This window comes from Pogoniulus pusillus, chromosome 26 (assembly GCF_015220805.1).
Source record: "Pogoniulus pusillus isolate bPogPus1 chromosome 26, bPogPus1.pri, whole genome shotgun sequence".
NCBI lineage: Eukaryota > Metazoa > Chordata > Aves > Piciformes > Lybiidae > Pogoniulus > Pogoniulus pusillus.
Window position 1 is genome coordinate 3,584,119 of NC_087289.1, and position 66,079 is coordinate 3,650,197.

General features: G+C 47.8%; 3 protein-coding genes across 6 annotated transcripts; 2 read left to right on the forward strand and 1 right to left on the reverse strand.

Moving 5' to 3' along the window:
• The first annotated feature begins 1,979 nt into the window (after nt 1-1,979).
• TMEM207 (transmembrane protein 207) lies at nt 1,980-18,809 on the forward strand. 4 transcript variants are annotated; one of them, XM_064165160.1, is made up of 8 exons: nt 1,980-2,144; nt 2,561-2,681; nt 7,866-8,069; nt 10,950-11,120; nt 14,105-14,142; nt 14,536-14,580; nt 15,013-15,155; nt 16,480-18,809. In XM_064165160.1, the coding sequence occupies exons 4-8, from the start codon at nt 11,046-11,048 to the stop codon at nt 16,623-16,625; spliced, it is 447 nt and encodes a 148-aa protein (XP_064021230.1). In that variant the 5' UTR covers nt 1,980-2,144; nt 2,561-2,681; nt 7,866-8,069; nt 10,950-11,045; the 3' UTR covers nt 16,626-18,809. The 4 variants fall into 4 exon arrangements, with proteins under 4 accessions (XP_064021230.1, XP_064021231.1, XP_064021234.1 ...); XM_064165161.1 differs by lacking the exon at nt 7,866-8,069; XM_064165164.1 differs by lacking the exons at nt 1,980-2,144; nt 2,561-2,681; nt 7,866-8,069 and adding an exon at nt 8,719-8,766.
• A 5,908-nt stretch (nt 18,810-24,717) lies between these two features.
• On the reverse strand, nt 24,718-32,836 carry CLDN16 (claudin 16). Its single transcript, XM_064165276.1, has 5 exons — nt 32,723-32,836; nt 27,418-27,520; nt 26,993-27,157; nt 25,320-25,511; nt 24,718-24,974 (listed from the first exon to the last, which is right to left on the reverse strand). Exons 1-5 carry the CDS (start codon nt 32,834-32,836, stop codon nt 24,835-24,837), a joined length of 714 nt encoding a protein of 237 aa, XP_064021346.1. The 3' UTR covers nt 24,718-24,834.
• Nucleotides 32,837-48,896: 16,060 nt separating this feature from the next.
• On the forward strand, nt 48,897-60,593 carry CLDN1 (claudin 1). The gene is made up of 4 exons (XM_064165137.1): nt 48,897-49,208; nt 57,423-57,587; nt 58,049-58,133; nt 58,517-60,593. Exons 1-4 carry the CDS (start codon nt 48,986-48,988, stop codon nt 58,677-58,679), a joined length of 636 nt encoding a protein of 211 aa, XP_064021207.1. The 5' UTR covers nt 48,897-48,985; the 3' UTR covers nt 58,680-60,593.
• Nucleotides 60,594-66,079: the final 5,486 nt, after the last annotated feature.

Sequence of the window (66,079 nt, forward strand, 5' to 3'; positions counted from 1 at the left end):
GTGCCAGGGGAGGTCTAGGCTGGATGTTAGGAGGAAGTTGTTGGCAGAGAGAGTGATTGGCATTGGAATGGGCTGCCCAGGGAGGTGGTGGAGTCACCGTCCCTGGAGGTGTTCAAGCAAAGCCTGGATGAGGCACTTAGTGCCATGGTCTAGTTGACTGGCTAGGGCTGGGTGCTAGGTTGGACTGGATGCTCTTGGAGGTCTCTTCCAACCTGGTTGATTCTATGATTCTATGATCTCAAATCAGCTTTAACATAATAGTGACTTCCTACAGGTTTAGGAAAAAGATCTGATGAGTGGAAGAGAAAGAAGTATTAATGGTCCCCTGACGAGAAGGATAGGTCAAATACAACAGTTTTGGGACAGTATGAGTCTGAGGCTGTCAAAATGAGACCTGAAGTTGGAAAGGCCCATCTCCCTAAGCAGGACCAGCTTCTCAGCTTTACCCAGTGCAGCAGAGATGCCAATCTCCCTGCTACCTCACGGAAAGCCTGGCCACCCTCTCTTTTTTTTCCCACTGTGTTGGCAGGAGATTTGCGAGTACATCACCATGTGCCATTTCAAGCTTCATTTGAATAAGCATCCCATATAATAGACTTTTATAGCTCTCTGTGAATTCTAAATTAACACAACTAATTAAAATGTTCCAAAGTTTTATGTAAATAACTCATTAGCATTTGAGAAGGAGTAGTAAATTCACAGATGGTTGTGCTCTGCCCACGCTGGCTTTAGCCAGTGCAGTGTCGAGCCCCTGGTGTAATGCACTCACTGGCAGCAGTGGACTGCTTGGGTTTCTTCCCAAGGATGATCCAGCACCTATGCCCTGCCTCTGGGCAGTAGGAATTCTGCATTTTACAGGCTTAGGCCCATTCTTTCTATCCCTGACACCATGGCTTGCAAGAGTAAGGAGAGTGTGGGATGTATAGGAGAACCTCAAGGCAGATGAGGTCTGTACACAGGAGATGAGATTGGTGTCTGAGCTGTGGTTTTCAGAGTTCATACTGGTGTTTCTCTGTTGCTCCAAGGGTGTTCCTCTAGAAAGCCCTCCCTGGGAAATATCTTTTAAGTGTGCAAGCTAAGATGCTTTAACACAACACAGCTGAACTTCAGCATTCCTAGGTTCCATCTGCAGTGGTGCCGCTGGGTCCCCAGAAAAGTCTGTTCAGTTGCTCAAACACTGTGCCCAAGTATCCCAAAAGACAATGCAAGTTAAGTATTTTTTTCTTCTCTCATCAATGTCTATAGCAGACTGGAGAGATCTGGGGAGAGGAGTCTGTAGCAGACTGGAGAGATCTGGGGGGTGGCCTCTTCTCCCAGGCAACCAGCAATAGAACAAGGGGACACAGTCTCAAGTTGTGCCGGAGTAGGTATAGGCTGGATGTTAGGAAGAAGTTCTTCACAGAGAGAGTGATTTCCCATTGGAATGGGCTGCCCAGGGAGGTGGTGGAGGCACCATCCCTGGGGGTCTTCAAGAAAAGCCTGGATGAGGCACTTAGTGCCATGGTCTAGTTGATGGGTTAGGGCTGGGTGCTAGGTTGGACTGGATGTTCTTGGAGGTCTCTTCCAACCTGGTTGATTCTATGATTCTATGAATATCTTTTTTAAATGGGGAAGTCTACTAAAAAATAGATCCATATCTAAAGCTGATTCCTGTCTGGAAGGAATTGAGAGGAATGCCACTTGTCTGGCATCCAGGCTCTCATATGTATCAGACACAGCCCCTAGCATCCTGCACGACTGGTTCTCTTACAACACAAAAACCTCAACTGCAAATGCAAGGAAGGAGTTTACAAAGGTAACCAGCTGAAATCTCTTTGCTGTAGAAGAGAGAGATCAGTAGCAGAGCCAAAAGGGGAGAACTTTTTTGCCTCCCTATTGAATAGGTCCTATACAACCACCCTCACCTGTTTTAAGGACAGCCCTGAATGTTTGCACCTTTTTGCTTCCAGATCTGCAAAGGCCTGTGGGAGGTGTGGGGAGATTATAAAAACCTGCTTGAGGGCACTTTGAGGCTTTCTGGTAAATTTAAACCAAGTCTCTAGGGAAGGGAGATGAGCTTGAGTGGATTCATCTCACAGGAAGATACTGCTTGGCCAGAAGGAAATTGAGGAACCAGAAACAGGAATCAGTGGGGAAATTACAAGGTGAGTTTTAAGGGATAGTTAAAAGTAAGAGGTCTTCAGAGCCCTGCTATTGGAATGTATTGGATTTGAAAACAGGAGTGTGCTCTTAAGACAGGTTATTGGGGAAAATATAAAACTGGGTGATTAAGTGAAACACTAAAGCTGGTGGGATGATTTGCATGTTGAGGGGGAGAAAAAAACTATGCTGACCCTGCCTCTCGTGTGGATTTATTTGCAATCCCTGCCTGCCCTGGAAAAAAATCTCCCTGTTTATGCATGCAGCAAACTCCTGGAGAGCAGGGAGGAAGATGTGAGCTCTCCATCTGGTCTTCCAGATAGCATTTCTCACCCTAGCCCCAGTCTGGAGAGAAGCTGACCTAGGTGGCCAGAGAGCAGGGTTCTGGTGACTGATGTTCTCATGCCTGCTCTCATCCCAGCTACGCTGCTGCAGAACACTTGGGTAGTACAAGGCAGTTGGGTACTCAGCATCTTTTCCCAAGCATCAAGTCATCTGTTCCCAGGAAGAGCATTTGAGCTTTAACCTGTCACAAGAGAAAGGTAAGAGACAGCTTGCTATTTCTGTTTTTCTTCAATCCATGAGCACTGATATGAGCCCTCCCTAATTCTGGGTATGCAGGTGTCTGGCTGAAGCCTATTCTGAGCTGGCTCTGCTTGCAACATGAGAGTCTGAACTGCTTTTCCCTGTCTGGAGCCTGGCCGAGCTAGGGGGGCTTGGCTGGGGACAGACAGGACATGAAGGCCCTAACAATTCAAATTAAACCCATAAAGGGCAGCTGTCAAAAATCCAAGATGAAGGTAAGGCTACAAGCATTTGACTGTGGCAACAGTCAATAGGTATTTGGTGAATCTGAGGAAGCCTCAGGTTGAAATGTTAGATGTGCCCCAACAGGATGTTAGGAGTTGGAAGGGACCCAAAGAGGTCATTGAGTCCAACCCCCCTGCCAGAGCAGGACAATGCTATCTGACACAGGTCACAGAGGAACACATCCAGACAGGCCTTGAAAGTCTCCAAAGAAGGAGACTCCATAACCTCCCTGGGGAGCCTGTTCCAGTGCTCTGTGACCCTTACAGTAAAGAAGTTCCCCCTTGTGTTGAGGCAGAACCTCTTTTGCTGCAACTTACACCCATTGCAGAGCCTGTCCCCTGGCAGCCTTCAGATACTTATAAGTATTTATCAAATCCCCTCTAAGTCTTCTTTTCTCCAGGCTAAAAAGCCCCAGGTCCCTCAGCCTCTCCTCACAAGCCATGCCCTCCTGTCCCCTAATCATCCTTGTAGCCCTCCACTGGACCCTCTCCATTAGATCCCTGTCCCTCTTCAACTGGGGAGCCCAAAATAGAACACAGTATTCAAGATGAGGTCTCACTAGGACAGAGGGGGAGGAGAACCTCCCTTGATCTGCTGGACACACTCCTCCTAATACACCCCAGGATCCCATTGGCCTTCTTGGCCACAAGGTCAATGCTGTGCCATGGGTAGCTTGTTATCCACCAGGACCCCCAGGTCCCTCTCCACAGGGCTGCTTTCCAGCAGATCACCTCCCAGCCTGTCCTGGTGCAGTTTATTATTCCTCTTCAGCTGCAGGACTCTGCACTTGTCCTTCTTGAACTTCATCTGGTTTCTCTGTGCTCAGCTCTCAGTCTGCCCAGGTCTCTCTGGATAGCCTCACAGTCAGCAGCTGGATCAGCCAAGCCTCCCAGCTTGGTGTTGTCAGCAAACTTGCTGAGCAGACTCTCTGTGCCCTCCTCAATGTCATTGATGAAGATGTTGAACAGGATTGAACCCAGCACTGATCCCTGGGGGACACCACTGGTCACAGCTCTCCAGCTGGATCTGGCACCATTGATCACCGCTCTCTGAACTCTTACCTTGTAACCCTCACCTAAGGGCACAGCACACCAAGCCTTTGGGATCTGGGTGTTGCATGTAGATGTGCCTGTGTTTATGTGGCCCCTCTTGCAGAGCTAAGCATTGGCTCTTGGCAAAGCAGTGCATGTGCCAGCTGATAATGACTGGCAGCATGGTGTATTTCAGCCTTCATTGCTAACTGCTTCTGCCTGGAAAATTGACTTGAAAATGTGTTTCAGGATGTGCCAGATATTCTCATGCTCAATTCTCAGCCAAAACCTCCCATGTGGTGTCCAGTGTGATCTCAGTAATTCAAAAGCAGAGGAAAATGAAGCCTCTATCTGCTTTCAAGCAATTTATTTTCCTTTTGTCTTTTTACATCCAGCAGCTAAATAAATTACAGGGATTAAAATATAAAAGGCATGTAATTTTTTTTTAACTGTAATTTCTTGGCTCCTGGCAATAGAGGAATTAAAATAAATTAAGAAAAAAATAATTAAACCCCAAATATAATTTCTAATTATTAAAATACCTATAAAATTTTTAACTGACTAAAAATAAGAGGACCTGTTTGAGCACAAGGGAACAGCAGCAGGCTTCAGAACTCGAGTAACCATCATCAGCTTCAATTTCACTTTAAGAAACCTAAGGGGAGAATTTCTGCTAGTCATTACTTTGGCTGTCTTTCTGGTGTACTTCATCTCTTTTTATTCAAGCTGCTTTTAATTTTATCAGCTTTAGCCTTATTTCTGCTTTTCTGTTCCTTGAGGGTGAGTCTTGAGGGTTATCCAGCCCTTTGAACTGCTTTCTGATGGGCTCTGTGGGAGGTACAGTGCCTATCTGGAGAGCTTGAGAGATGAAAGGTCTCTTACACTCTTTTTTTTCCCAGGTGGGCTGTAACATAGAGAAGTTTGTGGCTATGTTGGAAGTCAGAGATAGAGCTGGGATTTGTCCCAAGTCCCAATGTCAAAGCCAGAAAGAGACAGCAAGGTGTTCCTCAGGCAAAGTAGATCTTAAATTGTAAGGCTGAGGTCTGAATTCCCCTATAAAACCAAACAACTGCTGGGCTTAGCCCCAGACCTGTTCTTCTGACACTTTTTTTAAGATTCAACTCAAGTTTTTGAAACAAAGGTCAGTTTATAAGGGACACTCTACCACCCACCACCCAAAAAAAACCCAAACAACTTTCTGCCTTAGCTAGCTTTCCATTTTTGACTGCCCATGAATGTGTGATTTAAGGATTTGTGGACTCCATTAATTCTATCATAAACGTTGTTCTGCAGTTCCCAGTCTGGGATGTGCTTACACATGGGAGAAGTCTCTTTTACAAATAAAACTAACCTAAAATGAGTTTCCTTTAGTTTTCTGCCAGGCAAAAAAAGAAAAAGGCTTTACTGACCCCATTCTCTAATGGATACTTCCCTACTGATACCAAGACAAACAAAAGGGGTCTCTGGACCGTGCAAAGCGTTGGTGGTAGCTGCAGTTTCTGCAGATTCGAGGGTGACCTGCAAAGCCTTGCTTCTGGGGAGGATGCAGCAGAACAATGTCATCCTTGTTTGCACTAATTTAAATCAGTGCCCAGAGTCTTTCCTTCCCCCTGTGCAGCACGTCCTCTGCACGGGCTCACAAAGGCTCGTATTCATCAGCGAGCAGCAGCTAGTTATAATCCTTTTGAAAGACAACAGGCTATGCCAGCTCTACCATGGCTTGTTTTAGAGACTTCATCCTTCCTTGCTAATGCAAGCCCAGGGCTGCCTTGGCTGACTCCTGTACATGCAGATGGGTTTGAGGGTCTAAGAACCATCCGGAGTGGTTTCCACAGGCGGAAGAGGACTCTCTGGGTCAGTAAGTCCTACTGAAGTGGTTACATCCCCTGTGGGAGCTCAATGATTTCTGTCCCAGGAGCCATTTGGTTTTGTGCCCACATGCCTCCCACAGACAAGCTGCTGCACAGCCTGGCTGCTCCGGATGGGGTGAACCTTCTTTGTTTTTTTAGCCTCAGTTTATTCCTGGCCAGTTTGCTCCCATTTGTTCCCAGGCCAGCACTGGCCATTAGCTTATATAGCTCTCCCTGGCACTGGAATTACTCATCTCAGTGTGTTTCTAGGGAGGAAGCAGCTCTTTACAGCTTTCATTTTGTGAGGATGAGTTTGAAGCTGCTTCAGTTCTCCTGTTGCAGAGGCAATGTTGCATCTTCAGTCCTCCCTCTTACCTTTCTTTTCAGCTAAACTCAATATACCTGTCCTAAGTCTTCTCATGCCAGGCTGAGAGGGATGACTGCAGCCTGGCTGAGCACAGATACCAAGGAAAGAATGCAGCTGCAAAAACAAAGCCAAAGCCAGTGGTGAAGTCGAGTAGCTGGGAGGGGAGAGCTGCCAGTGGACTTGGTGGTGTTGTGAGAGCACTGCCCCATTAAAGCCAACACATGCTTAATTAACCCATCAGTTGACCTTAATGTAGAGGTCACAGCTGCCCTGCTTTTATGTCACATCTCCATCTTCTCCATCCTGTCCTGTGTCCTCCTCTGTGTCTGTCTCACCTTTCCTCCTGCCACTCTCTTGCTTTCTGAAAGTCTTTCACAGTTCATTCTGGACTGTATTGATTTCCCAAAAGTCATCCCCAGCAGACACCAAATGCTCTGAAGCCAGCTTAGGAAGACCTTTAAACAGTTGCTAGCTGTGATTTTGAGCTGCTAGGGACACTGTTTGCTGATAACTTCATTCCCACTCTTACCAGAACCCTGAGATCCCAGGGTGTTCCCTGAAATTTTGACTCAAACCAAAAGCAGGACCAAAAACTATTGTGCATCACCTAAGTCAGTAAGGACCATTGCTCCTAGCACAAGTGCAAACAAGAACTAACTCAGTTCCTGAAATTCAGACTTCTCCCTTAGCCAGCCATCAAACTTGAAAAGTTTAATCAACTTCTCCCAAATTCCTCCTATTTACCATTCTTGTATCCCCTCTCATGAAGCCAAACAAGAGCCATCCCTCAACAGAGGTGGTTTCTGTGGCAACCCTGAAAGTCACCCTTTGGATGATCCTAGAACTGCACATCAACTCCCAGGCATCTTAAAGCACAGAGATAATAGACAATCATAAATTGCTGTATGTTGCAACAGTCCCTGTTGCTGCCTGGGAGATGCATTTGTCACCTAGCAACGACATAAGGTGATGAGGAAACAACAGATTTTTAATCTAATGGCTGTGGGTTAAAATCTATCAGAGAGCAGCTTCCCAAGTAGTCCACTGATGAGGGAGATGTAATGGATTGAGGAGGCAAGAGATAGCAAACTTTTCATCAGTGAGTGAGGAGAAGGGAGCAGGGCTTGCCTGTCACAGGGATGTGCATTCCAATGTGTGCATATATCTCACCTGGGGGGAATGACAGAAAGGCTAGAAAATTCCCTGAGGCTGGAAATAATCCTCAGAGACACAGCTACACAGAAGATGAGTATCCTAGTGGAAAAACTCTGAAGACAGCAGTGCTGCAGTAGGCAGGGAGAAGGTTGGAGGAGTTTAAGCCTGCCATAGGTTTGGGTGTCAGGTCCTGGTTGTCTTAGACCAAATCCTGGGGCTCTTTATGACTTTCATGTATTTAGGCTGCTCAGTAGATGGTGGTCAGGAGGAGTTTTCCTGCTGAAGCAGCAGCTCTTTTCAGTGCCTGGATGGCACCTGCAGCAAAAGTTTATGGACCCCTCTTAGCCATTTCTTTCTTCTTGCCATTGTTACCAAGAATGCAGGGCCAAGCTCCATAAATTGCCACCACCAGTTGAAACCTCTGTACGGGACCAAGCAACAGAAAGCTTCAGCTTGCCTCGAGGCCAAGAAGCTGAACCCTGGTGCAATCCTATTCTTCCTTTTTTCTCCCAGACATAGACCCAGAACAAATGCTATGTGTTAGTTTTGAGGACCAGAAGATCATTGTGGCACCTGCCCCCTGAAATGCTGGGGCTGATCCATTTGTTAGCTCTAAATAGGAAGCACCCTGGGTACGCTGACACGAGGAAGGTAATTGTGCGAGGAGGAGCTCTGAAATTACCCCACTGACAGAAGATCTCCTCGAAGCCTGAAATGGTAAGAGTCACAAGGTCCCCAACGAGGCTGTGCACATTTTTATACTGCAGAAGCTTTTTTTATTGTAAGAAAGCAGCTAAGAAATTGGTTTGGCAATTTACTGTTGAACAACATGGAAAACGTTCGATCCGAAGCAGGACGTGGATGCGTTCTGACTGCTTCTATCAGGTAACACATGCACTTAGTCCCACTACAAGAGATGCTTTCTCAGAGGGCCTCGTTTCAGAGGCTTGCTTTGGATTAGAAGCGAGCTAAAAGAGAGAACAGCAGAGTTTGGACTTGGTTTATGCAAAACTCTACCAGTAAATAACAAGCTGGGGTCGAACGTGTGTATCAGAGCTGGTTAGACTTCTTGACCTTATAGTTAAAGCAAAGCCACAGGGGTATAGCTCAAGAGCAGCTTAGCTTTGTCAATCATTACTGAAGTAATAGCATCACAACATAATGTTTAACTTCTGGAGGGACAGCTAAACATATTCACAGCAACACCCTTTGTGTTAAATCTGGAGGGAGGGTAGTTAATGGTGCATTTCAGCCACGGGCTGTAAACCCCAGTGACAATCTATTACTGACTGCTGGGCAAACCAGGATGGTCCTTTTGGTGGCAGTCAGGACTGTGGTGATCAGAACATAGGATCACAGGATGTTCATTCAAATTAACCCCACAAAGGGCAGCTGTCAGGAATCCAAGATGAAGGTAAGGCTATAAGCATTTGACTGTGGCAACAGTCAATAGATACTTGGTAAATCTGAGGAAGCCTTAGGATAAAATGTTAGATGTGCCCCAAGAGGATGTTAGGGGTTGGAAGGGACCCAAAGAGGTCATCGAGTCCACCCCCCCTGCCAGAGCAGGACAATGCTATCTAACACAGATCACAGAGGAACACATCCAGACAGGCCTTGAGAGGCTCCAGAGAAGGAGACTCCACAACCTTTCTGGGGAGCCTGTTCCAGTGCTCTGTGACCCTTACAGTAAAGAACTTCCCCCTTGCATCTTCCACCTCTGTTTCACTGCATCATCAGGACGTATCCATTAGGATCCTTATGTTGTGCAATGAAATTGTGTAGCCTTTTTTTTTTTTTTTTCCATTTTACACTCAATGTTAGAAAGAAATTACTTGCAGAAAGAGTGAGTGGCCTTGGAATGGGCTGTCCAGGGAGGTGGTGGAGTTGCCATCCCTGGAAGTGTTTTCCAAAAAAAAAAAAAAAAAGGATGTGGTGCTTAGTGCCAGAATTTAGTTGATTAGATAATGTTGGTTGGTCTTTTCCAACCTGAGTGATTCTGTGGTTCCATGATTTATTGAGACCCACTGAAGGTGTTTGAGGTTTTGGATGCATTTTTGTAGAATCATAAAATCAAGCAGGTTGGAAGAGACCTCCAACATCATCCAGTCCAACCTATCACCCAGCCCTAACCAATCAACCAGACCATGGCACTAAGTGCCTCATCCAGGCTTTTCTTGAACACCTCCCTGGGCAGCCCATTCCAATGCCAATCACTCTCTCTGCCAACAACTTCCTCCTAACATCCAGCCTAGACCTCCCCTGGCACAACTTGAGACTCTGTCCCCTTGTTCTGTTGCTGGTTGTCTGGCAGAAGAGACCAACCTCACCTGGCTACAGCCTCCCTTCAGGTAGTTGTAGACAGCAATGAGCTCTGCCCTGAGCCTCCTCTGCTGCAGGCTGCACCCCCCCAGCTCCCTCAGCCTCTCCTCACAGGGCTGTGCTCCAGGCCCCTCACCAGTCTTGCTGCACTTTTCTGGACACCTTCCAGCATCTCAGCATCTCTCTTGAATTGGGGAGCCCAGAACTGGACACAGCACTCAAGGTGTGGCCTGAGCAGTGCTGAGTACAGGGGCAGAATAACCTCCCTTGTCCTGCTGCCCACACTGTTCCTGAGCCAGGCCAGGATGCCATTGGCTCTGCTGCCCACCTGAGCACACTGCTGGCTGAACTGTTGTTCAGCTGCTATCTCCCAGCACCCCCAGGTCTCTTTCTTCCTGGCTGCTCTCAGCCACTCTGTCCTCAGCCTGTAGTGCTGCTTGGGGTTGTTGTGGCCAAAGTGCAGAACCTGCTCTTGGCCTTGTTCGGTCTCATCCCATTGGCCTCTACCCACCCCATCCAGCCTGTCAAGGTCCCCCTGCAGGGCTCTCCTACCTTCCAACAGATCGACACCTGCTCCTAGCTTGGTGTCATCTGCAGACTTCCTGATGCTGGACCCAATCCACTGGTCCAGATCATCAATAAAGATACTGAACAGGACTGGGCCCAGCACTGATCCCTGGAGCACACCACTAGTGACAGCTGCCAGCTGGATGTGGCACCATTCACCACCACTCTCTGGAGGGCCCAGCCCTCCAGCCAGTTCTTGACCCACATCAGAGCCACATATCTTGAGCCCTATCAGGTTTCCAAGCAAACCAACCCTTTTCAGCTGTCTAACAGCAGTTGTGTTGCTTGTGCTGGTTTTCTCAGGCTGAGAAGAATTTCTTTCACCCTTGGTGCAAAGTTTTGTAGGGGTAGGCACAGTGCATAGGAGATGGTTGGAAGCAGCTTTGCTTTCTCTGTCATGCCATAACTGCAGGTGAAGGCAACGTGCGATGAAAGCGTTGCCTCACCACACAGCCCTCTTTGCTTCTTCATTTGTAGCAGGTCCTGTTAAATAATGCCATGGGTTAATAAGGAACTAAGCCTCAGCAACAGAATTTGTGAACAGCTATGGAAACACTGAAACAACTGCAAGGTGCTGACCTTAAACTAGTGTTCATTTAACTTCTAGCAGCCGTTTGAGTGTGTCCATGCAAACTCAAACTGTTCTTTGCCTGGCTAGCGGTAATTTGGGAAGCACAGGAAGCCATTGGATAATTTGTTCTCTGGCAGAAGGCACAATGGGCAGAGAAGTTTTAAAAGGTCCAAATTACAGAGGGTAAAACACTGCTGCAAACAAAAGGCCTTCCCACGCTTCTCCTGCTGGTGATGCAGAGACCTGGAGTTTTGTGCTTCGCATCATGGATCACAGGCACTGGAGTTCTGTGTCTAACCTTCTTCCAGGTAATCAAACCCTTCACTAGGACCTGTCTAATTTTAGGGATTTTGTGGGGCAAAGATTTCAACTTTTATAGAATTTAGTTGTCAGATTTTTTGGGTTTTTTTTTTTTTTTTTTGTGTGGGTTTTGTTGGGTTTGGGGTGGGTTTTTTTGGGTGGGGGGCAGGGAGTGGCAGGGGGAGAATTTTTTTTGTAATCTGATGAATTTGGGGAGGATTTAATGTTCACAACCATTGCAAGTAAGGCAGAGAATCATCATAGGATCATAGGATGTTAGGGGTTGGAAGGGACCCAAAGAGATCATTGAGTCCAACCCCCCTGAGGCACTTAGTGCCATGGTCTAGTTGATCAGCTGGGGCTGGGTGCTAGGTTGGACTGGATGAGCTTGGAGGTCTCTTCCAACCTGGTTGATTCTATGATTATCTAACATAGATCACAGAGGAACACATCCAGACAGACCTTGAAAGGCTCCAGAGAAGGAGACCCCACAGCCTCTCTGGGGAGCCTGTTCCAGTGCTCTGTGACGCTTACAGTAAAGAAGTTCCCTCTTGTGTTGAGGCAGAACCTCTTTTGCTGCAACTTACACCCATTGCTCCTTGTCCTATCCCAGGCAGCAGTGAGCAGAGCCTGTCCCCCCACTCCTGGCAGCCTTCAGATACTTATAAACATTTATCAAATCCCCTCTAAGTCCTCTTTTCTCCAGACTAAAAAGCTCCAGATCCCTCAGCCTCTCCTCATAAACCATGGTCTCCTGTCCTCTAATCATCTTCGTAGCCCTCCATAGAAAGGCTCCAGAGAAAGCTATATCTGACTCGATCCTTTATTTCCTCTGTGACATGGAAGAGCATGAGTGGGTGTTTGGCTGCATTGATAGGTTATTGACTCAGAGTAGATGCACTTTGCTGCAGTTTAGCTACGCTAAGGTAGTTTGAGAGCCCAGAGGCTGTCATTCTCCCATGAAGGGTACTCAGGGTACATATAATCACAGCAATCAGCTGTCTGGTTTTAACCTGTTATTCTAATCATCAGTTAAAGCGAGGGTGTGGAGAGGAAATATAGATAGATAGATAAATAGATAAACAGATAGATAGATAGATAAATAGATAGACAGTGAGGATGTGGAGGATAGATAGATAGGCAGTGAGGATGTGGAGAGGAAATATAGATAGATAGACAGACAGTGAGGATGTGGAGAGGATAGATAGACAGACAGTGAGGATGTGGAGAGGATAGATAGACAGACAGTGAGGATGTGGAGAGGAAATATAGATAGACAGTGAGGATGTGGAGAGGAAATATAGATAAATAGATAGATAAATAGATAGACAGTGAGGATGTGGAGAGGAAATGTAGATAAATAGATAGATAAATAGATAGACAGTGAGGATGTGGAGAGGAAATACAGATAAATAGATAGACAGACAGTGAGGATGTGAAGAGGAAATATAGATAGATAGACAGTGAGGATGTGGAGAGGAAATACAGATAGATAGACAGACAGTGAGGATGTGGAGAGGAAAGATAGATAGATAGACAGACAGTGAGGATGTGGAGAGGAAAGATAGAGAGTGAGGATGTGAAGAGGAAATATAGATAGATAGATAGACAGATAGACAGTGAGGATGTGGAGAGGAAATATAGATAGACAGACAGACAGTGAGGATGTGGAGAGGAAATATAGATAGATAGATAGATAGACAGTGAGGATGTGGAGAGGAAATATAGATAGATAGAAGTTACAAATTCTGCAGGAGGATGCATGTGTGATATGCTAAATTAATTTTAGAAGGACACATCTGGAAGAGTTGAAGCTTCTGTCTTTTTTCCTCTGTTTCTCATTTGGATTCTAACAGCTCATGAAATGTCATAAATAATGTTTTGTGTGAAAGACTTAATCATAGTTAGAGAGCAGCAGTGGAACTAGGGAGCAAAAGGCAGTGTGTGCACAGCACCTGATGAAGTATAGAGATCTGTGGGGTCATTTCTGGCTGTTGACAGTGACACAAGATTTGCACAACAAAATCTTTACCACATCCTGTTAATTAGAGATTAATTGCACATATGTGACATGAAGCAGAGCTCCATCCAGAATCTCTACCTGTTTTGGATAGACACAAGGAAAGAAACCCAAAGTAATGATTTACAAAGTACATTCTAATAGTTTTCTCCAAGAGATAAATCTGGAGTCTTCCATCCTGTTTGTTCTCCTTCCCAGAGCCATTTCAGTTCTATACCTGATCTGCTTTTTTTTCAGGCAAGTGTCACAACACACCTAAAGTGAGTCAGCCAAAAGTTGTGTTTGAATTTGATTCGTACTGCTGAACCACGCCAGGCACTTTTTGCCCAGATAATCTGAAACTGAGGCTGAGATTGACAAGGCTTGCAAAAATAAGCTCACTGGAGTGGAGAGGAGAAAATATACCTGAAAAACAAGTTTCAGGTTCACATATTTGCAATACCTGAAACCTGACTCTGGGAATGATGCACCACTATTATCTGAAAGGAGGAGAATGCTGTGCTGAGCACACATCTGGTCAAAACAGGTTCATTTTACAGCTACAGTCACAAGTAGCTACTGGAAAGTGGACTATAGACCAAGAACTTGGTCACAGGTCGTTTTCAGCAGGTATTTCTGAAGAGCAAAGCCCGGTTCTGTAAGCAAGGCTCTGACACCTGCTTTTGTCTCCCTGTTCTTGCCCTTCCATCTTTCACATTAAAAAGGCTTTCCCCTTGGCCTAGCTTTCATCTGCAAACCATTGAATTTATTGAGCTCTCTGCAAGGTTTCGATGTGGGCTGGCTCAGACCAGAGACACGCAGAGGTGAAAGCTTGGCTCTGTGGTCCCCAGGGAGAGGTTCTCATCCCTGCAGAAGCCAGCACCTGTATGGCTCTTCCTCTCCAGCTTGCCACTCTTTGATCAGTAATGATGCTGGTAAATGATAAAGCAAAAGCAGACATCTGCCCTCTCTGATTTACATGTGTGTTTTCAGTTAGCAGACTCTGAGTCGGACTGTGAGCTTGGCGAGAGGTAAGTGTGGCTCTCCATTTTCTCACCCCGGGCGCTCTCAGGGATGCTGTGCTCCTGCCAGGCACACCAGCAGGGCAGAGGAATGAGGGCTTCTAGGAAAGGGTCCTTTTTCTTCTGAAAGAGGAAAGGGAGGCTGGCAACCTTTAGGGTTTTCAGTGCAAACACTGGTGGGGGGGTGCCAGTATTAAAAAAGCAAACCTGTTGCATGCTGCTTTGTGCATCATCTGCATTTGCTTCCATCTACAAAGAAAAACTTTTAATAGGGTTCCCTTGATGGGGGAAAACTTCTCAATCCTCTTCTTATTGATGATGCTTTTCTTTGTGTTGGCAGATGTGCTTTGGAGCCAGTACGGCCCCTCATGATGAAAGTTCCTTTTATTTTTCCCTTGTTAGGTGCTTCGGGCAGAGTGATGAAAACTTTAGCAGCTGGTATGTGTGGTAAGTTTCAGATCTGTTTTAGAGGGAAAGTCTGGCAAATAATATTCTTTGATGGATATATAGAGAAAAAGGCATTAAAAGAGACTGATGGCTGGAGAGCCTTGCTTCTGGGCTGTCCCTGTGTTCTGTCTTTACTGACTAATGGGAATCATTTATCCATATCCTCCTCACTGTATGCTGACAACTGAGCCGGGCAAAACTGATGAATGATTTCGGGGAGAAACGTTTGAATTTCCAGCCAGCACTCAGTGCTGAGCACTCAGCACTGAGCCGTTTGTTTGCTGGGACTTTGATCACATCCAGCACACTGATGGGGAAACCGCAACATTTAACAGCTCTCTCCAAAAGATGTTAATGAATATGTTAATTTGAAGACGTGCAGCCATCTGTTGGTGTTGCTCGCAGATGGTGATGGTGGTGCCTCTGCCTCAGGTTCCTGATGTTGTTTTTCCTGGCCTTGATTCTGTCCTGCGGGATCTGCTGCTGTCTGCAGTGCTGGCTCAGAGAGCGGAGCTCCCTCCCCCACCGACGCACCGTGGCTGTCTTTGCGCTCAGCGGCTCTGATGCCTTTTGTGGTTAGTCCTTACCCTATCTGCTGCAGGGTCCCACTGGCCCTGCTTGGCTTTCGTATCATAGAATCGAGCAGGTTGGAAGAGACCTCCAAGATCAGCCAGTCCAACCTAGCACCCAGCCCTAGCCAATCAACCAGACCATGGCACTAAGTGCCTCAGCCAGGCTTTGCTTGAGCACTTCCAGGGACAGCGACTCCACCACCTCCCTGGGCAGCCCATTCCAATGCCAATCACTCTCTCTGCCAACAACTTCCTCCTAACCTCCAGCCTATAGTTCCCCCAGCACAACTTGAGACTGTGTTCCCTTGTTCTGTTGCTGCTTGCCTGGCAGAAGAGCCCAACCCCACCTGGCTACAACCTCCCTTCAGGTAGTTGTAGACAGCAATGAGGTCTACCCTGAGCCTCCTCTTCTCCAGGCTAAACAACCCCAGCTTCCTCAGCCTCTCCTCATAGGGTTTGTGTTCTAGGCCCCACCTGTAGCCCACTAAGAGGCAATTAGGCTTGAGTGGGAGCCAGATTGCACCTGGGATGCTATGGTTTTGGTTAGCAGTGGGATCCTCAGCTTGGACCTCTTGTGGAAGGTTCAGACCATGAAGTGGAGGCATTAAGCAAGCCAAATCCACTTTTCCCTACTTGTACCTTCAGCTGAACTCAGTGCTGTCCCTATGTGTCCTTGTCCCAAACGTGTCTAGTCAGAGCTTGGCCATGCTAATGTAGGACTTTCTCCTCAGGCACTTTGCAGCTTGATGTACACAACCATAGGCACTGCCTGGGATCAAGCAGCCCTTTCCAACACATGACCTGAATTTCTCAGGCAGATTGACACTGGTCTACTCGTGCCACCTGAGCAAAAATTTGTCTTGGTAGGTGCTGTTCATTGTGGCAGCCACCTTCAGCATTCCCACAGGAGTACCCAGGCTTTTGAGGACTGAGTCGTGATGACTACATGTAGCACCCAGCACTGACCTGGAGTATTGCCAGCAGCATCAGCAGGCTGGGCCAGACAATAGTCACTCTAACAAGACTAAAGCTACTTCTGTCATTAGACTAAGCCCTTCCCAGAGGAGGTATTGCCTGCTTTCTGGGTCATCATGAACAGTGTGTCCACAGGGAGGACCCACCCCAAACCCACCCAAATTCCTCTGTTCTCACTTCTTGTATCTGGATTTTGTGGTAAGAGTCTTTGTGATGCCATGCTTCAAAAATTATATCCATGCCTTTCTTGTCTCCAAGTGGTTTGGCAGCTCCTCCCAGGTTCAACCCTCTCACTCCCTCCCTTGCTTTTCATGCCTGTCTGCTCTGTGCTTACAGCTTTGCTTCTTTCCAGCAAGTGAAGCACCTCAGTGCCCGTTCTCTGGATCTCCAAGACCATGCATGACTGTGGAGATGTCCTCTTCTACCCCATGGTTCAGCGTTGGGTGTACTGAATTGCCTCCATCCTATGAGGATATCATGAAAGAAAACAAGCTCTAGATGCCACGTGTTGGCTTGGTGCAATTCCACTTGGTCCATCAGAGATCTTCCATTATGCTAGAGCAGTGTGATCCCATTGGCCCTTTTGCACAAGCTGACCAGGAGACTGAAAGCAGCACATATTTCACCTGAGCCTAAAAGGGGAGACAACCTGCAACAGAATCAACGCCAAAAGCATGAGGTGAATCTGCCATAGGATCTCAGCTTGACGTTTTGATAAGGCTCTGGATGTCAAGAAGCTCACTCAAAGATCTGTCTGTGCTCAGGGTTTCTGGCTCAGCCTCCAGAGTTACCTCTCTAATACTGCTTAGGCTGGTGCAGCCTCGTGTCTTTTAGAACCAAATGTTGATAAATGACTGGAGAGTTACTTCTCAAACTTGGGCTGCCTCCTTCACTGGGCACTGAGCCAACAAACACCCTCTGGCAAAGTCATGTTGTTCTAATACATTGTAATGCAATCGTGCTACTCTGTGATGAGGGATCGTTTGCCACGTTTAAAACATTTAGCACAGCCCATCAGATGTATCTAGTGCAAAAGGCAGGAAAAAATATGGCTGGGGAGGCAAAGTAAAAGATGGAGGTTAGTGGGGGAGTAGCAGTGGCAGGAGCTGGTTATGGAGAGAAAAAAGGGGGGAAGGAGGGAAGTTTGCTCATTTGAGCTGTTCTTAGTTTTATGGTGACTATCCCCAGCTTCTCTTGCCCTAGCACTGCAGAACCTTAGGCTTTGATTTGCCCAGGACCCATGTGGCAGTTCCCCGTGGATATTAATTATGGGTTTAGGTATTTAGTGCTATAGAAATGTATTAGGATAAAGAATGCCTTTGTTGTTGGGTTGTTTTTTGTTTTTGTAGAGGTGACCACTGCAGACAGGGTGGGAAGAGATTTCAAAGAGACTGTCCTATACCCAAGCAGGACCAAGTCTGCCTGAGGAATTCCTGGGAGGTCCTGGCCTGCCTGGTTCTCAAATGGCAGAGGAAAGATGCTGAATTTCCCCCCCTTAGCTGGATTCCAGATAAAAGCAGATATTTTCTTTGTCATGGGCAAGTCACTGAAGGCTGTGTTCAGCCTGCCTGAGTTCTCTCTCTCTGCTCTCTCAACAGGGCTGGGGGCCACAATCAGCCCTGCTTTGGTGCAGAAGGTAAATGTCATACCTATGACAGCGCATCGCCTGCCTAGGGAGCTGTGAGCTCACAGAGTTAAAATGAGCAGCTGAGTCTATCATAAGTAGCCCAAAAGATTGACAGAAGCCCCCAGCCAGTTTCATGGATCAGGTCTCCACCTTTAGAATGGGATTAGTATTAGTTTCTCTGCTCAGGAAGGAAACTGGGAAGATAAATCTACTGTGTGCTATGGAGTGCTCACATATTCTCATCATGAGGCTATATAAGTACCTTTGCTAGAAAAAGAATTATAGCCTATTTCAAGAGACAAATTTTCTACCAGCCCCACTACAAATTATCTCCATAAAAATCTTATTTTAGAAGCAGCTTTAATGTTTGTGAAAGGAAATAAATGCTACTGTAGTAAAATGAATGTTTGTGCCAGCAGGCTAAAATATTACACGGTTTATTAATAAGGAAAATTAGCAAGTACAGACTCAGCCAGTGGAGAAGCTGAACAATTCCTGAGTTTCCTTTCCCTGGCTGAACTTCATCAGATTTGCAGGTAATCAGCACCTCTCTGGATCAGACCTTTTCTATACATAAGTGCTTCCACTACTCAACCCCTTCAATTTATGCCCTGAAGCATGTGATTTGATTGTGCTTGTCACTTCAGCTTCCATAGCCTGCTAGTGGGCATTAAATCAACCATCACTTCATTCCCACCTACACACTGCATTTGCTTCACTGACCCCTTCATGGAAGTCAGCTCCACAGGTTGTCTGCATTACATACTGCATAAAACATTACCGTGTTCTGCTTTTTAATTGCTTGGTTCAAAATTAATCACAGGCTTCAGTTTAATTGAATGTCACCTGCTAATCAAACGGCTGGAGAGGCTAACAAGCAAGGAGCACTCTGGTTTCAATGCCTCCATCACTCTGTGTCCCTCTTTGACAAGGTCCATCCAGCAAGTGGCACTCATTACCCAGGCAGCAAATCCTTCCCCAGCCCCCCAACAGAGGGCAAGCAAAGCTTTTGGTGCCTGCCAAGAAGGCTGCTGCACTTGCAGAAACACTCGTAGGAGCAGGCTTGTGCTTCTTTGTTACTGATGTGCATTCCACTTCGTTCAGCTTGGTCTTTGAGATGCTTTAATTATCCACAAAAGGAATACAATTGTTCTGTTGAAACTGGCTCAAGTATCTTATAGTAAAACAAGCTACTGGTTGTCACAAAGCTAGGCTTCAAACAGAGTCACCAGTTTGGAAGAACCTGTGAGCTGTGGTACTTGTGCAACACAGCAGGAGCCTTAGGTGCTCCCAAAACCTGCAGAAGGCAAGGACTTGTCTGCAAAATTTATTTGTGTAGAAATGCTGGGGGAAGGGCATAAAATGACTTTGCTGATGGGAGGGAGGGGGAAGAAAAGTAGTCCATGAAGGGGCTCTGGTGAGCACTGCTCTGGTTCTTGGCTTCCTGGTTATTGAAAGAGAGAAAAGGACAGGTTACTTCCTCCTGCAAACATATTTGGGATGGCCCCACTGACCTGCCATTGCCTACCAGTGCTGCTTCTCCCAGCTTGCCCCGTTATTCCCAGGCACTCCAGCTGAGTCCCACTCTTACAAAAGCAGAGATTTTGCCTGCTTTCTTATGCTTTTGTAAACTGATGTTTACTGAGGACAGTTAGAGCAGCTTGGCTGATGGTTCCAGAGCTGTAAGGAAAGATGAGCTGTATCTTTACAATTCATCACCTTAGGAATTGGGTCTGCTTTGGAAAAGCATTTGTTCTGCTGTGGCACTCTGGCTGCCACTCATCCTGTGGCTTATATCTCCTGCTGACTTTGAGAAGAAATGGCAACCTGCTCTAGAAGACCTCAGAAACCAGCAGAAGGCAGACGTGCTTGCGGGAGAACTTGATGTCAGTAAGCCCTGGGAGAGGGAAATGTGAGCAGGGCAGAGGAGCTAATTGCTTGGTGACCATCTGGAAGCAAAAGACTAAGGGAAGGAGGAGAGGAGCACGGTTGGACTTTCACCTCCTCACGTCAAGACCTGAATGATAGAGTCATAAACCATCTCTCAGGCAAGACAGAGCAAACCCAAAGGCAGCTGACTCAGGGAGTCAGGGCTGCCGGGGGAGCTGCACATGAAAGATGTGAAAATAATAGGAATGCTCATTAATCTGTGTTTCATTGCCACCTCAGGACTCTGCATGTGAGCTAAAGGCTTCAGTGGAAGGCAGGAGAGGATGGGGGCGGCGGCAGATGCTCGCTCTCTCCGGGTCACTAGGTGGCACAAGTCTGGCTCTTTTCTTTCTCGCTCCAAGGCATCTTACAGCAGGGACCCAACAGCTGCCGGTTGTCCTTCGCTCCCCGTAGCAGCGTTTGCACAGAGTATTTCGGTCATTAGTCACTTGCCCACAGTATTTGCCAGATGCAGAAGAGCAAACTGTGGGAGTCCAGCCCCAGCTGAGAGAGTGCCTCGCTTTCTCGGTGGAGTTTTACCTTCCTCACTCAGAAAGTGTCTGAAACGGCAAGATGTAGCTGCGTCTAAACTGGGGATAAAGACTACAGCTGTCAAAGAGGCGTCGCTGTAGGTGTACGCTGGGATCCGCAGCTGCTGGCAAGGGTCTGAGGAGCTTCCCAAATCCCAGGCCACCTTCCCAAGGGCTGCTCCCGTTTGCACCGCTGCTGCCTTTCGTGCGTCCTTGCAGGGGAGCAGTGGTTTTCCTCGCAGGAGGCACAGCAGGTCACCTGGCAAAGCACCTTTCTGAGCAAAACTTGGACACACAACTCAAAGACAGCTTGCATTTATTACACAGATTGCAACCGTTACATGTGTAAGGGAAACAGAGTTCTGAAGCAGCATTCTTCTCTGCTGGAAATACCTGGTCACACAAAAATCACAGCAGAAAGTGTGTTGAAAGAAGAGAAATAGCTGGTTACATGCAGCTGCAGTGGGAGATAGTGTAGTTCATGGGGTCATAGTAAGAATGAGTCTTAATTAGAGCTGGAGCTATTAAGAGCCCTTAAGAATAAAGCTGATTGAGGTTGTAAGGGAACAAAGTGTTGCTGGCAGGGAAAGACAGCCCCTGCAGATGTCATTGCTTTATTCTTCCTCTCACTTGTGGGTATCAAAATGGGAAATCAACACCTATTTATAAGGATGGAATCAACTTAGCAAAGAGCTCACCTACAGGGCTTTGCTATTTTCTACAGCCTGCTGGAGCCCTGGCAGGCTGCACCAAGCTGTGTTCTGTCACTGGAGATCACTATGAGGAGCCTCCAGTTCAAAAGAGAGACGATGGTGAGGCAAGTACAGCAGGGAGGGAAACAAGAGAGTGCCTGCTCCTAGCTGAGTCCCTGACTCTGCCTATTTCCCCAGCAAAACTGAGATGGCCAAACCTACAAAAACATTCCTTGCAAGTTAATAAAAGTCTGGAGAAGGCTGGTAGGCTGTTGGCACTGAGGTATTAATGTTGGGCTTCAGCTGGAACTTGCTTCTGAACAAAGAGCCTCAGTAAGCCAACAGTGGCCATTGGGAAGGCAGAGTCAGTCTCTTGTCACACCTGAATGGGATTTAGGTAGGTATTAAGGAAATACCTTAACATCTGAGCTCACCTGCAACCTATTTAGCCTTAGGGACTGGTTGTGACTTTGAAAGAAAAATTAAGCCCTGTATACTTTCTGGGAGGTTTCTTGCTACTGCATAAACAACAAGACTAAAATAGGTCTGAGCTGTGGCAGGGTAGTGAGCTAATTGAGGAGGGAAGGCTGCATTCATCCAATTGGAGTCAGAATAAAATCACTCAGTGAATTAGCAACTAAATGTTAACAGGTGATCAAAACATGAAACGTTTTGTCAGCAGGATTTGAATTATGAAGCAGTGCAGCATAGGGCTGGTTGCTACAAAATAGTAGCCTGACAAATGTAAGGGTTTCTGTGGCCTTTTCCTAGTCCTCCTCTGTGGGAGATAGATCCTCAAAAGCTGTGGTGGAGTGTGGCTGGAACAGGAGCATGGTTAAAGGATTAACCTTTATTCTACATAGATACTGAAGAAGAGAAAGGCTCACAAATGTTTATTCAACATTTATTGCATGCAAAATGTATTTGAGGGCTGTGGAGCCTGAGTTAAGGTGATATTTGGGGGGGGTGTGTGTGCCCCCTCAGGAAGAGCATGGGGCTGGAGGGACTAATGAGACCAATCCTTTACGTTCAGCCCTGACTGGGGCAAAGACATTTAACCCTGCCATGTCACTGGTTGGTGTGATCCCCGTGGTGAGAGTCACAAAACAACTCCCACCACCTTAAAACGTGCTGAAAACCATCAGGACAAATCCCAGGAATCTCCCCAACTACAGTGCACTGGAGGAAAAAGAACAGCAGGAATCAATGGTTTGAGATTTGCAATTACACCTGCATTAGCAGGCGATCCCAGACTATTTCTCTTCTGCCTAACAAGAAATAAATTTTCCCAGCAAGAGATATTTTTAATGCCTCAGGAAAAGCTGTAGGAAGCAGTAACAAGAGGCTGGCAAGTGTCCCAGAGCATTAGAGGGGAGGGCTAATGCACCAGCTGCCTAGTCTGGAAGCATTTGATTCAGAATTTTGGTCCAATTGATGATGTCTTTACTCAGCATCTCCTCCTGAGAAGCATCTCTGTGCTGGGTGAGTCAGGCTGGGGCAGCCTGCAGCTCTGTGACATCTGCTGTCTACAACTACCTGAAGGGAGGTTGTAGCCAGGTGGGGGTTGGTCTCTTCTGCCAGGCAATCAGCAACAGAACAAGGGGACACAGTCTCAAGTTGTGCCGGGGAAGGTCTAGGCTGGAGGTTAGGAGGAAGTTGTTGGCAGAGAGAGTGATTGGCATTGGAATGGGCTGCCCAGGGAGGTGGTGGAGTCACTGTCCCTGGAGGTGTTCAAGCAAAGCCTGGATGAGGCACCTGGTGCCATGGTCTGGTTGACTGGATGATGTTGGAGGTCTCTTCCAACCTGGCTTATTCTATGATTCTATGATCTTTCCTCCCTTAAAGGGACACAGGTATTGGAGCAAACACAGAGCAGAGCACTGCCACTGCAGTGTGTTTGCTCTCTCTCTCCTTCCTGCCTTGTCCTTCAAGGAGCAAGGGAGAAGGGGTATGGATTGGGAAGTGAGTCCAAAAAACCATCCCTAGAGCTTCCCCGGCCAAACACAGCACAGCAGCACCAGCTCTTGTGCCCTGAAAGTCCCACAGAAAAGACACATTTCTGACATAACTCTAAAAAACCCAATTTTTAAAGGCTAGCTCTGGATGCAGCTTCCTGCACTAACAGGCAGAAATTCCTATCACCTCCAGAGCTCTCTGTGCATTCTTGGTGTAGTCTGTGGATTCAGCACATTGCTCGTAACTCCTGCGCTCCTCATCCCTCAGGACTCTCTAGAAAAGCCTCTGTCACTTCTCCTACTGTGTTGACATCTGTTCAGTATAAATCATCTGTTGGCTATTTGTTGCTTTCAATTTGGCAGCATAAATATCTGCCAACCAAAGCAGCATGAACTCTGGAGGCATAGGTCCCCTTCACCTGGGTGATGGTGCTGCCACCAGGGCTCTTGCTGAGATGCTTGCATTGTAGTCTGAGCCTTGTCAGGGTGCTTCAGCCTGTAGCAATGCCATAAGGACACACTGCTTTTCTGTCTGTCCCAGGGCCTGAGTGTTGTTTGAGTAGAAGCCATGTCAGGAGTGGATTATATTTCAAGTTGTTAGTCAGTGCTGTACTGCAGCACAAGATGCTGCTTCCAGGGTAATCCACGAGAGGACTCAGCCCCTCATCTTCCATCATAGCAGCCATCAGAGGTGCTCTTTGGGACACAGCCCATTCCCACCTTCCTCTGCCTCTCAGAATGTAAGGTGGCCCTCAAAACACATGGCTTTGCTTTGTGTTGCCCAAGGAAATAAGGGGTTTTCTCCATCCAGTCCCTCCATAAGTATTCCCTGAAGGAAGCCTACTCCTGGTGATGTCTCAATATCCACAGCTGTGTACTCTCTTGACATTTCACTGCTGTTTCTCCACTGAGCAAGTGTATCTCTGTGCTGAGAGCCTTTTCTCACCCCCTGGTCCCTATGACCATACAATCTGGTGTTCAGGGACCTACTAACCTGAAGGAAACAGTGCCTCAGCTTCTTTCTAGTAAAGACATGGAAGAACTTTGGCATCCATCCTTAAGGAACATGTTAAAACATACTAGTTTTTTCTTCACTCACCCCAGTGAAAACCTGACTGATGCTGTAGCCTCACCCAGCATATGGCAGCTTGAATTGCAGCATGGAGGTCCTGAACTAGATTTATATATCTTCTGATGGAAAGGGGCAATAGGTTTTACTGTCATTTATGCTTGGTTTTAGCTGCTATAGATACATTATCATGCAGAAGGTCAGACCTCAGGTCTTCATTTGCTTTGTCTTTGTCTAGACAACATTGAGCAGAAAGCAGCTGCCTATTTCCAGATTTCAGTGAGCCTAAAGCACCTGTAATGTACAACTGAATACTTACTGACACAGACTGTATTTTGCAAGGAAGAATGTACCTGAATTTGCAGTGTTTCCTCAGTGTAGATGTTCATGGTCCAAAGAGAGGGCCAGGCACTTAACACAGCTCATTACTTTCAGCTGAACTCTCCAGCTTCCCTTAAGAGAGGCAGACCCCCATGCTGTGTGCAGTTGGTCCCTCTCGTTGCCTGTATTTCCTGCCTTGTGTGTTCTGCTAACACATTGCCAGGCACAGAACAGATTCATCTTACACTTTGGGGATCTTCATGCTGAGCACAGGATTCTGATACAGGAGCAGCTGATTTATCTCACTTGTGCTGATAGTGTTGAGCCAAACGCTGGAAGAGTTTGTGCTGCTTGTTTCATTTCATGCTTATGCAAGCAGTCTCAGCACTCAGGACAACAGGAACCCCTAAAACATGATCTCTTCAGAGATTACTTTCTTGAAGGAAGGATTTATTTCAACCTGTCATAGTGCAAACGTTGTAGCATCCTTGAAATTTAACTTTGTGTGTGTATCACAACCACAGAAGTTTGGGTCTCTGAGCAATCTGCTGCAAACAGAAGTAGAGCTCTTTGTGGAGCACTCCTCAGACTCTTGTGTCCACTGCATACATTTTGGCAGTAGCTGTTTGAGGGGGTGGCAAATGTATGCTTGTTACAATTGTCCTAGCTGAAGAATAACCTTTCCTCAAGGAGTAAGCAGAATGGAGTCTTCCAGAGCTGGTCTCTGTGAGGCACAGGGAGAAAAACAGGATCTGCTAATGAGTGCTTGGTGACTTTCAACTGCAAAGCCTCAAAAGGTGACAAAAACAACAGTCCAAGATGTGACATAATAACACATTTCATGTCATACTTGCACCTCAGTTCCCACCTGAACACCTCCATGTGCTTTCTAGAGCTGCTGAAATAACACTATTCCCATTTCACAGCTGAAGATGCTGCTACTACTGGGGATGAGCAACCACCCTGAAAGATGTCCTCGAAGGACTTTCCCCACCCTGTGTGCCTGTAGCAGGCCCCATGCAATGGCTCTGTCTCTGAATTGTGTTTCAGCCCTACCGTGATTTCTCACCTCTGAAGAGATACATGCAGCAGGTGAGCAGGGCCCCAGATAAGAAGCAGCCAAGTGACCCTGCCATGCCTAGCCAGCACGACCAGCCAAACTTGTACTGGATGCCCAGAAACACGTTGTGGAAGAGCAGAGAGGAGCGCTCCACGTAGACATCAACAGCGTACCACACCGAGCCAGTAATGCCTGGGAAACCTGCAGGACAAGAGCAAGAGGCCACACACAACTCCCAGGAGGACCATGAGGAGGTGGTATAAAAGCTGAAGCTGCAGCCTTTTGTCTGCTGGGTCAGGCTTTAACACAGGCAGGCTTTGCCCCCTGTTCTGTCTCAGTTTGGTTGCTTTGGTGGATTCACCCCGGTTCCTACCGATATCAGCCAGGGCAGAGGCTATGTTTTGTGGCTTGGCACTCACAGACACCATCAGTGCCAGTTGGCACCACTCCCTCCTTTTCAGCTTGCTTATCAACTTGTGGCAAAGTTGCTTCAAGAATTTCATTTTCTAATCTGTTTTGACTTACTGCAATTTGATGACATTTTCCAGACAAACTTTAGGAGGTGAGTGGAGGATGTTCAGAAGAACCTTTCCAGGTGTTTGACACGTGCTCCTGGTAACTGGGGTGAGTTATGTGTTAAAGCTGCTTATGCTGAAGCAGGGGTAGATACTCAATATTGGCATCATGTCAAATGAAATGACTTGGTACCTAGCTGGCTGTTTCTTTTTTTTGCATTTCAAGTTCTCTGACTGGTTGCAACAGCAAAGCACCTCAATCAGTTGAGTATTTATCACCTAGGAGGGACAGGTTGTTATTATATTTTTATTAGAGATCAGCTGCAGAGATTTTTGCCTAACTGACTTGCCTAAGGTCACACAATCTGTGGCAGAGCCAGGAACCAAACGAGGATGCTGGGACTTTCTGGTCCTTCAGCTATTAGGTCTCCTAAGCCTTATCAACAATACTGACTTCTCCACAGCAGAACATCAGTAAATGGAATTCACTCACCTGGTCAGTACATGAAATGGAAGAATGGAGAAGGGTAACAAAGCTGGTGAAGGGCCTGGAACACAAACCCTATGAGGAGAGGCTGAGGGAGCTGGGGGTGTGCAGCCTGCAGAAGAGGAGGTTCAGGGCAGAGCTCATTGCTGTCTACAACTACCTTAATGGACATTGTAGCCATGTGGGGTTGGCCTCTTCTGCCAGGCAACCAGCAATAGAACAAGGGGACACAGTGTCAAGTTGTGCCGGGGGAGGTCTAGGCTGGATGTTAGGAGGAAGTTGTTGGCAGAGAGAGTGATTGGCATTGGAATGGGCTGCCCAGGGAGGTGGTGGAGTCACCATCCCTGGGGGTGTTCAAGCAAAGCCTGGATGAGGCACTCGGTGCCATGGTCTGGTTGACTGGCTAGGGCTGGGTGCTAGGTTGGACTGGATGATGTTGGAGGTCTCTTCCAAGCTTTTTGATTCTATGATTCTATGAAATGAAACTCAGCTACCTGCTGTTAGAGGCAGGCAGTGGGGAAAGGAAGCTGTATTACACCAATAAAGCAAATACAGGTGCTTCCTGCATGTTTGCCTTCTCAAAAATCACCAGTTCCTCTCCCCAGAATAAGAGAAAGCTTTAAAGCTCACCCACTTTGCTAAAGAAGGTCTCACAGGTTGAGGGGCCAGCGGGGGAATACCTGCAAGGAGCAACATAACTCCAGCCACCAGGCAGATGCGCAGCTTGATGAGTGGCTCATCGGGAAGGAATTTCACACAGTCCAGTCCCAGGACAAGGAAAAGAAATCCAAATCCTGCCAGGATATCTGCTGTGATCATCATGGCTCGTGTCAGCACCAGCTTCACTGCAGGACAAAAGCAGGTTGTTCTAGTGTACAAGGGATGGAAATGCAGGCAGGTAACAGGGTTGGATCCCATAAGAACTTTATCTCCAGGAGAAAGCTTTCTGCAGCTTCCCCTGGGAGTAAAACCTCCCTGAGAAAGGAAACATTGCTCTAATATGTATGTGCACCAAATTATCTGCCACTGAGTAGAACAGGTGCTGGGTTTTGTCTGCACTCAGGTGTCCCCAGCACCTGTAGAAACATCTTTGGCTCTTACATACCAGGGTGTTCGGCGAAGATGGAGTCATACTCATCGCAAGTTTGGATCCCGTCAAAAACATTTGTGACACATTCCCACCACAGGCCACGGCATTTTGTACTCACCTGTGGGTTGGGAAGAGAAAGAAGACCATAACTTATAGCACAAACACACTGGGCAGTCAGCTGGGCCTTTCAATGCAAATCCTAGTCCAGCTGCACTGGTGGCAAGCTGGGGCTGTTCAGCTCGAAGGAGAGAAAAAAGGGCAGGATAGAGAAAAAGGACAATGTTTTCTTTGTCCCTGCTTATGGTTCTAAATTAGAGCAAAAGAAATTCAGACTAGACATGAGGGAGAAACCCTTCCTGTTGGTAAGGTTAAAACTTCTGAAGGAGATTTCTGAGAGGAGCTGGGAAGTGGGAGGCAGGAGAGAACATAGACACGGTTTGATCACTCCTTGCCAAATGCTTGTCTAGGCTGAGCTGGGCAGGGCTGTGGCCAGATGACCTTAGACTTTTCTCTCCGTCTTCCACTTACACCATCCTCCTGCTGAGAAGAAGCATCTCAGAGGGGAGCACGGCTGGCAGGGCAGGCATTGCACCAGGGCTTGTGTGCTTGAGACGGGAGGTGGCTGTGCTGTGACAGATGAGTGCTTTGTGCTGCAGAACAGAGGTGTGGATCTGAGTCCCTTTCCAGACATGTGTGGAAATGGCTCAGCCATAAGCACTGGATGGAAAATGAGAGGCAGCCAGTGCTGATTGTGGCCCTGGGGCTCCCAGTGCACTGCTGTCCGTGGAGCCACGCGTGCCTGAGCCACACTCATTGCCAAGACATCCAGACTCAGGCAGACGTTGCAGTAGCATCCTGGCTAATCATCTCCCCTGTCCTGAAGCTGTAGATACTATTCTCAGCCTTCCATAAATCACTTTAATATGGGAGGCATTTTCATTACCAATGCAAATATGGCAACAAGCACCTCCAAAACATTCCTGGAATTGCTCACACAAGGAGCAGTGTTAATATCGGGGCAGCTTTGGACTCCAGCCTGCCCTGCTGCTGCCAGCGACATGCTGCAGTTAATGGAATGGGTTTCACACAGGGGAAGGGGACTGGGCTTGCTTGGATGTTGCAATTAATACATTTTTCTTGCACTGTGTAGATCACAAAGCAGATAATAATATATCTCAGCCACTTAATGAACTCCCATTCAAGATCTATTGAAGTCCATAGCCAACCATAATATTTTCTCCATGATACAATGTCCAAGCCAAAGAGTAGAGCTTCTGTGTGTGCTGCACTGTGGATAAAAGGCGAGTAAGAACAACTCACTACATCAGACTGGCAAAAAGTTACTACATATGCTTGAATTAGAACAATCTACACATATTGTATCATGCAGATGAAAGCTACTGACAATCCCTGAGAATTTCAGGGCAGTTTTAATGAGAAATATCACCAGGAAGGAAAAAAAAAAGGAGAAGGAGAAGGAGAAGGAGAAGGAGAAGGAGAAGGAGAAGGAGGAGGAGGAGGAGAAGGAGAAGGAGAAGGAGAAGGAGAAGGAGAAGGAGAAGGAGAAGGAGAAGGAGAAGGAGGAGGAGGAGGAGAAGGAGGAGAAGGAGGAGAAGGAGGAGAAGGAGAAGGAGAAGGAGAAGGAGAAGGAGAAGGAGAAGGAGAAGGAGAAGGAGAAGGAGAAGGAGAAGGAGAAGGAGAAGGAGAAGGAGGAGGAGAAAGAGAAATAGAAGAAGGAGAAGGAGATGAAGGAGGAGGAGAAGGAGAAAGAGAAGGAGAAGGAGAAGGAGAAGGAGAAGGAGAAGGAGAAGGAGAAGGAGGAGGAGGAGGAGGAGGAGAGGAAGAATGCTATAAAATCCTGCTTTCATCAGTTCTGTGTTTTTGTCAACAGAGCAGTGTAAGGCAATTTGCCATGTTTATACTCAGAGTAAGTTTTTGCTGTGACCCTCTTAATCCAGCTGCAAATCCTCTTCTCTCTTAACTCACCACTGTTCAGGCTATGCTTGAAATTAGCATATTCTCATTAAATGACATTTTATTCCACTTGTATGTGTATCATTTTGTGTTCCTCCCAAACCACCCTAGGCTTATTCAGACTATTCTGTATTCAGCTAATACTCTCAGTTACTTCCTCACTTGCTTGCACTGCTGTTGTTTCTGCAATCTTACAAGCAGCATCTTCTTTTCAATTATTTATAAAGAGACTAACAGGATTCCAGGCTTTGTCAGCCTCCAAGCAAAGCAGAGCTCTTAAAGGGCAACATTTGAGGTCCTGGTTTAGCTTGAGAAACGACATCCTTCTCATAGGAGGAAACACTTGATAAATATTTTGTGTTTCTTGAAATGTTTCAGTTGTTACCTACTGCTGCTAGTGCTGAACACAGGCAGCAGCAGGGGCTGGCCCATCCACCCAGGCAACCAGCAACAGAACAAGGGGACACAGTCTCAAGTTGTGCCGGGGGAGGTCTAGGCTGGATGTTAGGAGGAAGGTCTTGACAGAGTGATTGGCATTGGAATGGGCTGCCCAGGGAGGTGGTGGAGTCACCGTTCCTGGAGGTGTTCAAGCAAAGCCTGGATGAGGCACTTAGTGCCATGGTCTAGATGACTGGATAGGGCTGGGTGCTAGGTTGGAGTGGATGAGCTTGGAGGTCTCTTCCAACCTGGTTGATTCTATGATTCTCTTTGCAGCACATAGGCAGACAGGGAAAAATGTCTCATTGCCTGGTGCAGGAGGGATAGGAACAGATGTTGGAGGGAAGACCAATGGATGTCCTGAGCCACTGTCGAGCTATTCTGGTTTCTGTTATCTGTCTCTTAACCTCCTTTCCCATCCTTTGTTTCCCTCTGCTTTGTGCACATGCTCCCAAACCACCCTTAGGCTTCTGCCCTTGTGCAGACAGCACAGACCCTCAGGCACACAGGAACTTGCTGCTGTAAATGGGAGTAGGGTCAGGACTGGTTAGAGCATCACACGAAAGTGTGGATTTCTCCAGCCCACGGCCAAACCTACACATCACATCGGCAGCACTAATTCCCCACCACCTTTCCCCCCACAGCAAAGCTGCTCCAACTTCCCTGGGCCCGGCTGAGGACTCCTTGAGAAGCTCAGCATCGTGGCCAAACTCCTCATCTCCCACTTGGATTACGAAACACATCGCCACGACCTGCTTTCCCTAGCACAAGCATGCATGTAAAACACAAACTGCCTAATTGCTGTAAAACATATATAATTACACCCTGTGCATAATGTATCATTAATATCACAATCATTTCAATGCCAAAAAGAAAACAACCCAACAGAACAAGCAGACACTTCCCCTTCTGGGGAAAGCACAGAAGAGAACCATGTGAGTGATGTTAGTCACACTTTTACCACGCTGTAAAAAGATGCCACGCACAATGATTACAAGCTCAGCATGAGAGTAAAACAGGCACCATTTACCAGCAGTGCTAACACTTTTAATCCACCTGCAACCGGGAGAGACTTTGCACACAATGCAGTGCTTGTTGGGAAGCAGATTATGGATTTTTTCCAGCACAAACCACTGCAGAAATCACCCCAGGCTTGTCTCGATACCAGCTTAAAGCTTTTAATTTTTTTTTTTGTGGTGCTGCAATCTGGTTGCTTCTGAAGCAGAGGTGAGGGGCAGCGAGAGCTGAGTGCTGCTTGCTGGGTGGGTTCCTGCAGCTCCTTCAGAGGTGGCTCGGCTGCTTCTGGCACTCCCTGACCTCTTTGTCCTGGGCTGCTGCTCCCTGGCGGGAGCACAGAGAGGACTCTATCCTCCCCAGATGCTGCAGGCTAGGGGCAAAACCAGGAGCCTTTCAATAACAGAGGACGGAGTTCCTTTGTCCTGAAGTCAAAGTTGCCTGAATTACCCTTTTCTCAGCTGAAAATGGGAGTCACTACGGACTCCAAGCCTTTCTGGCTCTGGGGGGGGTTTCCCTGCATTCCCCTGTTTGGAGAGAATGGTTTCGGTTGGAAAAAGACCTTTAAGATCATCGAGTCCAACCAATTTAGAGAGGCAGTGAGTCATTAAGGCCGTTAAGGAGATCAGTCGGTCAGGTATTAAGGCCGGGGGCAGTTTGCTCCATTATTTAGTATTCACACTCAGAGCAGGAATGTGAGAGTAGTGGCTGCTAATAACCCAAGCAGGTGTTAATGGAGCACTCAGTGGCAGCCTAGCAGGTGCCTTTGTGCTAAGAAGAGAAGGTTGCACAGCCTCGGGGTAATGCTCTGGGTCTTTCCTGGGCTAGCTTTGCTAAAAAGTGGAGTTTACCTCCCCTGGTTTTCCTGGAAATGATGGCGCAATCTGGGATCTTTTCTGAGTGTATCAGATACCTTCAGCTGGCTTCAGGAGGGTCACAGCTTCCGGGGATGAATCTAAACTATCTCCTGCCCATCGTTTCCCCTGAACAGTGGCTCACTGAGCAGACACAATGACCATCCGAACCCTCACTGCATTGACCATACCAGCATTTACAACCACCTTCCAGGGTGGAACTGACAGTCCACCCTGCGGACTGCTTCTTGTGGCATAGAGGAAAAAAAGGTGTGTTTTTGTTGTAATCACTTTTAGCCTTCTTTCCTCAGGCAATTTATCACCTGATGCGATAGAGCTAAACACTCTGTTGGAACCACTCAGTGCCGCAGAGCTCTTCTGGTTTCCCGTGCTGGGTAACAGACATAAAGTTTCTTCCTGACACATTCAGCCAAACTCTGTCTTGGGAAGTGTTTAACTGCACAAAGTATCCAGTCTAACAGATTTCTTTTGAGTACCAGAGCTGATTCTAACCCTCCTCATAAATTTCTGCTAGTCCTATAGCTCAATGGCTGTTAGTGACTTGAAAAGCACAGTGTATCTGCTGGACTTCTGCATCAAGAAGTCTGACCTTCAGAATTAGAAGCATCTCCAAAATATCCTTCCATAGCTCAATGGCTGTTAATGACTTGAAAAGCACAAGTGTACCTGCTGGACTTCTGCATCAAGAAGACTGACCTTCAGAATTAGAAGCATCTCCAAAACATCCTTCCAGACCAGAGATGCAGGATAACTGTACCCAAGTTCCTGCACAACTGAAACTAGAGCCTTTTGCTGAATTTACTAAGCAGGAGCAGTCTGGATAATAAAGTCTGGCAGAGAGACTCACACAAAATGACACTTCCCCCCCTGCTCTTGCCAGAGTAATTAATTTCATCCAGTTTCATTCAGCACAACAGGGAAAAAAAACGTCCATGAGAATGGAACAATGATATGGGGAAAGAAACTCTCTCTGAGATTCGTTTTCTTCGCAGATCAGGCTCTTCTCACCCCAATCTTACCTCCAAAGAATCATCAGCATTCACCATCCAGCAGTCTGTCCAGGTAGATGCTATCAAAAACCCAGTGGAAAAAAAGGCAAAAAAACAGCCTGCATACTGGAGAAAAAACCTCATGCCAGCAGGTGATCAGCACAGCCAGCAGGGTGAGAAAAACAGTGCCCAGCTCTTCTCTTACAGCTGGAGTAGAGGGCAAAGTGTCCCAGGTCACAGCTGCACTCGTCCAGTGGCCATGAACAGCACAAACGCCTCGCTTCTACCGGTGCCATCTGTTAGTGATGGCCAAAGGAGCAGCACTCACCTGCAAAGGGGCAGGAGGAGGGTGAAAGTGCCCACGGGAGCTGCTGCAGCCAATCCGCCCAGCACAGTTAAAGCTCTTTTCATGCCTGGCTGAAGAGCCATGGGGCTGTGTAGAGGTGGCATGCAGGTCACTGGTGTCCTGGACTTGCAGTCCACAGGACACAGTGGGCTTTGGCAAAGTGGGAGCTAATAAAAAGGAAGCAACACTTCTTCAGGGCAGATGTTTCAAGCACTGTTAAGGGACACACAGAAGACCCCTTACGTGCAGACCCCTTTATTCAAGCATGTTGGTTCATGTCTTACCACTAGATGTGTACAAAAGGTACTGGTGTAGATTGTAGATTTCAGGCTCTCCCATTATCCCACTGGTTTCTGATGCACTTCTGGCCTAGCTCAATGTAGGAATGTAACTGGAAAAGGGAAAAGGTAACAATTGTGCACCTTCAGAGCCAACACTGACATGCATCCCAGCTCAGACACAGAACTCTGTCATAGCAGAATGGGATGCCCAGAACAGCTGGAGATGCCCCATCCCTGGAAATATTAAAGGTCAGGTTGGATGGAACTCTGAGCAACCTGATCTAGTGGAAGATGTCATTGTAGTGGGGGTGAACTAGATGACCTTTAATGGTCCCTTCCAACCCAAACCATTCTATGATTCTATTCTGTATTTAAGCCAAATCTAGATATTCCTCATGCTCTGAACTCCTGTGGGGATCCTGAACTTCTGAAGCCAAGCACCAGTTTTGAGAGTCTTGGTTGGTTGGATTTTGCCTGCTCACTTATTCCCATTGAAACTCTCCTGTTTTCCTGCAGGACTCCCTAGGTGAGCAAGCATCATGCAAGCTCCTGACAAGAGAAGAACTGGGCCCCTGTGGGAACTTTGTCACTTGGCATCTCCTCTTACACAGCACTGAGAAACTAGCAGGACTCCAGGGCACCTTCCAGGAAAATCAAGAGAGGAACAGAAAATCCCTTCATCCCAAAAATACAAGTGCACAAACCCTTGCACCTCCTCAGGGTTGCTGTGGGGTGTTTTTGGTTTGGTTTGGTTTGAAGAGAAGCCATACAAGGTTGGAGACCTGCCTTTAGTGGGCAGGTTTTCAAGGCAGGGCTGAGGAGCAGATTCTTGCTCTGCTGACAGCCTGCTTGCCCAAAGCGATGGTGTCTGTCACCTCCAGATGGAGCCAGTCGGTACTTTTGCACAGCTGCTCAAGGCTTAGGCTGGCTTCTCGGAATTTCCCTCCAAATACTCCTAACAGCAATCAGAAGTTGACTTTTCTTACAGTATATGTAACCCCTACAGCTCCTATCAAAACCTCACAGGGCAGTTAACAATCTTTTGCCTTGGACTGGGGAATCACCCAGTTCCTCAAAGGTCACACAACTGAAGAGGTCCTCAGGAGACAGAACAGAAGTTCAGAGTCAAAAGGCCAAGGTCTGCAGGGTCCTCTGCTGCTTTAGGTTTTCTGCTCTCTGATTTCTATTTGCAAAAGCTGACAAGTGAGGAACATTTCTTCTTCCTTCTCTGTCCTTCTCTGTCAGATGCATATCTTGATATGGTTCTACAAGCACTATGCTTTCTGGTGAGTTTTCTGGCATCCAAGTGTCTATGCAAGGCAAGAACACCAATAATCTTCTCTTCATGGCAGAGTTGTGTTTCCAGCAGTTCTGACCCAGAGGGGCAGAGCATTTGTCCCATGCAGACCCATAAAGCATGATGCCTTTTGTTAGCCACATAGATAGGGACTGCATTGATACGAGACAGGTACTGGTAACACACATCAACTTTCTGTGCTTGTCTTGCATGGTGCCTGCAACAGGTTTTAAAACAAGCTGTCCTAGTCAGTTGTGATTAGTAGAAACTCAGAGAAAGTGGTGAGGTGAGCTCAGAAGAAGGGCTGGAATATCTGAGAGCACTTCCTACAGACAGAATTCAGTTGCTAGAGTTGGCAAGAGCAGAGTTTTATAGTAGCAGAGGATTAGTTGGGAAATGCATGATAGCCATATGGAGCTCCCTGCCTTCTCATTCTGTCTTGTACTCAAATATAAGCCTCCTCCAGAGGATTAGCTCAGCTGAGGAGAAAAAGGCCATTTCTCCTCGTTTGGTGCACGGTGACAATGTGCCAAATACAAGCATGGCTGAGATGGAAAGTGAAGAGCTCCCAAGCTAAGAGCCAGCCTGCAATAATAGTCAGAGTGGTGTTTATAAGCTTCTGTAGTGGACACATCACATCTGTTCTCCCAGCTTAGCTCAAGGAGTAAATCCCACGAAGGGATGGAGGCAGAATGCCCAGGTGCCAGTGCTGCTTTTGCTCCTTTGCTTTATCTTTCCATAGCTGTCGGGGCAGTTCTGGAAAAGTTGTGTTTCTTTTTCACATGTCCATCAAATTTAGTTGCTGTCCCAGCTCCATCCACCTCCTGTTCATCCTCCCTACAGGGCAGGGCAGGTGAGTGACCCTTCCTAGGCCAGGATGCCAGTGCTTCCCAGGCCATGAGTCACTAGGGGACAGGAAGTGGCTTCACACCACCCATTTGCATCTAGCTCAGAGTTTGGAGTGTCCTGGCCTCAGCAGCAAAGCAGGTCAGGATCCTCCAGTTTTCCCTAGTGTCCAGATGCACAACAGAATGAAGATGATTTGTGATTTTCACCTGACAGAGAGGCCATTCCAATCTCTGGTCATTCTTTAGGTCCATGCTCCTAAACAGTGCCACGGGAACTGCTGTGGTTACTAAAAAGAACACAGTATTCTTCTTCAGTAGGAGCTGGCATGGTACTTATTTAATGCCTTTCATTTGAAACAAGCCAGCATCTTTGTGAAGCAAAATCTGTAGCAGTTCTTGTCATGCTCTGTTTTCTTAGCTTAACATGGCAGATGTCCCCTCAGCTTCAGAAAACAGCTCTTCCAACCTAACCTCCCAAGATGTCTTTGTGCAGCCTAAACTCTGGCTGTCATAACTCAAGAGAGGGTTTCAGAGGGATCTGCAGTCTGACTGTTTCTTATTCCCTTGGCTAACCTAACATTTGTAGTGCTTTGACACTAATAAAAGTGTTAGGGCATCCTAATACTTAATTATCAGATCTTGCCCTTGGTGGGCTCTTACCTGTGTGGTATCGATGCAGCACAGCTTTACTGATGCAACAGCTTTATCACCTCTGCTACACACAGTCCCAGCTAAGAGACCAATGAGCTACGGATCGATTGCTTTTATTACTCATTAACACAAGCTGCTCTGTGCCCTCAGCTAGAGCCAAGTCATTATCTTGCAGAGAGAAAAAGAAACTACCACCACTGTTAGGAGGATGATAGTTGGGTTTTCATCTGTCTACCTACAAAACCATTATTGCAGCAACATGACAATGAGGTCGTGGTCTCATGAGCAGGGAAGGGTTATGTCCTGTCTTTACTTCCACAGTGTCTAATACATAGTGTAGCAGAGAGCTTTGAGCAAGAAGGAAGTGGTGATGCTGTGCATAAAAGCCTGAAATGTGGACCTCACTGGAGGCAAGCAGTCAGTCAGGTGACTGCTGTATTCAGGGCCTTGTCCAATGTTCATGGCTCAGCAGCCAGAGAGCTTTGGGAAGGGATTCCTCTAAGAGCTCTTCTGCTGCTGTGAAAGGCTGCATGGGCTTGTCTACTCAACACTTCCCAGTCCTCACTCCTAGCTGTACCCCCTCCATTTTCCTGCTTCATACACCAGCATCCCTGTCAGAGAAACACTCCTTGGCTGTGAGATGCATGCACACATGAATTACAGACTTGTGTGTGTCAGCTGTGATGTTCCACTCCAACCATGATCATATGGTCACAAAACCCTAGGAGTTAGCCTGGAGATAATTTGGAAGCTCCAAGGAAAACAGGAAGACTTTGGAGCACATTGTGAATTTCCAAGCAAGCAATCACACAATCACAGAACGTTAGGGGCTGGAAAGGACCTCAAGAGCTCATCCAGTCCAACCCACCTGCCAGTGCAGGGTCACCTATACCAGATCACACAGGAACACATCCAGATGGGTCTTGGGTATCTCTGGAGAGGGAGACTGCACAACCTCCCTGAGAAGCCTGTTCCAGTGCTCTGTCAACCTCACAGTGGAAAAAAGATAGGATTAAAAGAAAAGAGGAAAGCAAGGGCCCCTCAATTCAAGAAGGATGTTGAGGTGCTGGAACATGTCCAGAGAAGGGCAACAAAGCTGGTGAGGGGTCTGGAGCACAAATCCTATGAGGAGAGGTTGAGGGAGCTGGGCCTGTTTAGCCTGGAGAAGAGGAGGCTCAGGGGTGATCTTATTACTGTCTACAACTACCTGAAGGGGCATTGTAGCCAGGTGGGGGGTGGCCTCTTCTGCCAGGCAACCAGCAATAGAACAAGGGGACACAGTCTCAAGTTGTGCCAGGGTAGGTATAGGCTGGATATTAGGAAGAAGTTCTTCTCAGAGAGAGTGATTGGCATTGGAATGGGCTGCCCAGGGAGGTGGAGGCACCGTGCCTGGTGGTCTTCAAGAAAAGCCTGGATGAGGCACTTAGTGCCATGGTCTAGTTGATTGGATAGGGCAGGGTGCTAGGTTGGACTGGATGATCTTGGAGGTCTCTTCCAACCTGGTTGATTCTGTGATTCTATGATTCTAAGGACATTTTGTAGTAGATATGAGCTTAAAGGATTGACAAGTTAAAAGTCTCTCTGTGTGTGTATACTATACACACAGAATGATGCTTGTGTACACTACTTCAAAGCATTTTTGTCAGTCACTGCAATGTAACATGCAATAAACCAAGCATTTAATACAGTCTTTTCACCCTCTCAATGTACTGTGCAGCACTGCCTCTCTGGAGAGATTCAAAACTCACCTGGATGTATTCCTGTGTGATCTGTTACAGGTGATTCTGCTCTGGCAGGGAGGTTGGACTAACTAAATGATCTTTCCAGATCCCTTGCAGCCTCTGACATTGTGTGGTTCTGCGAACTTCCCTTCGGCACAGCAGGTTTCTAGCTGCCTGCGACATCCCAGAGCTGAGCAGCACACCATCTCTGCGGTGGATTGACTAACTCCGTGTCAGCGCTGGGCAAAGCGAGGCAGGGGGTGCCTCAGATGGAAAGCAAGGAGTCACAGCCCTGCCGCTCTCTCCGAGCGGGGCTGCGCTCCCTGCACTGGGCGTGGGCACTGCAGATCCTTATCGGCGAAAACACGCAGGGCCGCTCCGGTTTCCCGAAAGCAGCCACCGGGAGCAGTCGCTGCTGCCGCTGCATACCAGCTCCGCACAGGCGTGTACAGGCAGGGGAGCTGGGCAGCGCATTAGCCACACCTTTTCTTGGCATGTCAGTGGTTCTAGTGAACAGCCCTCGTCCCCAAGCAGCCCGGGGGCTGTTGATACCCTGCCACATCATCCTCACTCGAGCGTCTCTTTCCCAGTATGAGCCTGAACTTTCCTGTGCCCTGATGCGAAGGTGATAAAATGTGAGCGAAGCCCGATGTCTGTGCCGCTAACAGCAATCACGCAGGGTGAATGTTTAGCTCTCTCCACAGACCCAGAGGAAAGGCAACGGAAGGGAAGTCCCGTGGTGGAAGGGGTTTGCACTGTGTGCGTGCTCTGGTAGCTGCCTCTCAGAGGTCTGACTCGCTTTTGCCTAGGTGTGGGGGGCTATAGTACGTGCACTGAACTCTGCAGGCTCTCCTGGAGGAAATCCAGCTCCTCGTGTGACTCACTTCACAAGAAACATCCGCTTCAGACCTCTGTGCCCCTCGCTCCTATTCACCAACCTTCTTATCAGAGAGTGATGAAAGACCCTCTAGGAGACTCAAGGGGGGATAAAAGTAACTACCGAGTTAGAAATGCACAGTTCGGTAGGAGGATGTTTGATCTGCCAGAAATAGGCAAGGAAGACAAGAGCTGAGGCTCAGACAAAACAGTTGCTGCTGTGATTCACAGCCTATAAGCATGGGACAACTGTGGGACCTGGTCAGATAAGTCTGGATCAGGTTTGGGTATGAGATCTGCAAGGAGTTTCCTGCAGGGAGCTCTGGAGATGCAACTCCTAACATTGGAGCTTGCCCACCTACCCACCCTAGTCCTTCAAGGTCTGGCTAGGGGAAGAAGCCAACTGCACACATCCCAGAGACTTCCACGAGGCCACCTGCTTGCTTCAGCCTTCTCTGCACCGGGAGGGGATGGGGCAGGGACACGTTTGCCTCTGGTGCTGAGCAAGCTAGTGTGAGCAGAGCCTGTGACAGCTCACATGCACTCCATCACCCTCTGCTTTCACCTTGAGGACAAGCTGTGCTGGTAGGATGGAGGACAAAACCATGAAGGAAGAGAAGGGAGAAAGGGGAAGGACTTGGAGGGAAACTCCCCGAGGAATGGGGAGACTTGGGCAGAGCTGCAGCCCCAGCCCTGGGTCAGGAGACAAGAGCAGGTGACTCCAGCCTCCAATGCTTATCTCACCCAAGTGGTGCCTTCAGAAGCCTCCTTTCCTCTCTCCTTCCCCTGTCCTCTGCCCCACATTGGAGTCTGTGCGCTAGGAGAGCACAGCAAGTCCTTTCCCTCTTTCTCCTGTGCTGTCCCTGTTCTGCCCTCGGTCATGCTTCACATAGGGCTTGGTTTCCCTTTCTGTTGTTCCTCATCTGAGCTCTCCCGAAGGAGACCATCCCTCCTCCTGCTGCTGGTTTAGGCTTCGTTTTGCCTTCTTTGCCAACAGCACAGGGTGTGAGCGCACCCGAGCGCTCCCAAACCACAAAGAGCTAAGCCTCTGCGCACAGCAGACGTAAGGAAGAGTTTCCACGAGCAGAGAGGAGAGACACAGCTGTGAGAGAAACATCTCCAGCCAGATCACTAGGGTTTTAAACTCCCTCTAGACGCTGAAATCATGGCCTTGGCTTGCCGATGTGCTTTCCCAGTCCCAGCGACAAGGGCGGGTTAGAAAGCGCAGCAGAGAAGCTCCTTCCCTCCTCCTCTGCCTCACACACAAACATGCACAAGCTGTGCTTACAGCGCAGGTGGCTCTTGCACTTAGCAAAGGACTTTCAAGAGTTTCATTCCTATATAGGCACTAGAATAACTGGCCACATTTAAAGACCTCTTGAAGTGTTTGGCTGTGCTCCCCACTGGAAAATCCAGCCGTTTGTGTCACAGCAGCAGCTACTGAGAGCTTCACAAGTACCTGAGTCTTAAAGGGGACTGAAGCATACTGAATATCCATGCCTGCAAATCCTAGCCTACTGCTTCTCTCTTTCCAGAGACAATTACTTGTTGGAGAATAGCTGTACAAGGTCAGAACATCCCTGAGGATGGGGAGGAATTGTTCACTGGTTCTAGCCTGCTATAAGATTTTCTACAGCACTTTTGTCTTTAGCTGTTCAAATATCCAAGTACATCCCCAAAGGGTTATGTCAGACAGATCCACAGAAGAATTCCTAGCAGTATGTGCAAGGAACTGAGTTCAGCAACACCCAAAGAGACCTCAAACCTAATTTCTTAGCTGCTGGATGCTCTGATCTACAAATCTCATAGCAGTTTATGGCAGAGCCTTTCTAGGAAGGACCCTGAATCACTTTATCTTCCCAGTATCAATTATCTGACACATCATAAGTGCTAAGGAAATGGGTACAGATTGTGGTCCAGGCACAAAAAAGTGAGATAGCCATATCCTGAGATGGGAATCTGTGAGCAATCTCTAACACACTGATGATGGTTTGGGATTTTCCTTGACATGAAGGCTGCCCCAAAACCAGACTCATAGGTACTTGAGCTTGATGGCTTAGATGCTCAGTGAGTGAGCAATGTAAGTGATGGTAACTCTGGCTTCATGGTGGTAACTCTGTCTTCAGTAGTGGCTTAACAGTGGTTGCTGTGGAAGACTTTAGATCTAGTCATCAGACATCCTTTCTTCTTCCTCCTCTCTGTTTGTTCTTCCAAAGAAGAACATTTTTCAGTGGTGATCCTGAAGTTAATAATATTGTTCAGTTGCCAGTCTCAGGAAATTCATTCTGTAACTAGGCCATCAGGCTCATGAGCACAGACATCACCCTTCATTGACTCCCTGGTGGAGACTTGGTGAGCTATAGGTAAAAATATGATCCCTGCAAGCAGATCTTGTAGAAGTCAGGAACATGGTGAGAGCAAACAGGACAGCTGGATGCCAAGGGTTAGATCTTCACAAAGTCTGTTCCTTGGAGGACCTGAGAGATGTTTTGCTTACTGCACTTAGAAGAACTCTTCCATGCATGGTACCAGGGATGAATTTTATCTTACCAGGACCTTGCTGCACATCTCACAGATCATGGCTCATGGCTCATGGCTCATGCACTGAGTATGACACTCATGCACATGGACCTTCCTCCCTCTCAGGCCCAGGTCTTGCTTATTCTCATTGCTCCTTCTCTCTTGCCCTGGGACTCCAAGAGAATCTGCTGTCCTCTACCTGGCCTTAGTGGCATATAATGGGGAAAGTGGCCACACTTTGTGGTTGAGCCTTCCAATAAGATGTTCTCTTCATCTGACACTCCACTGTTGAGCCTCTGCCCTAGCTGCCCTATCACATTTGTCCTATCATCTAACATCATTTTGAGAAGGACATTTGAGGACGATACAACGTGGAGCTCTCTTCTGTCAACAGCATGCAGAAACAAGTTTAATAACTCCTTAGCTTCCCACCCTTACCTCTGTAGTACTGTGAAACTCATTGTTTCCATTACTTTGATTGTGCCTGAATTTTGCTCTCTCTCTGACCTCTGGTACAGAATGTCCAGGAAAAGAACCAATCCTAAAATAGAAAGCAAAATAAATCCTACCATGTGGGTCAAATCTCTTGGCCTCTATGGGATGGGTTTCATACCACAGAATCTCTCTCAGAACTTCTTGTATCACTTTAGTAAACACCACAGAAGGGGTTGAATGCAAGACCATCTTTATTTCTCAGCAGGTTGCTGCCTTGCACAGCCAAGCCTGGTCTGAGAGCTGTGGGTAATGACACACATGGTGCAGTTTTATGTATGCCAAACCCACTCTTGTTTAGAGACAGAAATTATTTCAGTGGTTTAGGGGATTCTGAGGGACAGTCTTAGGTCTTGTAGTCATTTGTGGGTTGCTGTTTCAGGAGAAGGGGAAAAAAACCAAACAAACCCAAAGGCAACAGGTGAAAACCAACAAGCTGAGGGAAAGACACAATCCCTTCCAGAGCTCTCACTAGAAGGTGGTGTAAAGGAGAGGCCAGAAGTTCAGTCAGCCTCCAGGCTCATGTAATTTCAGTGTGTTACATATAAGCACATTTTAACTAGAGTCAGATGAAATTCATCATGTGAAGAGTAGAGTGAAACTACTCCCAAAAGTGTAGCTTTATCACAGCCAGTGAGGAAACATGAATGTTTGAATGACTGCAAGAAGAGGGTTGATTATTAGCTGGGTTTATCTCCAGTAGATTAGGAATTCCAGGCCATGTCTGCTGACCAAACACACAGAGGTTTATAGCGTTCCTGACCCCCAGTATAGGAAGGGATAATTCATACAGCTCCTTAACAATCCATTTTCACAAGATGTTCCCTCTGTGTAGTCAGTATCAAATAAGTCCAGTTGGTCCTTCTAACTGATGCACTGAGCATGACACTCATGCACATGGATCTTCCTCCCTCTCAGGCCCAGGTCTTGCTTATTCTCATTGCTCCCCCTCTCCTGCCCTGAGACTCTGCCTGCTGTCCTCTACCTGGCCCTAGTGGCATATAATGGGGAAAGTGGCCACACTTTGTAGTTGAGCCTTCCACCAACCTCAAATTCCAACTCTGAAGACAAAATCAGAGCTTTCCTCCTGAAAATAGAGATTTCCACTTGGGTGGGCAGGGAAAAGTTGTGGGTTTGGTGCTATTCACTATCCTGTTGCCTTCTAGGCAGTAAGAGCCACTTGGAGGAGGTCTTCTCCAACAATGCTTTTTGAAATGTTGCAGTGCATGGCAGTACTGCAAAAGTGAGCTGCTGAGGAAGGGTTAAGCTTTCACTCTGCTGCTGCGCTCTGCAGCCCTGCAAGCTGTGATCTTTGGCTGCTTCAGCTGCTACCATGGTCAAACACAATGTCTGCCCTTCGCTGCAGACTGGGCTGGACACAACCTTGGCTAATCCCAGGCAAGGTCTGCAGCTGTCTTAGATCTTAGTGACATCTGAGCAAAGACATCTGGGCGCTGCCTGCAAAACAGTGCTTAGAGCTAAGGTTCGTCGGGAGTGTTTTTCCTGGATGGATGGGAGAATAAATGGGAGGGGAAAAAAATCAGCTTGAAGATAAACAACAAAGTCATTTTCAAGTTTTTCTAGACAATGTAAACCAAAGCTAAATCCATGTGGTTCCACCAGTCTACCCTTTTCCCCCCAGAACCCTGTGGACATCAAATGGAAGAGCAAGTAGAGCTCCAGGTTGGGTGGCGAATGGCTGAAAGCAGCCCTGAGGAAAAGGACCTGGGGTCTGAGGTTTTGAAAAGCTCAGCATGAGCTGGCAGTGTACATGTGCAGCCCAGACAGCAACTGTGTGCTGGGCTGCAGCAAGAGCACTGTGGGCAGCAGGGCAAAGGAGGGGATTATCCCACTTTTCTCTGCTCTCCTCAGACCCCACCTAGAGTAGTGTGCAGTTCTGGAACCCCCAACACAAGCAGGACATGGAACTGTTGGATCCAGTCCAGAGGAGGCTATGAAGATGCTCAGAGGGCTGCAGCAGCTCTGCTATGAGGACAGGCTACAAGAGTTGGGGCTCTGCAGCCTGGAGAAGAGAAGGCTTCAAGGAGACCTTATAGTGGCCTTCCAGTATCTGAAAGGGGCCTGCAGGAAGGCTGAGGAGGGACTTTTGACAAGGTCTTAAAATGACAGGACGAGGGTAATGGGTTTAAACTGGCAGAGGGCAGATTCAAACTAGATGTTAGGAAAGGGTTCCTTGCAGTGAGAGTGGTGAGACACTGGCACAGGTTGCCCAAGGAGGTTGTGGCTGCTCCCTCCCTGGAGATGTTCAAGGCCAGGTTGGATGAGACCTTGAGCAACCTGTTCTGGTGGGAGGTGTCCCTGCCTATGGCAGGGGGTTGGAAATGGATGATCCTTGAGGTCCCTTGCAACCTGAACCATTCTTTGATTCTATGATTCTATTTGAGGTTCAATGAAAACAAGATGTACTTTCCTGTGAAACACAAAGTAAACCTGCAGAGCAGCTTGATGCAGGATCCTGCAGGTGCCAGATGTAAAAAATCAACCAACCAACCCAATCCAACCCAACAACATCAACAAAATCCACAAACAAACAACCCCCAACCAAGAAACAACAAAACAAACAAGCAAACAAAGGCAAACAGCCAGATTTACAGAGGAAAAATCAGGTACACGTAATTAATGTACTGGCACTTGCTTGGGATGTACTCAGACATGGATCAGGGTGGGCTCTAACACATTTTGGGGTAGTGCTTGTGCTTGCATTATTCCCTGGCTCTACAACTGGCTGCCACCAGAAATAGTGGGCCAAGCTGATGTTGCTTGGATTGTCTGGTTTTGTAGTCATAGAATCATAGAATCAACCAGGCTGGAAGAGACCTCCAAGATAATCCAGTCCAAGCTACCCCCCAGCCCTGTCCAATCAACCAGACCATGGCACTAAGTGCCTCATCCACTCCTTTATTGAACACCTCCAGGGTCGATGACTCCACCACCTCCCTGGGCAGCCCATTCCTGATATGGAGCTCTCAAACCAGGATCAGAAGCTATGTCTGCCCTGCACATCTGCCCCAATTTATAATGAGATGTTTCATCTTAACACATCTCAAGAATGAATTCAGGGCAGCCTAGTAGCCAGCTTTAAGGGATACTAGGAGAGAGGCTCACACACAACCCTGTGCTCTCCAAACATAGCTGTTGCACAGTGAGGCTTTCCCCTAGTAATGCCTGAGAAAGGAGGAAACCAGGCTGCTCACCTGCAAGTCCTGGCAAGTCTTAAAGTTTGTTTTTGCCAGAAAAGGAAACCAGGTATAATTTACTACCCACAGAGCACAGATCTCTCTGCTGAGTACAGAAGCAAGATTGCTCATCTGACTAATGACACCCAAAGGAGTGATACGACCAAGCTGTTAAGCATTTGCACAGTGCAGCAAGTACTGCTGTGTGTGAGGATAATCTCTATGAATAAGTAGATTAAAACAGCTCAGTTTGGTTTCAGTAACTGTCTGTACACCTGCCTCTTCTCACTTGATTCTGCTTTTGTAAAGGTCACAAAATGAAGACTCATGTGTTTACTAAAGAACAGGCCAGTCACTAAGGACTCTCAGCAGTGGAGTATCACAGTATCATCATCAGGGTTGGAAGAGACCTCACAGATCATCAAGTCCAACCCTTTAGCACAGAGCTCAAGGCTAGACCATGGCACCAAGTGCCACGTCCAGTACCTTTAGCCTAGAGAATACTGAGAAGATTGCGACATCTTGGTTAAAACCAGGTCTTTCAGCTGAGATTAATGATCTGAAGAAATGGCATTTCCCTATAAGGTACATAGAAAAAAAATAGGTGAAAATAAAGTAAAAGACTTTTTGGGACTATCAGTGGGGGGAAAAAAAAATCTTAGGCAGTGATTACTGAGTAAAAAGTGGCTTTAGTTTGCCCACTGAAGCAGTGCAGAAAATGGTCTGAAGAAAAGAAGATATTTCAAGTCTCAAAGAAAGGAAGCCCAGAAGAGGGGACTCAATGCTTTTGGGATGCTGTAAAATTCTCTGCAAATTCCAGAGCACTGAGAACACTGATGAGTGATGAAGGGGTAAAGCAAAGTTTCTGTGTTTATCTCGCTCTGTAAATTCCTTGTGATGTCCACAGAAAGAGCTGCTGGGTTTTGAAATCTTTCATGAAACTTGAGTAATAAGTATTGACTCCAAATTATCCCTGGAAAACAAACACAAATGGAGTGATCATGAAGCTGGGACTCTGTGCATGAAGTGACTAAATGAGTCTCAATAGGTGTTAGGTTGTCAACTCTTTTACAACACGAGTGATTCGTCTTCAGGCTCTCAATGCCACAAAACAAGGTGCAGGCACAGAATTTGCACTTAGAAAATGTGCATAGAAGCACTGAAAAGAACCTATACTGCAATCTACATGGACCATGGGAGGTCCAGCAGCATATGGGTGTCTCTCAGTATTACCTTTCATCACCTCTGCTTGATCCAAGGCCACTCTGTCATGCATTCACCTGTTAAAACAGCCCAGTACAGCACCTGTCAGGGACAGTGGAGCAATGGGATAGCTATATAACCCCTCAGAAACACAGCACCCATACCCAGCTGTAGATTATAATCCCATGGCACCTCACCTGGAACAAGGCCATCTTCAGTCTAAATGCCATGTCTTTCTGAAAGGGCAGAGAACTGGGGGTGTGTAATGTCATACTGTATGTCCAAGCAGTCAGACTCACACTATGGACTGATTTGGCACAAACTGCCTCAAAGTGCCACCAGGACATGCCTTAAACCAATTTTCCCCCCAAGTATAGGGTGGGCAGAGATTGCAGTCCTTCCAAGAGTTAGCAGCATGGTCAGAGTGCTACATCATACGACACACACCTGCATGCTTCTTGCATGCATCTTCTCAAGACCACTCTTGCTGTCCCTTCTAGTGCAAATGCGATTGTTGCCACCCAGGGCTCCTCCCTGTACTTTCCTAGAAGGTTCAGGTGAAAGCCCAAGTCCATCCCACACAGAACAGCTCTGTTCCCCCTCCTAGCTGCTCAGTCTGTAACCAAAGGCTCTAAACCTCGTAAAAATGGCTTTGGGACTTTTTTCCCCTGTCCAGAGCTTACCTCGCACTGCAGGAGTCAATGAGAACTTGTCTGTTTTGTCTGGGGGGTGGCAGGAGGGTCAGGCTAGGAGTGAGTCAGTTCAACACTTTGAAGCACCTGGGAACACGGCACATTCCTTTGCAGATGGGCATTATCGCACTGATATGACTACCCCAGACATCAGTGATCAAATCCAGACACTCCTAGCCCCGCTCCCCTCTGCTTCCTGTTGGTTTCTGCCTTCCTGCTTCATCAGGCAAGGAACTGCCTGGGATGGGATCCCAGGCGAGGATCTCTCCCAGGCATCAGTTCCAACTATCAGCACCATGCTGATTCCTCTGCTCCCTGTAGCAGAGTTCTCAATGCATACACGGAGGCGCATCTCTTTTGTTATCTCCTCATTGCCAAAGGAAACTTTGCCGCTTTCCGCTTTATTCCTTAGGCAAACACCATCTCGTCAGCTGCAGAATCACAGCTCCGCGATTCCTTAAAAAAAAAGGGGGGTAAAAAGGGAAAAAATGGAAGACATGACTGGAAAAGTTTAATATCAGGTAACTAGGATGGATTTCGTCACAGCAGCGCTGCTGCCCGGACGCTGGGGACCGGCAGCCGCAAGTGTTTTCAGAGCAAACCAGCCCGGCTTTGTTTGCTGGCCGGTGTGGCAAGATTGCGTTTGCTTTTCTCCCCTTTGACCCCCCCCACTCCCCGCACCCCACCCCTCCCCCCCCCCCCCATCATCATCATTGCGCAGGACTGGTCAGGTAATCACGAGTCTGTTTGTCTGTTTGCAAATCTCAGGAAGCAGCTCCAGCAAAATCTCCTAAATCATCAGAATGCAGCAAACCACGGTGCCAAAACAATACAGACCCATCCCTACCTCCAGTAGGACCTTTATCAGTAATTATCACCTCTTTATCACGGAGCCTGGGATTACAGCAGGTCCAGGCTGAACGTTGCCTGGGTCCAGCCCATAGTGAAGGTAGTCAGGAGCACCTAGGTCATGCCGTGTGCTCCCCGGGCCCTCTGAAGGAGAAATATGTCCTCACCCTGCCTGTCCTGAGTCTGAATCTGTCAATATTCAAATATTCGCGTAGGAGAAAGGGAAACTCTGGTAACTGAACAAATACACGCCCGAGAAAGAGGACTCTCTTTCCTGGTCTGTAATCGTCTTGTCCAGTGAAGCTCAGGGAACCACTGAAGCATTCAAACCCCGAACTTTCTCCTTTAAGGGAGGCGCAGTAATGCAGAGCTCTACAGCACTTCGTGCTTATTAGAATGATAGATTCGAAAGTTTGAATTTCGGGGGCTGGCAGCGTTTGTACGTGGGTGATGAGTGTTTGCTCAGCTGCCTCTTTGAAAGCCCTCTAGAATCACAATACTGATAATTTCCATGACTTTTCCCTGCAGCAGTGAGCCTGCCCGGTGGGAAACAGTCCCTGCCCTCGCCTTGCAGTGGCAGCACTGGAGTGGGCTGGGAAAGGTGGGACACACGGACACCAGCAGTCCTGGGGACACTGGCACAGTCAGGGCTCCACCTTTCCCGTCTGATGTGCTGGCTCAAAGAGAGCGTTTTCATCCAAAAGGGAAAGTTTAAAGCTCTGGCTCATCAAGGGGAGCAAGATGAAGCAAAACCCAGAGAAGGAGAGGTGGGTGGGTTCATACTCTCGGGGCTCAGCTCTATAAGCGGGGAGACCCGCGAGCACAATCAGGGCACCTTTTGCAGGTGCCAAAACCTCCAAGGGTGCCAAAGCGGTCCCTGGCACGCCCCATGGGGAGCAGGACGGACAGGGCCACCAGCCGTTTCTCCAGAGACAGCAATGAGGAGGGCGAGCCGTAGAGGCAGTGGGACGGGGCGAAACTCTTAAGGAGGAAGTCCCCTTCAAGAGCAGCACTTTGGTGTTCCCCTCCCTACGAGGGTGTCGCTGTACTCCAGCCAAGGCTGTGGCGTAGACGTAGCAGCAGCGGGCACAGCGAGCAGAGGAAGGCTGGTGCGGAGCGGCGCCAGTTTCTGCGAAGAGCCGCGTCCCGGCGCGGAAACCCCCGCGGGGCGGGGCTGGGGCGCGGCCGCCAGGGGGCGCGCTTGGGGCGGCTTTAAAAGGGGCGCGGGGCGGCGCGCGGGCGGCAGTGCGGCGCGCGGAGCTGGGAGCGCTCCTTCGCCACCCTCGCAGAGAGCCTCCGCGCCCCGCCCCCGCCGCAGACATGGCCAGCGGGGGTCTGCAGCTCCTGGGGTTCGTGCTGGCCTTCCTGGGCTGGATCGGCATCATCATCAGCACGGCCATGCCCCAGTGGAAGATGGCATCTTACGCGGGGGACAACATCGTCACGGCCCAGGCGCTCTACGAGGGGCTGTGGATGTCGTGTGCCATGCAGAGCACGGGGCAGATCCAGTGCAAGGTGTACGACTCGTTGCTGAAACTGGAGAGTAAGTCGGGGCTGCTAGGGGGTGCGGTGTTGGGGTGCTTGTCCTGTTGGACTTGAAGGTGGCTGTGCCGAAGAGGTCGTCACACTCCACCTCAGTCCCTTTGTGGTCGGGGCTGAGGGTGCTGGCCGCGTTGGGGTCATTACCACTGCGCCGATGTCGGTGATGCCTGGATTCGGGCTGAAGTGCTGAGAAAGTGAGGCAGTCCTGGCAGTCCGTGTGTCCCCTGCACGCTTAGTGCCCGTGCGGAGTCGGGGTCACCCTCTGTCCCGTTGGGGCTCCTCGGGTGGCGTTCCCTGCCACCTGGTGACTGCCTCCTCCGTGACTGTCCGCGGAGCGTCCGGGGCGCATCCCACGGTGACACTGCGTCCCGGGGCGGGGTGGCTCGGCGGAGCCAGTACCGCGGGGGGGCTGGAGCCGTCCTCTAGCCCGTTCTCGGCACGCTGGCTGCCCGCCTCTCCTGAAAAACAGCCCGAGGAGGAAGGGTCAGATGCTCAGGTGTGTTGTGCGAGAAAGAGCGCTTGGTTGTGGAAGTTCCCTGTCTGCCTTGGCTGGGTACGGCTCAGCAGGGAGCAGAGTTTATCAGCGGTGCTGAGATGGACGTTTAGGCACAGACTCTTTTTGCGTTTGATTGGTTTCGTCTGACCAGTTTGGTCTTATGTTGTCTGGGAAAATCTCTGGCGCTCTCGTGGGGCTGTTAGGCAAAGGGCTGGCAGGTGTGCTGGACTCTAGCCCAGGTAGCACTGCCTGAGCTTTAGGCAGACCAATGCATCAAGGTGATTTTAAAGTCTCTTATCTTGTCCTGGGTGGGCAAAACCATCTCACCTATGCAGAATCTGGCTTCCTGGGGTGTCACCTGGGGCAGCCAAGCCGAGCTGGAGCCCCGTTGAGGACTGTTTTTAGGAGGGTTAAAAAAATAAATTCGTCCTTTCTCAATATCCCTCCTGTCATCCCGATTTCAGTAGTGTCTTGGAAGAGCTTTATCCCTCCCTAATTAATAAAATAATAATTGCCACCTTGGTCACCTTCTCTTTCCCAAAGGAATGGGCAGACGGCTTCACATAAACCAAGGAACCATTGGGAGTATCCCCGGCTTAGGTTGCCGCCAACCCTTCCTATGTGTGACGCAGTGAACTTGGACACCCTGAGCCTCATCTTCACTGCTAGCCCACGTCAGTCACTGCTGCTCCCTGGCTCCGGCCACTCGTGGGCCCAGCAGCTGACAGAGGCGTTAATTGCTCTCCTGGGAAGTGCGTAGCACCCACAGGCTGCAGGGCTGTGGGTAAGGAGGGCTGGGCTAAGCACACAGTCTAGGGTGGCTTGAGTAGTAATTATGTATAAGCTCAGCTTCAAGCTTCTTATCTTGGACTGGGAGTGGGGGGTGAAGATGCCAAAAGTGCTGAGGAATCTCCAGCCACCCCCTGGGTGGGTTGCGAAAGGTAAATTTGCCTCTAGGGCTGTGTGGCTGCAACCCATTGTGCTGTAAATGAGACCTGCCTGCAGAATGTGCTGCGGAGCCTGGCTTGAACTGGCTCCTGAAAACCTGCCCCAGGACCTCCAGACCTGGCCCATTCATGTCTGAGCACTGAAAACCTGCTGTCCCCCTCGCCTTTGTCCTGCAAACAATAAGGGCTTTTCTCTTCCAGGACTACGGGGAGGTGTGAGGTGCCTGGAGCCGAGGCTGAGCTCTTAGTGGTCTTTTCTGTCGCTTACAGAGCCCCCAGCCCAAGAAATGCGGAAAGCGCAGGGAAACTTTTCGTCGTTGGGAAAAAAGGACTGTTTGAAAGCAGACCATGCTTACGGACGTACAACTTCTTTCCTGTTTCCTTGCCCGCTCTCCCTTTAGGGTCTTGATAGCTTAGTAGGCAGGGACTAGCAGTGCTGTTTCGGATGGAGGTGTGAAAGAAACCCATTTGTACTCCATCCAACAGCCGCACTCTGGGACAGGTGCAGCTGTGCAGTAAGAGCTCTGTTACAGGGTTTGCTTCTGGCATGCTGAAGGTGGTACAGCTACGAGGGCAGGAAAACTAATGCTTGGCCGTGGTTTTGTGCCAGAGCTTCACGTGTCCCGATTGCTCTGAGCCACATATCAAAGCCTCATGCGTAAGTTACTTTGTCCCTGTAGAAAGGACTGAGCCTGCCGTACCTGCAGTAATTCACGGCTGTGGGAACGCTGGAAAGCTTTGCCAGCTAGCTGGTAGCAGTTACTGTTCTTCTCGATGTGTCAGTGTTTGGCTGCTTGGACTGATGCTGCAAGTTGGAGATAGGATTGGCGCAAGCTGATAAGCACCATTAGCCAACTGAGGGGTGTCCAGCTTCCCGTGTGGCAGCGCTGCTGGAGTGCACCCATGCTGGCATTTCTCCCGCAGCTGCGTTCAGCTGAGGGCTTATGTCAGTGCTCCTATTCAGGCAATAGAAAGGCTGCGTTTTGCTGGCTTACGTGAAAAGCAGTGCGTGGCCACATGCAGACACACAGGCAACAAAAGCCACCCTTGCAACAAGGCTTTATTGCACAGCCTCAGCATTGTTCTTGTAGCCCTCCAGCATCGTCCATGGAGCTTAGCTGAGATTTGTGCACCTCTGGGGTCTCGAGGGGTGGTCTTAGACAGGAGGGAGAAGGGCTCATGGGACCTGTCTCTGGAAGCTTTCAACCCCATTTAACTACGCTCTCCTGTTGAAAGCAGAAGTTTTTCAAGGTTCTGTCTAGACTGTTCTAGCTGAAGATATGAAGATACTCATTGCTCTGTTTGATTTTGCTGGGAGAGGTTTTGTGCTTGAGACAAGCTGAAACTCATCTACTACTCCATCACCTAACCTAGTACATCCACAATGAGCTTTTGTGCCCTAGCCCAGAAAATAAACAAGGGTTTGGATGCCCTCTGGCTCAAACAGCATCACTGAAATGTGAAATCTTTCCTCTTCCATCTTTACCACTCTGGCTGAACCTGTTCCAGGAGCTGGGGAAATGAATGGGTGGGGGGAAGGAAGAGTTCATGCTCAGGTTATTGATTGGGGGGGGGGGAGGGGGGGGCGGGAGCTGGGAGAGTGGCCCAGGGAGGGACAAATGTGTCCAAATAGTTTGTTACCTCTCCATCTTTAGATCTGGAGTAAGCAGGTAGAACCTGCTGGTATCTGTGCTTTCATGTGGGTTAAGAGTTAATTTGCTCCTGTGTTTCTCAATCCCTGTTCCTTCCTCATGAAAAATCACGATCAAGTGATAAAACAGTCTCATTTGTGCCGTGTTTTGGGAAGGTAGAGGGTTACTTGGAATGCCACCTAGGCTGTTCTTGTGCAGTGTCCTGTTGTGTCTGCAAGAGGGGATGGAACTCTGTTGCAATATGCTGACTTCGTTGCTGTACAGGCAGCTTCTAAGCAGCTTTAGTAGCTAGCGCTACTCTGTCGCTAAACATCATCTTAGTAAGAATTTCCAGGCTGCCCAGGTCTCTTCTGATCAGGAATCTGTAAATTGTGGTACTGTGGTCCCGTTTGTGTCAGGAAGCTTTCTCTGCTGTTTGACTGCAGGAGACATTTGAACCTTTTGTTGTGGGGTAGGTTAAGTGCCCCACCGTACCTACTGAAGTTGCTCCTTTAGTGCTGGGTGTGCAGTGAGGACTTCCCAGTCTTTCCATTTTGGCTAGAAACGTGAACCTCTCCGAGTCTGTGTCCTGCCCGGATTTCTTCGTGCAGCCTTCTAGACTTGTAGGGAAATGTTTTGGAGGAGGGCAAACTGGAATACCTGGCTGGTAATGGGTGTGCAAGTTCTTTGCAGAGGTTGAAAGCTTCCAAGCCATTGAAAGGTTTTTGTGTCCAATCAAAATGACTGCAAGTGTGAGAAAAGTTTGCTGGCTACCTCCTGAAGCTGTTCTTACTGGCTGACATCTTCATTCTGTTACCTGCTGCTCAGAACTTCCACAGGCTGGCAGGGCAGAACAGCAGGATGTCAGATCACACTCGTTCCAGGAGACTCGGCTTTCGTGAAGTACAAGTGGTGGGAAGGCTTTGAAGGCAGGTGACTTCTCTTGGGAGGTAGATGGTGTAACATGCCCACTAAACTATAGGGATGCTTGTAACTCCTGGGGAGCTTCCCTCTCAGAGATTAGAGGTAGCTGCAGAGCAGTTGTTTCACCTGTATTCTGCCATCGTTTGGCTGCATGGAAGCACACGGGAAGGGAAGGAAAAGTCCATAGTTTAAATGCAAACAAGGCAGTCGATGGGCATCATCCCTATCAGAAAGTAATCTGCACACAGAGCCATTACGGCAATTTCGCATTGCAAATGGGCGTTACAAAAATCCCATGGCACTTTCCCAACGGCTTTTCTATAACATAGTTCACATAACAGAATAAATGAAGTGCAATTACAGGAAAAAAAAACACCAACAACTTATACATGCTAAAGTATTTATATATGAAAAGCAGTTGCCAGCAATTACTCCTGTCAGATGTGAGAAAGAAAAAAGTCTTATGTAGCCCTCAGATAAATTGCACCATGTAGTTGGTGTCCAAACTCGATAAAAAGAACTCTTTGCATGGTTTAAAAAGAGAGTTTTATTAAAGTGGAACAGGCATGAGCTGCTGCTGTGTCGTTTTTGTGGGCTTGTACAGTGTTTTGTGGCTTGCAGGACTCGCATCTGTTATGAACAAATTATTAAAGCAGTAGTTTTAAGCCTCTGTTCTTCAGTATCTTTTGCTTTGTTGCTGTAGGCTTGTCAGGTGGGTTTCCACATTGCTTACCAGCAGTCAAAAGGCTTGCTCATAGTGGTTTATATTGACAAAATGCTGTTGCCACCTGACCAGCTGTTTTTTGGGTGCCAGGCCAGCTTTATACAGGATTCTCCCTCACACACACACCCCTCAAGGGCTCCTGAGGTTGCAGGTCTGTCTGAAAGCCATGGTATGGGAGGCTACAAGCATTGTACTGCCTTTTCTGTTTGGGGAAGCAGTTAAAGCAGCCAGGAGTGTGGGGGGAAGCCCTGTTCCTCTCTGATGTGATCGAAGTTGTAAAGTGAAATTGCTGTGGAGTACTTCTCCTTCTTGCTAGCCGGTCCTGTTTAGCAGGTTAAGACAATATCCTCCTTATATAATTTGGGATTTTTTAAAAGCACTTGGAAAGACCTCTGTGCACAACACAACTATTATTAAACTAGCTTTCCCAGCTGCTGGATGTGCAGCTTCCATTGACAACGTGGTTGTTAATGTGTACATAATAACTAATAGTTTGTGTGATGATTAACTACAGCTGCTGTACTGCACACATTGCAAAAGCGGTAGGGAGACAAAAGCTCTGTCTTCTCGACATCAGCTATGAGCAAGGGGCAGCTGGGCTGGGTGGAGGGGAGGATAGTTGGGTGATACAGTCATGTTACATAAAAACTTCGTGGGATAAAGGAAAAGACTTCTGTAAATGCTCCAGCCTGGTTTTCTGCCCTACTGCAAGGCTTCTGTCCTCTTAAGCTGTAGAGCCATGCAGAACGGAGGGGTGAAGACACCAGGAAAATGTCCCTCCAGGGTCTGCTGCTGAAAGTTGGTGGCCTTGGGAATGTGCTCACAGTGCTTACCTTTTTCTAAAGCTACGTTTGCAAAGCTGTCATGGTGTGTAACCAGTTAAAACACCTCGAGATGTTAGCAGGTTTCATAGCTAGGTCTTCTGAGGCAATAGAAACACTGGGAAACATCATCCTAGTGTTCCTTAATACCAAATTTGAAGGCAAGAGGCCTCTTCCCACCCTTATAACTAATTTTTTAGCTGCTTAGGATAATGTTTCCTATTTTCAGCTTCAAAAAAACCACCTCCTTTCCTACAGAGTAATTTCTGCACGAAGGCCATCTTACTGTAGACTTGATGATGATACCTCTGAAGAAAATGTCCTTTCCCATGCAGTGATGAAGTAGTGTTCCACCATCGGCCTCTCCAGAGTTGCTGCTGTAATGCACAACTTAGCTTTAAGTGTATGGCAGCTGAATTGGTTGCCTGGGCTGGTAACCTGTCAGCTAAGGTATTTCTGAAAACTGGCATCATTTCTACAAGCTAGAGATTTAGAGTGATCTCTGGCACTGGAGATAAAGCTTTTCAAAGTGGAGTTGGGTAGGGCTATAGGGATTTGTGTTGAAGTGATAAATGGCTTTGTAAATGGTTTCGGCAATCAATGCAACAGATGGGTTCTGATTAACAGCTGGATGGTGGGGATGTTTGCCACCTTCCCCTCTGAAGGGAGTGAGAGATGACATCCAGCCAAGCTGATTGTGGAAGTTTTCCCAAGGAAGTCAAGACTCTTAAAGTGTCCTTTCTGTTGCCCTGAATATTGCTTTTTGGTTTGTTTGCAATAATCTAGTTACAGAACAGTAAATCTGTGTGTAGGGGCAAATCCATATCTGCTTTAAAGCAGAACTAGCAGCAGGCCTGGCAGCCAGCTGTTGTTGGTGTGGGTTACAAGAATTCTCCTGCACAGGCAGTGCTGTGTGACAGGCACAGTGCAGCAGAGCTGCAGAGGATGTGTGTGGCTGCGCTATGCTCCTGGTCAGTATTGCACTTAGAGTCTTAGAATCGGGCAGAGTTGGAAGGGCCACAAGGATCATTTAGTTCCAATCCCCCTGCCATGGGCAGGGACACCCTACCCTAGAGCAGGCTGGACAGAGCCTCATCCAGCCTGGCCTTAAACACCTCCAGGGATGGAGCCTCAACCACACCTCCCTGGGCAACCCATTCCAAGCTCTCACCAGTCTCATAGTGAAGAACTTCTTTTCACGTCCAGCCTGAACCTACCCATCTCCAACTTTGCTCCATTCCCCCTAGTCCTGTCACTCTGATAGCCTAAAAAATCCCTCCCCAGCTTTTTTGTAGGCCCCCTCCAGATACTGAGAAGGTACAATAAGGTCACCTCGGAGCCTCTTCTGCAGACTGAAGAGTCCCAAGTCTTTCAGTCTGCCCTCGCAGCATGCGTGCTTCAAGCTGAGCCAGGTGTAGCACAGGCTCCGATGGGCTCGCCAGACCAGTGCTGAGAGAGTTTGCAAGTGCACTGTTGTAAGCTTAAATCTTGCAGCTGTAGTTGTCCAAGTTTGAAGTATTTTACAGAGCTCTGGCAGAAGGCAGCCAGTGTGCTTTGAAGGGTGAACTTCAGACCTGGGAATGGATTCTGGTGATGCTTTGCTAGACCTGTAAACGTGTCCCTGCCAGATAGCCTTCTGCTGGGGGACATATTTGCCTTGGTTACAGCATGCTCCTGGGAGTTTCTTCCTTTGATTAACCAGCCTTGTTTGTTCCAGGTCTTAACAGGGCTGCATGTTAAAATCCATGTCGTTCAAACAAACCTGATTTGCCTGGCAATAAAGCTCAGGCTTTTATTTCTCTACCATTCAGGTGCTTAGTCGCATGAGCGTTTCCCAGCAATGACTTAATTTATATCATTATTTTCTTTCTTTTGATGTCAAGAAAATCTGAACCCATTATCTCCTGGCCATAGGGTTAGTGTGTCTGTACCTTTAGACGAGTCAATATAAAGCCAAGTCTTGGATAAAGTACATTGACCCCAGCAAATATTGGAGGCACCAACCCCATGCGACTTTTAAAGCATGAAAGGCTCATCAAACGTTTTAATCTTTGTGTTTAATAAGCTAAATATTTTAGGTGGGGGGAGCAAAACCCTACTATTTTTCATATGGCTGGGTGAGTGCTGAGTCTGTTGCAATTGTGTTTTTGCATCCCTTGGGACTCAAACCGAGGATTTAGCACAAAAATACCTAAATCACTCCCTGAGGTATTTGCAGAAGAGACAGGTTTTTAGAAGGGTTGAGCAATAAAGGAGCTTTGCTGCCTGTCTGCTGTGGGGCTATTCATATGTATGATACTATTCATATTCTTAAATGCTTTGTCACAGTAGGGCCTAAATCTGAATACTTCTTTTGATAAGCAGATATGTCCTCCCAATTGGGATTCAAATGATGGAGGAACAAAAGATGTCTGAGGGCAATTGCCAGGTCATTTCCTGCAAGAAGCTGCATGCCCTGGTTTGCCATGCATTTTAGAAGAGCCTGAGAGCTCTGATGCCAGTTGCATGACAGTCTCTGGGAGCTTAAAGCTAAAAAAGAATGTCTTGCTTGGTTGTATCCTGTGTGATAAGGAGCAGAGTGTTTTGACACATGGTTACTGAGCACAGTAATTTGAATTTCTATTTGCTGTTGGAGTTTTCTTTTTGGTAACTCAACTTCTAATGTCTTCTAGGCAGCCTGCAGGCAACTCGAGCTTTGATGGTGGCTGCAATACTCCTGGGCCTTGTGGCTGTATTTGTTTCTGTGACTGGCATGAAATGCATGAAGTGCATGGAAGATGACCAGGTGAAGAAGATGCGTATGGCAGTCTTTGGTGGGGTGATCTTCATCGTTGCAGGTTGGTACCATACTGATCTTTAGTGTCACTTGACATTTCCTAAGCAGCATTTATCTTAGCTGAGGTGTGAGAAGACAGGCAAAGTTGGGGTCATTGCTCCAAGAGCGTGTTGGGCTTTGGCACAGCATCTGCTGACTGTTTGAGGCATCAAATGTGTCTCTGGTGCTAGCATTATACATTACTTGGACACTGTATGCCTTTCATTAGGAGAGCTGAGTTTGACCTGCTTCAGTGAAAGGCTATTAGCAGTCTTGCTTTTGCTGTGTAGCTGTGGGGGACTTCAAATCCTCTCTTAATTTCTCTCCCAATCAGCCCTAAGTAGTAGGGCAGAACTTTTCCAGTGTAGCAGCAGCAGCTCAGCATCCCTTCAGATGCTTTTATGCTACATGGTTTTTTTTGCAGTGATTTTGGTTGATTGTTTCTCTTAGCAACTTATGACATTGTGTTCCTTTTATGTGCAGGTTTGGCAGCACTGGTGGCCACATCATGGTATGGCAACAGAGTGGCTCGGGCCTTTTATGACCCTTTCACCCCTGTCAACACCAGGTACTGACTCATTTGATCTAACACTGTAGTATTGCATGACAAATGCTCACAGGGCTTAGTTTTGAGTAGCAGTGGCTCAAAACAAAGAAGGGAATTTCCTGAACTAGCTGAGCTGGCTTCAAACTGTGCAGAAAGAGTATTAGGACCAGATCTCATCATCCATATTGATTCCAAGTCTTGGCTTTGTTTTGGGTCTCTGGCAGTGATGCTGCCTTAACTGCTGCAGCTTCTGCTTTCTCCCTCCACTACATGCTAAGGCCTAAGTAATGCAAACTTAGCCCTGGTGTAGCTGTGCAGGGTGAGCTGACAGACTGGTCGAGCCCAGGGTGCAAATCCAGAGCCATTACTTGTAGTATTTATTTGCTTCCTTCTTTCTTCTGCAGATTTGAGTTTGGATCAGCTCTCTTCATAGGCTGGGCAGCTGCCTCTCTTGCCATCCTTGGGGGAGCCTTCCTCTGTTGCTCCTGTCCACGGAGAGAAACTTCATATCCACCCACTCGAGGCTATCCGAAAAACGCTCCCTCCACAGGGAAGGATTATGTATAATGAAACAAAGAGGAGGAGCCACCAGCACTGGTAGTGAAAGCATTTTGAAGAGGACACTACAATGCCACTGTCTTGAGCAGAGTTCAGACTCTAGGTTCTGCCTTCCTCTTCTCCTCCTCCCAAAATGTGTATATTTTTGTAATCCTCTTTGCTACTGGACATAACTTCTCTTTTCTCTCCCAGCCCATGGAGGAAGGCTAGCCTAGGTTTATAGGTGTTGCCACTGAAAAGATGAAGCCTCCAAGCTTGGGTTAAGTTTAGTATTTGGGAGTAAAAGGGAAAAATGATACTGTGGTTTTTTTTTAGATGGATGTTGGTGCTTTTTTAGTTGTTTTTTTTAAAGGAAAAAGAAAAGGTAACAAATTCAGTCCCATATCCCACCCATTAAGTTAGAGCCCAGTGTGGTGTGTGTAGAAGTTAAAGGAACATAATTATATCTATAAAGTGATGAAACCAATAGCTTAAGGGGAAACATAATTTTAAGGAGAAGACTTCATATGTAGGAATGCTTGAAGAGATCTAAAATGCTCTTGTACTGTTTTATTGGTGTCATCTTCAGCACCCTCCTTTCTGTGCAGGTTGGCATGACAAAAGGGTTAACAGTTAAATTGCTGTGATTTAAGTTGAAGCCCATAACTGTCCATGCACTGCTGCTGGCCAACAGAAGATGCTGTGTTAAGGTGGCTTGGCTTAACCGTGTGTCATTGCTCTTTGACAAGATCTTGTGTGTTGATTGTGTCTGACCAAAGGGCTACAGGGTTCTGTTTACAGAGGTTAGCAGACTCCCAAAGCAGCCACGGGTTTCCTTGGTGTCAGGGAAGAACTGAAGAAAAATTAGTGCCTTCTGTTTTCACTGGTCTCTGGTGGGGCTGTTGGTGCTGTTCTTAGACACAGAGTGCTGCAAGTGATTGTTTCTTCATGTTTCCACCCTAGTACATAACTGAGCTTGAAGCTTTATCCCATTGTGTGTGTTACAGGCCACCTTTTAATAAACACTGTCCTCCTACCTTGAGTCTTTCGTGTTTGGGCTTAGTTACTGATTTGGGTTTGCCGTATGCAGCTTAGGTGTCCAACCCAAACTGAATGCACTGCCACTCCCTGATGGTTTCCCCAAGGATGCCTCACATGCTGCCATTTCATCCTGTCTTTTTCTTGCAAATGCTTTCAGTGGTATGAAAGCAAATTCCAAGGAAACTACCCCAAAGATTATGGCATTTTCTTTTCATCCAAGCTCACCAAAGAGGAAGAAAACAGCATTGTAAAGATAGAGCCATCCTTGCATAAGTCATCTTAAAAAGGCAGCTCATAAAGCTTCCCACCCTTTCCTCTGAAGCACCCAGTCTCACTTGGGTGTTTGACTAATACTGGCTGAGGTTGGATGGACTGAAGTCTTGTAATTCCTCAAAGGATTGTACCAGTTCTCCAAAGCTCAACCTGGCTTTTTCTACAGGAGGTTGCTTCTGACAAGGATTTGCAATCGTGTATGTATTCAGAGGTGTCAGATTGCTTGATTTCCTTCTGCAGACAGGGAGAGCTTCTGGGGCTGAGCTGTATATAACCATAGCATGGTGGTTTGTATAAGCCTTGTACCTCTGACCTGACTCTGCAACATTAATCAAAGTTACAAAAAAAAACCCAACCTCCAACCAGAACATTTGCTTCAGGCTTGATTTGATGCTGACCTGTACTTGGAGCTGGATCATGTGGCTTCCACTTTTCCATGGGGAATTGCCTATGCACAGCAGCTGCCTCATGAGAGCTCTTAGGGGGTGGCAGTTCAGGTGACGTTAAAGAGCTGCTGGAGTCTGTGCTTTTGTTGTTAGCATTAACTCTCAGTCAGGAAGCAGAAGCTTCTCTTGGGAATTGTATAAAATGTTTAAACAATTTCAATAAATGGACTTTTTTTTAAGGAAACTCAAACTGCATTATTTATTTTTGGGGGGGTTGAGCAGAACTTGGACAGTGTGGATGGGAGAGACGAGGGAGGGGCTTGGGTTTTTAGGAGCCTGCCTACCGGTATGGAGTTGTTTATCTGTGTATCTATAGCAGACATAGGTGGGGACAGATCTTCTGTAGTGAGTCAGGCAGTTGTGGCCTCTGGCAGAAACTCACCCACTAATCTGCTGTGACTGCAGCCCAGAAACCAGAAGGTCTGCTCCTCAGCAAGAAAGGCTGCACCCTGGGTGGAGCAGGAAGGGGTAGGGGGAAGGCAGATGATTCCCTTGCAGGGGAGTGGGAGCTGTAGGAATGTGGAAGGGATGGGGTGTGGAGCCAAGATGCTCCCAGGAGAGATGCTCTGTTTAGCAGTGCTTCCTTCTCTAGCTTTACCTGGGGTAGGGGATGTGCAGGCTCTGGCTATCTGCAGGAGATACTCTGCCTCCAGAGCATGAAGAGCCCTGCTGATCTGTATAGTTTCTAACTCTTAAGTGCAACTCTTTGGTATTCCTGTGTTAACAGAATCTTGAAGAGATGGGTCCCCTAAGGGCCCATCTCTTTACAGTGCTCACTGTAAAGCACTTTTGGGGAGTTATTGTGCTTTTCCCAGCTGTGACAACAAAAGTCAACTACATTTTTGCATGCTGGGTAGAGAGTAGTTCCAATTGGGGTTAATCTGTTGTAACTTGTGTTAATGCTTCTCAGGGTAGCAAGGCTTTACCCACTTTGCTTCTGCCTGGCCTAGAAACGTTTTTTTTCCCATTTCCAGGGCTCTTATGTTCATCCCTTTCATATTTTCAAGTACACCTGATGAGAAGCAAACTTTATTTAAAACATTTTCCTTAGCTCAGTCAAGGAGCTGCCTCCTATTCCCTCTCTCCACAGGCTGTTTGCTTTTGTAATTACAAACAAAAGGAATAGAGCTAATTAGGCCTTGTGAAGCTGGCAGAGCAAAACAGCCAGGCATGTGGCTGGCTCAGTGAGCTTGCAGTGCCTGGAGCAGACTGGTTGCCTGGCATAGTTTGGGGTCTATGGTCATTCTTATTCCAACCTGTCAATTATTTAAGGATTTCCATTGAGATTATATTTTTTTTCTCATGTTTTCATGCTCACTCCCTCCCCAAGGACTTTTGCAAGTTCTACTCTGGGCAGAAGTAAGGTCTTGGGGAGAAGAACAGGGAAGAAAAACAACCCTGCCTTTAAAATAGTAGAACTTCTCAGCTGCTAGCAATAATAGGCTGCTGCAGGAGGCTCAACTCTGAGAAGAGCACAGAGGAAAAACAGCCAGAGGCTAGCTTGTTTGTTTGCTGTTCTTCTGGTTTGACAAAACTCACAGCCAAACTTTCATTTGGGTAGGTGTTGTGGATTACCAGCAAGCTGGCTAGAAAGCCAAAGATGAATCTGGGCATAAACAATCTCTTGCAGCTTGCAATCCTAGTTGCAGTCCTGTGGTGACATAGAATCATACAATCAGCCAGGTTGGAAGAGACCTCCAAGATCATCCAGTCCAACCTATCCCCCAGCCCTTGCTACCCAGGGGTGGGTACAGGAACTTGAAAGGATGATGACACTGTTCCACTAGGCTTGGGAATGAGGCTTCCAGCCCTTTCCCTCCTGCCTTTCATGCACAACCATGGATGTGTGTGGTTTTGTTTTTTAATACATACCTTTGGCCATCTCTGCTGTAGGTTTCACAGGAATGGAATAGCATGGCTTGAAAGGAGGGGGAGAGTGTTTGGCTGGATTTTAGTCTGTGTGCAACTGACATTCCTGCTGCTAAAGCCATCTTGCAATAAAATGATGGCATTTGTCTGGACAACAATGGAAGCTTTGACAACTTCTTGGCATCTTCCATGCCATATTTATTATTCATATGGTGCCAGAGCTGTGTATACTGTGCAGGGAGCTTCACTGTCACTAGGAATTGCATGCTCATTTATATTGCTTAGATATATCAAAGAAGAGAGCTCAAGATGTTTTTGGACTAGCATCAGCCTGTTGTATTTCTTGGCTCCTCCAACTTGATAATTTTAAGAAACCATCTGTGCTAATAATGTCTTTATCAGATTCAGCTTCTGATTTATATGAGCTTCTCATAATAAACCAGCCTTTGTTTTCTGTACAGCTCTGAGCACATACATAGTGTATTAAAGCACTGAAAACTTTGACAACAGAGGCCTTAAGGGAAAAAAACAATGTTGGTGAGAAATGCTTGTGAAATATTCATGTAAGTTCAGCTTCTCTTTAATGCAAGGCAGAAATAATGGTGTTATTGGAGGGAGGGGAAGCCAGTGCAGCATTTCTGTTTTAAGAGGTAAACTCCAGAAATCCCAGCAGCTTCAAGATGTTCAAATATAGCTGATAGCTCTTTCAGCCTGGTACATATCTGAATTGGTCTCAAGCCTTTATTTTTCCTGGTTGTGGAGACATCTGGAATAACCTGGGGCAGCCAGGGACTCGATGGTGGTGTGAAATTGTCTTGCTGTTTTCACAAAGGACTCCTAAAAGATGGCAACAGTAGCAGCATTTCTTCCGAGGTCTTACACCTGTGTCTACTTGAAGAGTTATCCCACGGAGTCAGCTCTTTGTCCAGTGGCAGAACTGCTCCCAAACCTTGTCGTGTAAGACCTCCCACATGGCCAAGCAATCCTGTCAGTAAGTAGCACACCCTGCATATACCATCAGTATTTCTGCCTCACAACCTTCTTTACTCACCAACTGGCAGAGGAGATGGCTGGTGACATACAGAGCAGAGATAGGATTGCTTATCATAGACCTAGGCTAGGTGCATTTATTTTGCAGAGGGTGCTGCAGTTTACCCCACAAACCACAGAGCTGGAACAACCACGTGTTCTCAGCTGAGCCTTTCTATCCATCTGGGCAACTGACCTGGGCTTTCCAAACTGGTCCTTTCATGGCAACATGAACAGCGTGGCAAGGATTTCCCCATTATCCCCATTTATTAGACTTCATTCCTCCAGTTCCACTGTCTGGTCACCATTTCCTTTCTTCTAGAAGCCCATCCTGGGGCAAGGAGTTTGCTTTTACATGGCACACTGCTTTGTTGACCCCTGTCTCTGGTCCCTGCAGAAGTCCTGCATGCTATGGCATCTGCATCACTGAGCAGAAAGGGAAGAACACTCCTTTGTTGAGCCTCATGTGCGTGGTTGGAAAACATCCCAACTCCTACAGCTTTTCCAGAAGGGCCCTGCCTGGATTCCTAGCATACTGCATCAGGGACTTGATGTTTCTAGAAGATGGAAGCCCCCAGCCATGGCAATCCGTGGGTACTTCTGCTTTGCTGCCACAGGGGTTGTGAGTGGCTGCCAGCTGGTAGGTCCTGTTTGGGCTGAGGGCTGAGCACCAGGCAACCCATCCACTGTCTTTGCCTCCTAGGCATATAAATTGCCCTCTACTCATGTTTGGTTCATTATCCAGGCCAGCAACAGGTCTCATGTCAAGAACCTGAATGCTGATGTTAAGCTTCCTGTACTTAGACATTTTTGTGTTCAGTTTTTGCCTTGCTCTGAAACTGGAATCTGCTCCCCTCTTGCCCTTCTCTTCTACATTGGTCCAGGTCCTCCTCCTTGAGGAAGGACTTTTCCAAAGTTGTTGCATCTGTAGATCCATCCAACCATACCACCACTCTTCCTGATTGGCACATCTGGGCTGGGTTAGACAAGTTGGTAGCACATTCTGTCTGGGACATTGCACAAGTCCCATTCTTACCATGATATCTTTGTACTTCACCTAGCACATCACAAAATACCACACCTCTGAAAGGTAAAGGTGCATCACAGCCTCTTGCCCAGGAAGGTGAAGGATGTGGCTGACGTAAGAACTTTGCTTCTGCTAAGGGCTGATAACAACCCATCTCATCCCAGGTAAGGAACTTCATCTGCATTCCCAGCAAGGATCCCCAGGAAAAAGACCCAACCAACGAAAGCCAATCTGAAAAACCTGTTGAGAAAGACTCAGTTTTGCAGGAGGCAGTGAGAGAGGAACAGGGTGGCTGGTGCCAAGCTTTCCCACGTCCCTGGCTCCTAGGAGAGGCCCAGCTATGTGAGAGCTGCTCCGTTCTAGTGCTCTCTAGCACTCTGCCTCCACACATCCACCTCCCACTGCAGGCAACGGCTTTGATTTTTACTTTGGGAACCGCACAACAGCATTCAGCAGGTGGGAGGGGAGGGATGCTGCTACTCCCCATCCGGCACTCCGGGCTGCCTTCGGAGCTGGCTCTCCCTGCAGGAGAGCAGCAGGGGAGCCATGAAAACAAGCTCAGCCAAAGGGAAAAAAAGGCAAGAAATAGCATTCTTATTACAAGGTAAATAGTGCTAGCTCCGTCTTGGGGGAGTAGGAGCACGGCGGCGGTGCTAGGCTTCGCTGCCCGCAAGCCGTGGAAGGGCGGCGGAACGTGCTCCACCCTCCCCTTGTGTAACGCTCCCCACGCAGCAGCTGTAAACAATCATTTACCTCCCTGCGCTCCTCTTCGGCTACTTTCTTAAAGGGCCTTTCTTCTTAAACGCAGCTCCTGCAGGGGTGGCTGCGCTGAAGCGTTTGTGTGACAGCCTTGGCACGGCAGAGCTGGCAGAGCTCTGCCACATGTGACAGAAGCTGGAGCCGGTGGCCCTGGGTTACTGCCGTGAGCAGAGCTGCCAGCTGCGGTAAGGGGGATGGGGCAGTGTGGGCTGTATTCGGTGTTTTTGCAATGAAAAGAGCTCAACGCTTCGTTTTAATGATCGTTTGTTTGCTGTTTGGGTTTTTTTTTTCCCCAGCCCTGCAACAGCATTTCCCCACACTTTGCAGTTCTCTAGAAAAGGTCTGCTAAAAACATCTGTCAGTGAGTCAGGTCTGCTTGTTTACCCCACTCCAGGATTTCAGCGCAGGTACTTTGGGGAGCCTTTGTTTGAACCCTTTTCCTGACTTCATGTGCTTAGAAACTGGGAACAGAAAGGGGAAGCCAGCCCCCTCCTTGTGAATTTTATTACCACAGTATCACCAAGGTTGGAAGAGACCTCACAGATCATCAAGTCCAACCCTTTACCACAGAGCTCAAGGCTAGACCATGGCACCAAGTGCCGTGTCCAATCCTGCCTTGAACAGCTCCAGGGACGGCGACTCCACCACCTCCCCGGGCAGCCCATTCCAGTGTCCAATGACTCTCTCAGGGAAGAACTTTCTCCTCACCTCCAGCCTAAATTTCCCCTGGCACATCCTGAGGCTGTGTCCTCTCGTTCTGGTGCTGGCCACCTGAGAGAAGAGAGCAACCTCCTCCTGGCCACAACCACCCTTCAGGTAGTTGTAGACAGCAATAAGGTCTCCCCTGAGCCTCCTCTTCTCCAGGCTAACCAATCCCAGCTCCCTCAGCCTCTCCTCGTAGGGCTGTGCTCAAGGTCTCTCCCCAGCCTCGTCGCCCTTCTCTGGACACGCTCAAGCATCTCAATGTCCCTCCTAAACTGGGGGGC

Bases quoted from the DNA above. Each gene is read 5' to 3' on its own strand.
- TMEM207 (XM_064165160.1), top strand. From the start codon at position 11,046: ATGCAGAGACCTGGAGTTTTGTGCTTCGCATCATGGATCACAGGCACT. The intron at 11,121-14,104 runs GTAATCAAACCC...GTGTGTTTTCAG, and splicing joins TGTGTCTAACCTTCTTCCAG to TTAGCAGACTCTGAGTCGGA. The intron at 14,143-14,535 runs GTAAGTGTGGCT...TTCCCTTGTTAG, and splicing joins GACTGTGAGCTTGGCGAGAG to GTGCTTCGGGCAGAGTGATG.
- CLDN16 (XM_064165276.1), bottom strand. From the start codon at position 32,836: ATGAGGTTTTTTCTCCAGTATGCAGGCTGTTTTTTTGCCTTTTTTTCC. The intron at 27,521-32,722 runs GTAAGATTGGGG...CCCAACCCACAG, and splicing joins ATGCTGATGATTCTTTGGAG to GTGAGTACAAAATGCCGTGG. The intron at 27,158-27,417 runs GTATGTAAGAGC...TTTGTCCTGCAG, and splicing joins CATCTTCGCCGAACACCCTG to TGAAGCTGGTGCTGACACGA.
- CLDN1 (XM_064165137.1), top strand. From the start codon at position 48,986: ATGGCCAGCGGGGGTCTGCAGCTCCTGGGGTTCGTGCTGGCCTTCCTG. The intron at 57,588-58,048 runs GTTGGTACCATA...TTTTATGTGCAG, and splicing joins GGTGATCTTCATCGTTGCAG to GTTTGGCAGCACTGGTGGCC. The intron at 58,134-58,516 runs GTACTGACTCAT...TTTCTTCTGCAG, and splicing joins TTCACCCCTGTCAACACCAG to ATTTGAGTTTGGATCAGCTC.